The following is a 72,089-nucleotide window of genomic DNA, read 5'->3' on the forward strand; positions in this document are numbered from 1 at the left end:
GTTCGCTGCAAATGCTAGAGAATAGGGATGATGTTAATGTCCTAGATGATCAACCTGAGCCGCTTTTCGGTCCTGAAGTTAATGGCAAATAAGCAAATGGCGCTGTTTTACCCTTTTATGTCAGTCTACACATACATGATAAAGTGTTGCACAATGCTATGTTTGATTCAGGTGCTTCACGCAACCTAATGCCCAAATCTGTAATGGAGAAGCTAAACCTAGACATCACTGGACCATACAAAGACTTGTTCTCATTTGATTCCAGTCAAGTCAAGTTTTTAGGCCTAATCAAAGATTTATGTGTCTCTTTAGTCCAATACCCAACCAAAACAATCCTGATGGACGTGGTGGTAGCTGATATTCCACCCAAATATGGTACGCTGTTATCAAGATCTTGGGGAGCCAAACTCCAAGGATCTTTGCAATTAGACCTCTCCTATGCCACTATTTCAGTCATTGGGAAACCAAAGAGACTGTATAGGCAAACACTAATGAAATATGTGGTAAGTAGTGAGGAAAAGCTCCAAAACTTTCCTATCTATTCAATCCATTCTCATATGGATTCTTTTATCTTGTTTAATGATGATAAATGTCCTCTGACTGATAATAAGCCTTTGGCTTTAGAGCAAGAGATAAGAATAAATGAGGAATCGGTTACCCAAAGCATTGAAACTGTTGAAACAATTGATACAACTAGCACACAAGGCAAACCATATGAAATAGAAAATTCAGATCTGCCCACTCCAAAAATGATTACAACTCCCAATAACAGTTAGGACCAAGAAATCCTATGGTATTTGGAGTTTGATGGTTCAGTAAATAAGCTAGGAGCAGAGGTAGGAGTGTGGATCCATAATAAGCAAACCAACCATGCAGAGGGTCATGCCTATAGATTGAATTTCAAATGTACCAACAACATGGCAGAGTATGAAGCCCTCCTTTTAGGTCTTAAGCTAATCAAATCTCTAGGAGCAACAAAGGTTTCAATTTTAGGAGATTCAGATTTGATTATTCAACAAGTGAAAGGCAATTTTGTCACTAATGACAATATGCTGAGAGCTTATAGAAGTGCTGCCACTGAAATACTCAGTACCTTCACAGATTCCCAACTTACTAAAATTTCAAGAAGCCATAACTTGCATGCGCATAGCCTAGCAAATTTTGCTAGCACTTGCAAGCTGCCATTCGAGCCCAATCACCACTTCACTGCCGAGATAAAGCACAGGCCTGCAGTCCCTAACAATGTCAAAGACTGGCAAGTCTTTGAAAACGATGCACAGATCAACAATTTCTTGACTTTACAGCAAGAATTTTCAAGTTTAAACATTGATACCGATGCCATGGATGACCCACAACAACAAATGAGCCAAAATGAGCAGACTATAATAGCTGAAACAACAAATCAAATGCTGCACCCAACCATTTTTGATAGCAAAAACATGCAAGAGTTGAAACAAATGAACTTGGATGAAATAGCTGAAGCAGAGGCTGAAATTATTGAATTGAAAGACAACTTTCTGCCCACAGGCCTGACTCCCTTAGAAGATATCTTTGATGCAAATGATATCCCCAAAAAGCCAAAAATGCAACCCTTAAACACTGCAATTGAAGACTGCAATATTGGGACAACAGAAAGCCCCAAAATGATAAAACTGTCCAAGTCTTTGCCTCCCGATCAAAAGCCAAAGTATGTTGACTTGTTTAAAGAGTTCCAAGATGTTTTTGCATGGAGTTATGAGGACCTCAAGTCCTATGACACTTCAGTCATTCAACATACCATTCCTTTAAAACCAAATCAAAAGCCTTTCAAACAGAAATTAAGGAGAATCAATCCTGTGCTTCTCCCCTTGATTGAGAAAGAAGTAAAGAGAATGTTTGAGGCTGGTATTATTGCACCCATTAGATTTTCAGAATGGGTATCTAACTTAGTGCCCACAAGGAAGAAAACAGGTGAGATTAGATTATGTGTTGATTTGAGAAATTTGAACCAAGTCTCTCTTAAAGACCACTACCCATTGCCAAAAATGGATCATATTCTACAAAGGGTAGTGGGGTCTTCAAGAATTTCATTGCTTGATGGCTTTTTAGGTTTTAATCAGATATTAGTTCACCCGGATGATCAAGACAAAACAACATTTACAACACTGTGGGGAACCTTTAAATATGTAAAAATGCCTTTCGGACTTAAGAACGCAGGTGCTACTTTTCAAAGGGCCATGGACATTGCTTTTGCCAAGGAAATCCATGATTTCTTAGTGGTATATCTTGATGACCTTACCCCATTCTCAAAATCTGATAAAGAGCATTTAAAACATCTAAGGCAAGTGTTCCTAACATGTAGGAAGTATGGCATATCTTTAAATCCAAAGAAGTCCCTGTTTGGCCTAGAAGAAGGCAAATTGCCAAGCCATATCATTTCAAAAGATGGCATTAGAATAGATCTGGAGAGGATTCAGGCCATACTTCAAATCCCTTATCCAAGAAATATCAAAGAGCTGCAAGCTTTTTTAGGAAAGATTAATTTCCTAAGGAGATTTATCCCCAACTTGGCCGAGCTGATAAGATTGTTAAATAACATGCTCAAGAAAGATTCCAAAGTCAAATGGACATTAGAAACCAAGCAAGACTTTGAGGGCATAAAAATTGCCTTAACGCAAACACCAATCCTCACAATCCCAAGGTTTGATAAAGATTTTATCATTTTTTCCTTTGCTTCTCAACATACCATTGCTGCAGTCCTATTACAAAAGGATGACCAAAGAAATGAAAAGCCCATTTCTTTTTTCAACCGAGCCCTTAGAGATGCCCCCTTAAAGTACCAAATCATGGAAAAACAGGCCTATGCCCTTGTTAAGGCCATCAAAGATTTCAGAATTTATATCTTATACTCCCATGTCATTGCATATGTTCCAAATGTTGTTGTAAAAGACATCCTAACTCAAGAAGGAATTGAAGGCAAAAGGGGCAAATGGATTGCCAATATCCTTGAATATGACATTGAGATAAAGCCCACTAAACTAATAAAAGGACAAGGTTTAGCCAAACTGATGACCGAAACCAATTTTCAAGCCCTTGACATAAATGAACTGGACAATGAACAGGAGCTGGCGACTCCACAGATCAATGAAGCCTTCTTACAATCACCTTGGTATGTTGATATTTGTTTTATATTGTTAAACTTGCATGCTCCTCCAGGGTTGTCCAGAACTAAAAAGAGATTTTTAAAGATGAAAGCTTCAAAGTTTTGTGTCTTAGATAGTGCCCTGTTTTGGAAAAATCATGAAGGAATATTGCTTAATTGTCTAACATTGAATGAAACTGATAATGTTATGAAGGAGTTTCATGCAGGGGATTGTGGAGGACATTTGTATTAGAAGTCTACTGCTGATAAGATATTAAGGGCTGGTTTCTACTGTCCTTCCCTCTTTGCAGATGTCAAGAAGTTTGTTGTTTCATGCCATAAATGCCAGATCTTTGAAGGCAAAAGGAAGCTGCTGCCCTTGCCCCTTAAGCCCATTTCAACTGAGAAACCTTTTCAACAATGGGGTTTAGACTTCATTGGGGAAATCCATCCATCATCCTCAGGCTAGCACAAATGGATTTTAACTGCCACAGATTACTTTACCAAGTGGATTGAGGCCATCCCTTGTAGGCAAGCCAATGACTCAACCACCATACAATTCCTTGAAACCAATATTCTGTCCAGATTTGGCTGTCCCGAAAAAATCATTAGAGACAACGCTGCTGCTTTAAATCCAAGAGAATGATCAGTTTTTGCCACAAATTCCACATTACCTTAGGTCATTCCACAACATATTACCCTCAAGGTAATGGCCAGGCTGAATCATCCAATAAGAGCCTGATCAATATCATCAAGAAAATCTTGGAGGAAAACAAAAAGAATTGGCACAGAAAGCTTGTGAGTGCCCTATGGGCAGACAGATTGAAAACCAAGAGATCCATTGGAATGAGCCCATATGAATTAGTCTATGGCATGGAGGCAAAGTTCCCTTCATCTTTGGGAATCCCTGTTATCAAGTTGCTGCAAGAGATTCAAGCTAAGCCTAATGATATCCAAAGAAGAATCAATCAAGCCATTCATCTACAACAAACAAGAGAGCAAGTCTATCACAGAGCGCAATTTTTGCAAGAAAAGCTGAAAAGGATGTTTGATAGAAGAACAAAGGCCGAAGACTTCTTTATAGGCAACAAGGTGTTAAGATGGGACTCAAGAAGGGAAGATAAAGGAAAGCATGGCAAATTCGACTTCCTATGGAAAGGCCCATATGTCATTCAAGCTGTGCAAGGCAACAATACATATTTTCTCAAGAGTTTGAATGGTGTAGCAGCTGAAGATGGCCCTGTTAATGGCCGAATGCTTAAGCACTATCATGATCCCTTTTGATGGATTTAACGCAGCTGTATATTGTATTGTATATTAATACTTGTATTTTCAGCACTGTTATTTTAATTTTTACAGCAGTCCGATAAAGGAATCAGCGCAGCAAAGTTTTGAAGGAAGGATCAAAGGAAATGCAGCATTCAGATCTCTGTTTTTTAAGTAATTTCAAAGAAGTGCTCAGGCAGATTGGAATATGTTTATAAGCACTCAGTCAGAAACAAACAGCGTTGTAAATTTACAACAATTCAGGTAAAAAGTACTGCATAAAGGCTTCAAAAGTTTCAGTCATTTAGTAGCCAGCAAAGGAGAGTTTCAGTTTACAGCAATAATTGAGGATCAAGGCATTCTGACCTGCTGTTCTTGGCTTTTCATCTGGAAAAGCCATCCCCAAGTGGAGCCACTGTTAGCCTCCTATTCCAATAGGTTTCATATTTCATGATTGACAGTTGAAATTCCAAATATGTCATCTTTTTTATGCTGCACAAGTTCCATATTTCCAAGAAAACTCAGAAAATTTAAAAAATGTAAAGAGGGTATGCCCTAAAAAAACAATCAAAGGGCAAAAAGAAGAATGAATGGGCCAAAGAGAAAAATAAATGAAATGAACCCCAAACAAAGGCCAGGAAAGTGTGCAAGCTCAAATGCCACTACTATATTCCATTTTTGATCAATTTCACAGTTAAGGGAAGGCCAAACAGCTTAATCTTGGCCTCCCTAGGTTTAAATTGCTTGTTTTAGAAGATAGAGAATGAATATCTGTCCAAACTGTTTAATCTTGGTAGATTATTAGATAGGTAGAGAAGCTAGGGTGCTCAACAGCTTAATCTGAGCCCCTGGAAGATATAAGGGTAGATTTAGATAGGAGGATAGCCAAAAGAAAAGATGAAAAGCTGGGTTTGCTAGTTTAAGTGCACCCAAACAAAAAGAAGAGAAAATGTTAGGCTAAGTAGGCTGGGTAGGCAGTTTTGAGGTTGCAGAATAAGCAATTATGATCAATTTTGTGTTTCCAAGTGTTAAATCTACTCAAATCACAATTGCAAGGCAATTTTCCCTTGGAGCAGCTCAAGCGAGGCATGACTAACTTCCCCTTCTTCCTTTTCCCCAAATCATTCACTAATTTCCCCTAAAGATGTTAAGATCTGCTTAATATCTCTAAAATTCATCATATTCCATAACATTTGCCTAAGTAAAGATCTGCTTTGCTTAAAGGTGCTCATATTTCTTCTATAAGTCCTATTTCCCCTTTGTAGCCTAAGATTTCTATGCTTAGCGCTTTCTGATCAAAATTCATATTAACTTCTAACTTATTATGTAAATCCCTCCTTATTTCCCCTCCCCTTACTAAAAATATGTTAAATAGCCCCTCTATATACATATCCCCTCCTCTGGTTGAAATATAACCATAAATATTGCTTGGGAATTACTAAGTTTGCTTGAAACTTAGTAAGAACCCTTATTTTGCCTCTTTAACCATCTTCCAATGCATTTGGACCCCTTCCAATGCATAAAACCCCCCTCCAATGTATAAAAATCATCTTTTGACCTTGTTTTACCCTTTTTCAAAGCATAAAACTCCTTCCAAATGCATTTGGACTTCTTCCATTGCATAAATCTCTCCCTCCGATTTCAAAAACCCTCTCCGATAAAAGGAATCTCCCTCCAATCGCATTGACCCTCTTTCGATTAAATGATTCCTCCTTCGACGAGTTCTACCCCCCCCCTCCGACGCGATATCGCTGTCGGAGGTCGCAACAATCAATTGTTGGCCTGAATATGTGTCCCCGATTTGATTTTCCCCGATAGCGATTTCGCAATCGGCTATCACAAAGCATATGTGCCCCGTTTATGTTTCCAATCAATTCCCCCAATAGCGATATCGCTATCGCACCCGAAAGCGATATCGCTATTGCAACCCTTTCTATCGCATTCTCCGCTTTATCCATAATACTCCGCTTTATCGTTATATCTCGTTTACCGCATTTCTCCAGTTTTGCCGCAAAACTTATGTTTTGTCGCATCGCAAGCCTTTATCGCTATTTCGCTTTATCGCTATCGCAATTATATGAAGGTCCACACCCCTGTTCCCCGCCGACGCGATATTGCGATCGCGCGGCAGCCGTCTGATCACCCCGCCCATCCAACAGTCCGCATTGCATCGCATCGCTCCTTTGTATTATCACATCGCCCATATTATATCGCATCGCTTTCACTATTGTATAAAGGCCTTCGCCCATTCCTCCCCCGATATGCGATCGCCGATGCGATATCGGCGATCGTTATATCGCAAGCCATATACATATATAAGTCTCCACCCCCATGACCCCGCCGATTGCGATTTTGCGAGTTAATCGCAGCCGTTGGATCTACCCGCACTAGATCCAACGGCCCAGATCTATTCAAAGCTACAGTGATCGCTCCCGCCCCATTTTTCATGAATTTCACGTATAAAGTGGTTTTTTGCCTTTTAAAAAGTAAAAGGGCTTTTTCCTCATATTCTTTAGTTTGTGCCTCCGTGCGCTTCCAGTTCAAAGGAAGCATAGCCATTCTTCATCTATTTTTCATCGCTTCAGCCCAAATAAGCTCCGGAAAACGAGCTCGGCCTCAGCACATGCATATTTTTGCAGATCTTCCACCATTTTGTAGTTTTTCTTCAGATTTGACAATATTTTGATCGGCCAATGCCGAAACTCTTCCAAAAGCCCGCAGAAAGCACCACAACAACTCTTTTTTGCCAAAAAGTGGTGGGCAGGGGCGATTTATCAGTTTTGTTAAACACACATGGACATCAAGAGAGATATGAAAGATAAAACATGCAATACAATTTTATTAACAAGAGATTTACATTTATAGTACATTATGTGACTCTTGGGTTTCAGATCCCAAGGTCTCTTGGACTGCTTAGTCTTTTCGGCTTCCACACTAACCCATTTAGGATTAGGTGTCCAACATTCCCCCCCTTAATCCGAAGGGTTATGTATGAGTCCAAGAAGAGAGCTGTAATACAAAATGTGCAAAAAATGCATGGAAACACTAGGCTGAATGTGCTCTATGAAATGTTGGTAAAAAAGGGCGGTGGTTTAAGGATGACCACCAACACTGGAACGCTTAGTGCAGTTCCCGGAACTCTTCCAAAACTGGCAAGAAACTGAAGTTTTCTGCTAGAGGAAGTGATCCTATTGTTTTAAAGAGGGAAACCTTCAACCATAAAAGGGAGGTCTCACCCCGCATAAAAGGTAAAACTTCAACCTGAAAAGGGAAGTCTCAACCTGTGATGGTTTAAGGATGACCAACAACTCTAGAATGCTTAATGCAATTCCTGGAACTCTTCCAAAGCTGGCAAGAAGCTGGTGTCTTCTGCTAGAGGAAGTGTTCTCAATTTTGTTCCCGGAACTCTTTCAAAACTGGCAAGAAGCTGGAGTCTTCTGCTAGAGAAAGTGTCCCAGATTGCCAACTGAAGGCATGTTCACGGGCATCTTTGTCTCTGGCTACAACTCTGAAACTGGTGTGGCAGGTTGTGGCTCAGGGTCGCTTGATGTGACTTTGAAGCTTGTAGATGACCATCATTTCCCCCCCTGTCAGATACAAGGTGAGAAGATGGAGAAAACCCAACTGCAAGACTATTCAATATTCTGGCACAAGTTCTGATATGTGTTTGGAATATCTTCTTGGCTGTTGATGCCCATTGCCAAGAAGCGATCCATCCAAGATGAATCTTTGTTCTTGCAGGACGTTTGTTTCTGAAGCATCTGTTTGAAGAATGACTGGTTTTATGACAATGCTTACATGGATGGAGATCAAAACAATGATCTTTCAAATGGCCAACTCGGTCACAGTGTTGGCATTTCACGATCTGTTGTTGTTGTTGTGGAAGAGGGGCAGAATCTGAAACAGCTGGAGGTGAACTGTCATGAGGAGCAAGTGAACTGTCATGAATGAATCCAACACTCTGAAACTGAATGGGCTTGGCATAGTCTGGAATATGAAAGGACAAGTCCTTGTCATATCCAAGACCAGTTTTGTGCTTGTTGTGGACAAGCTGTTCCCAAGGTCTGATGATGGGCTTGGGAAGTGCAGACTGAGTTTCCGCATCTGTATATACAACTGCTGCTTTATCTGAATGAACTGTAACATTATTAACATGCTGCTGATGGGTGGTTGTCTCAATATTTTGAACAAAAACAGGTTCAGAATGGTGTCTATTTTGATGTAGCTCTTCTTGCTGTAGCTGTGATTCAAGCTGCAAAAAATCGATCTTTTCCTGTGCATTTTGTAGACATGTCTGAATTTCTGAGAGAGACCCTTTGCTGATTTGTAATGTGTCATCAACAATAGATAATATCAGAGTTTTAAGGAACTGTAATACTTCACTGGTTCTGGCCATTTTTCTTCAATGTCTGATTTACACCTTAAAAAAACTGATCACAACTACTACTCAATGTAGAAAAGTAATATCTACTCATAGTACACAACAATATCCTTTATAAATGTTAGCAAATGATGAGTGTGCAATATAAAAGATTACAATCAGTTCACCAGAATCTTTATGCAGCAGTGGAATCAAGGAATCAATGCACTATAATGAAATCTAAATACAAAGCCACACTGGGGCAGCAGCAACTGCAAACTTGTTTGGATTCTTCAAATACTCCTTCACTCTTCAACGTATATCAACACTTCAGTATCAGCTAATGAGAAGAATATACAGCCACACAAATAGTCTCTAAATGGCATCCAAATTGTGACAAACTCATTTTGCTATGGTAGAAATTGACCCAGAATACCAACAGCTAGCAGCAATATATTAAGTAACTAGATAACTGTGTTTTGAGCTCCTCCAAGTACAAACACTTTATAATTCGGCTCAGATCAGGAAGATGAACTCAGCGAGGCGAGCTGTAGTTTTGAATCGGAAATGGGAGTTCAGAGAAGCCTTTAGAGATGGAGATTCAGTTACCATTGCATTGTCATTTGGTTTCTGGTTGCTTAGCTTAATTTGCAGCCCCTATATCTCTTCAAACTCGGCTTCTTTACACTAGCAATCTGCCCAGAGTTTATCTTTGATGTAACACACAACCCCACTCTATCTTCTGTACAGAACGTTATGCAAATTGTAGATTTGGACCTCTTTTGTAATGCTTGAGAGCAGGCAACACTTAATTTCAATATCAAAGAAAAATTGATGCTAACAATCACTCAAACTTAAAGCACCAAAAATTTACAATCCAAACTCAATTGGTTCAGTCTTATTTAGGCATGGTTACCATTTCCATTCGCTTTGAGCAGTTAGGAGGTGGATTCCTTTTCGTAACACCATTAACAGGACCATTCACAATGCCATTTCCAACACCATTTGATACAAGCCCATTATCAGCACCATTTACACCGCCATTTTCAAACACATTCCCTCCAGGTGATACAGGAGTTCTGCTACAATCATCCACATGAGGACTTCGACTCGAAATTGAAATTGAAACAAACCAAAATAGAATATAACAGGGAACCAGACAAATATTCAAGACTTTCAGATGCCTGAAAACCTAGAGCAAATGCAGAAATTTCTTATAAGATATAACAGAAACTCCGCCGATATCAATCTTTCACACAAATCTAATGTTTATTCAGCCAAGCTATAAAGCGTAACAACCTTATATATCTGGGAATGAGTGCCGCAAAGCTTGTGAAAAACTGCCTGTAGCGGCAGAATTGATGCCCTGAACTGGCTCAAATGATGGCTCAATGCCACAATGGGAGCAAGCCACGAGAGAGGAGCGTTGGTGCTTCAATGGCTTGTTCAGAAATAAAAAAGCCCCAGCTGCAAGCGAAAGTAAACACGTCAGAGAGCGACGAAACAACAATGTGAGCAGGTTGTCGTCGGATTCGTGTTCGTTCCAGCGAAAATGTCTGATCCACTATTCAGAGTTTATTTTTTAAGTTCATCCCAGACTAAAATGTCTGATCCACCATTCAGAGGCCCAAACTATCTAACAGGGATAGAGGCCCAAACTATCTGAGATGTATAGCCAAAATCAAAAGCCTCAGATACGGGAAAGTACAGAGATTATTGATGCACGGAATAGGGATTAATCCATTTTGCCAATACTTACTTTTCACAGCTACAAAGCTGACACAAATCAAGCTTGAAATCCATGTGGGTCAGCACCACTTCATAGTTTTGTCAAGGAAACCAATCGTATGAAGTTGCCCTTTTTAATTCAGACTCTATTGCATTGAGCATTCACCAGGAGGGGCCAACGGATCTCATTGTGAGCTAATTAAAACGTAGCAGATGGATAGGAGAATCCCTCCATTACGTGGCCATAATAGACTTCAAGTGCCAATCTATTCCCATTATCTACATATATATGGCAACAAAGACTCGATAAAAAAACAGAGCCTCTGCCATCAACAATAGCACTGAAATACGCTTTGCAACAAAGCTGCCAGAAAGTGTTACCAGATATTGATCAGGATTCTGTGATTAGAAAAAGGAAAGCTTTCTGGCCATGCTCAGTCTGCTACTGAAGTTAATTGGATAATAAAGGTTGCCAGTATATTCACGGGAAATTCATCTTTTCTTCAACGAAATCAAAAGTCCAAAATACTCCAAGAAAATTTAATAACACGTTTAATGCACCCACTTATCAGCACAAAACAACTAATATGTAAACTATCAAGCTTCCAGAATGTGCACTGATCTACAAGAACGTCCGTCCGATTCTTCTGCTACAGCTTTGAAGTGCGCTCAATGCAAAAATGGGTATTGATTTGACACAGAGAGAATCAGGCAGAGCTGTCAGATACGTTAGGGTGGCAAGGAGAATTTTGGTGTATCTGAGCGATAAAAATCAGAGAGAAGGAACGCTAATGGACCGCTGACAACACTCTAGGAGCAGGTATTCGATGGGAATACCAAGCGTTACCCATTATCACGCAGAGGGCAGACTCTGATTTTCACGCAGAGGGCAGATGAGTGCAGGTGCGTGTCAGCCAGACTGTTTGCAGCATGAAATAGGCATGCACACACTAATGACAATTCTATCTGCAGAAATACAGAACTGACATGCACAGAGAGGCCACAACAAGTGGCTCAAATTTGGGCAGGGCAGAAATTCGCCTGCTGCTCTGATACCATGTTAAACACACATGGACAGCAAGAGAGATATGAAAGATAATCATGCAGTACATTTTTTTTATTAACAGAAGATATACATTTATAGTACATTATGTGACTCTTGGGTTTCAGATCCCAAGGTCTCTTGGACTGCTTAGTCTTTTCGGCTTCCACACTAACCCATTTAGGATTAGGTGTCCAACAAGTTTAAATTGTATCGGTGGAAAGAAAGAGTCCTGATTCAGCCAAAAGGGTATCAGAGCGGCCGAAAAGAGTATCAGATAAAAAATATCAGTGGAAATCTTAAATGCCAAAGTAGATGAACATTAAAGGGCCTCCATCCAAGTCAAAGAGTATCAGTGGAGCAGTAAAAGCCATTAAAGGCTCACCAGATCAGATTAATGAGCAGTAAGGCCACCTAAGAGCAGTGGATCAAAGCCAAAAGCGCAGTTATGGCAAAATGAACATCGCAAAGCTCAAAGGACGCCATATTAACTAATTTTTGATGCAGCTGCCTCCAGCGCAGCTCAAATAGATATTTTTTTCATTAATTTCAATAGAAGTTAGGTTTTCTTAGATATTTTCCTCAGATATTCTCCAAGATCTTGTTTTGTACATATTTTCCTATATATACAACCCTGAACAATGTAATAAGGGTTGGTTGGTTGATAAACCTCATTCTAGACTTGCGCTGTATATTTCTGAGAACTTTTATGAACAAATATTGCTGGAACGTTGGCTTATGAACAGTCTGGTGTGGATTTGATGGTTGAAGAGTAGATTACAGAATTCTAGTGCTACTTCATGGATCAATAAGTCTTTCTCACTTGTCTTTCAGTTTCTATGTTTTCTATATCATCTATGTGTCATGATCTAAGTTGCAGGAAGAAAGAATAGCTCAGATGTTGCTTAGCTGTGCTCTGTGCTCAATTCCTGTTGTTTCTCTATGTTTTCTTCTGAATTAGCTATGAATATGAATACTTCACTGCTCATATTTGCACTAGTTCCTTCATATATGAATGTTATTTAAGAATCCTTGATTGCTCTTATATAATGATTCACTCACCTTCCCTCTGTTAGCATAATGAGAGCTACTTGACTGCCTTTCATTCCCTGACCTCCATTTCATCCTTATTCCAGCTTGATATTGTTCCTTGTTTCGCTATCATGCTCTGTAGTCCCTCTTTGCCAAGGAAAACACATCCAGTAGCCCTTAATCCTTGACTCCATGCCCAATGGTCTAAACTTCTCACACTATGCAGGCCAACTTTGTTTGAAACATCATCCATCCCACCAAACTCAAACAAAACCCAAGTACATCATAACTAGTCTAAAATCACCCAAAACAAAGCTAAATTATAAAGAGAGAGTCCTCTCTGATTGCAGGTAGGCTAGGACCTGCAATCCAAAGATTGGTTTGTGGTTACCTCGGCCGTATCCCTTAAGGAGCCAAGTGACAACCTGAGTGATAACAATGTATACATATTCTTCCCTTTTGAAATCAATGGAAAATGGTTGTTTTTACTTTTGGATGCACTCCCCCCCCCAAAGATGCTATCAACAAAACAATTACTTCCTTTGATTGCTTACTTCTTCTTTGTCAACCAACTAGGTACCCTCTATCAAGGTTGTGTCTATTTGTTCCCGCATGTAACATTTTCTTCTTCTACAACTCTACGCTTGAGACTACTCCCCCTTTATTTGATCTTCCTTTTACTTTTTCCTTTTGAGATTTCTCCTCCTAGCCTTATGCTTTCTTTTGTCTACAATTAACTTCTTTGAATGGAACTTGATTCTTTTCCTATAAAGGGATGCTCCCCCTTGAACTTATGCATTGATCTTAATTGAAAACATTATTTACTTCTCTTTTTTCACACATCATTTTCCATCCACATCTTGCAAAATTTCCATATCATCATTCCTCTCTTGTAGCTTACATTCTAACACTGGAATCTTCTTGATGAGACCTACGATCTCTTGCTTCACTTGAATCTATACCCTCTTTTACTAATGAGCTCATAGGAATATTACTCCCATAGAACAATTTTTATTTCTTTTAATCTCATTGAGGACATATGTTTTGTTTGGAGGCATGATTGCATTTGTTACAAATATTTTCGAACCTACTTTTATTATTTCACATCCTTTAGAATGGAATGTGAGATCATACCCTTGATCAACCATTGAGTTACAGTTAGTGGATTATGCTCTAAACCTTCAACAAGAAGAATATTTGAGTTTTTGTCCTTCCATCATGAAGACTAATTGTGCCTTTTCCAATTACCCTTCTTGAATTATTATTTCTAAGAGTGACATGGCCTCATTTGATTTTCCTTAGAGAGATAAATTTGTTTTGATATAATGTCATATGACTTGAATATCCATTGTTTATATACCATTTGCTTTTGATGAGGTAAAATAATTAGCTCTTTTTGTCACTTTGCTAACCTCGTTTGGACCATTTTATCTTGTAGGAAGCCATTATAACCACCCCTTTTCATAATTTTGCCATCATCCATATATATAAATGCTATCAAAGTGACAAAGGTTACAAAAAAACTATTTTTAAAGGTAATATGCTCATTTTTCTATTGTTTTATATGTTTTCTTTGTAAAACAAGTTTAAGTGTAAAAGTTGCATAACTTGCAATAATATGTAGTTGCTCTTCAGTTTTAGAGCACAATCACATTATGGCACACTTTGATAAACAACCGAGAAAAACTAAAGAAAGGAAAATGTGGCAAAACGTATCAATATGGTTATCCACCTATAAGGTGCACCCAAGAAGCAATCATGTCATCCCTACAACCATTCAACAAGGCAAGCGAAGACAAAGTGTATGATAGAAATGCAAAGCATTATGGCAGAGCATCGTGAATTTGTGAGAGGGCATTGTGGCTGGAATCTTAGTATTGTGGTAGAGGATCAAACACAAAGAATAGAGAATGAGATTCATGCTTATAGTGGTCAACATTTGGATCTCTAAGATCCATACATTTATTACACAAAAAAACTCCGAGTCTCATACCCTATTCTATAGCATAAAAATCTGATTCATCACTATCTTATTATGAATTATAACATCAAAACTCTAAGCTATCATTATATCGTTTTGAATGATAGAAATAGGATTTTGAAGTTTGTTGTTGTTTTAAGACTTTATAAATATTGTAGTTTTGTTGATAAGAGACAAGAAGATAGAATTTAAGATTCACTGTATGAACTCTATACTTTTAATATTGTTTCCAATCTAATAGATTTGTACAATTCTTGTGCATAAATGCGTTCATGATTTGAGTTAATACTTAGGTTCTGACTTGCTTCAGTGCATGTGACCCAAATAGGAGGGCCCCATATGCGAGGACACACACAACTTCTTATTTACATGAGTTTGTTTCTTTTTTTATAGCATAGCGTAGTTCCTTTTCATAACATAGCTTCGCGTTTGTTTTTTTCTCGCTTACAACCTACTCAATTTACAATTCTATTTTCATTAGCTATTGCTCACATAGTTTAAAAGATTTTATAATAGTTTTGATAGAATTTGTAGTAAGAGGATAATGTGTTCAAAGTGATCAATGAGGTTGTTTGTTGTAGAACACTTTAATTCGACTCAACAATGTGATTTTAATTGCTTGTGTGTCAATATAATGAAGCCTATTCACATAGATTTTTTGATTAAATTGAAATTAACTCTTTAAAGCTATAAACAATTATAATTCAAAACTTTAAAAGAAGTTAGTTGTAAAATCATTGAAATTCTCTACATGGTTATGAGAATCTATAGGCGTTTTAGAACCAAGATTATATTGAGTTATATAGTTGTTAATTTATTTTCATAGTTTAACATTTATTTTAATGTCCATTTTTATTAGATAAATTAGAAGCCAAATCCTAGCAAATATTTTGTATTACATTTCACAAGCTTACAAACCCAAATTGATGAGATTAGAGGTAACATAATTATAGTGCAATTGAATTAATCAAAATTTTTGGTATCGTTTCCAGGGAAGTGTACTTATGATTTAGTTTTTAATTTAAGTTGATTTTATATTCTACAACTTTGGTAAATGGGAAATGGTAAGACAAGAGGTAAGCCCTACACATCACCATAGTGAGGTTTCTCTCAAATCTTGGTTATGCAATTTTTTAGCTGCATAAGTAAGCATGATAAATATAATGCATGTATAGAGAAAGAGATTCAAGAGGTATATTCATTAGAGGTAGAACCACTTTACCATGATCATCTACCACCCCCACTAGCTAGAGAAGAATTGACATCTTCAACATAAGAAATTATCTCTCTCTCATTCAATAGGGAAAAAAATGTTGCACAAGAGCTTGAGATACCCAATAAAGAGGAAGAAGAAGAGGAGGGAAGCTTCTTTGGAGAGCCAATAATTGAAGAACCAATTGAGGAAAATTCAATAGAAGAACCATACTCTTTTAGTTCTAAAGAATCAATGGTTGAAGGAGAAGGAAAGTTAATATCTCCCAATGGAATTGGAAATGAAAGAATATTAGGTGGAGGGGAGGTGATAGAAGACCTCCTGAAGAAGGAAGGAGAGGAGGTGGAGATGATGATAATGAAGAAGATCCATATGGTTTTCCTATTCAAGATATAGATACTAATTTCAACATGAAAAATATTTCTCCATCAATACTTCCAAATTTTCATGGTATGCGAATTGAGGATCATAATATTTTATTTTTGAGTTTGAAGTACTTTGTATAAGCTATGACTATTTGCAAGATGTTCAATAATGAAAGTTATTTCCAACTACATTAAAATATGGGGCTTTAAAATGGTTCATAGGATTAGGGATAAATTTTGTAGGATCATGGGATGCAATGAGATAACTCTTTTTAGAAAAATATAAAAATATGCATTCAACATGATCTTAAGATATAAATTTTAAAAAGAGCCAAAGAAAGGATGAACATCTCGAAAATTTTGTGGAAAGATTTGTCTACAATGTTAAAATGGAAAGCAACACAAATTAGGATTTGATACTCTAAAACCCTTTTACTTCGAGCAATTAGAGAAGAATGAATTGATGTCTTGAATTTGATGGATAAAGGAGATATATCCCAACTTACTTTTGAAGAAATTTGTGAATTATACAAGCATATATCACGAGGAAGAGAAAAATATGGTAAAGGTCCCCGAGACCCATCCATGGCTAGAGTAAGTAAATCTGCATCTGGTACGGTAAATATAGTTGAACATGGTCATTTATTGGAAAATTTCAAAACTAATATTATTGGAAATATAAGTGAAAAAATTGATTTGCTAAGAATTCAAATAAAACAAAAGGTAGAAAATGAGGCATTATCTATATTTTGTCCTAGATGTAGAAGAAAACACAATCTGAGAGAATTTCCTTTGGATAACATTGAGAGATGTGTTATTTGTGTAGATTAACACGTGATAAAGGATTACCCATATTTACGAGGATAGAAGAAATTTATCAGGAGGATAATGAAGCAAATGAAACCTTAGAACAACTTTGCTTTGTAGAACCAAGAAGACTTTGGAAACCATGAAAACTAGGTAATATGCAAGATCCTACTCAACAATTTGAAGCTTATCCACAATACCCCCAAAGTAATTAGAATACACTATTACCTTGGAAACCTTAGCCACCTCAAGCTCAAAATCAACCTTCAGAACAAGGTTGGCGAGGAGGATATGGGGGAAATAATCCTCAATTCTATCCATAATATCCTCAATATCAACCCCAAAAATCATACCAACCTCCTCCACCACAACCACAATTGACTTCTAGGAAACCTCTCCAATTACCTTCTACACAAATACCTACCTAATTGCTTGCATAACCACCTCCAAATCCAAATAATAAATTGAACCCACTTACAATGTTGATGTACAATTTTTTTAAACATGCATGATTTCCCCTCTTGATCAAAATGACATTCATCTTCGATCAGGAAGAATATTGCATAAATGATCCCCTATAATCATCCGAAAGAAGAAAAAGAGGAATAAATTCCTAAGAAAATATATGAAAATGTAGAAATTCAATTAATTCTAATGGACTATGATATGCTAGATGCATTAAGAAATTTTTGTATTATAATTCCTTTATTCAAGTAATAGAATACATCCCTATATATTCAAAAACAATAAAGGAATTATGCATTAGAAAACTAGGAAGAAAAAGAAAAGATCCTCATAAAGTACATCTCATTGGGAAGCTTGGAGATACAATGATGCGAAAAACATACATAGAAAAATATGAAAATCCAAGAGGACCCATTATAAAAAATCATATCGATAACATTGCAATTCCAAATACATGGATTTATATAGGAGCTACAATAGGTGTAATGACCAAAAGTATTATGGATGGATTATAATTAAACAATCTTTGATATACACCAACTGTGTCACAATTAGTAGATAGATCCATTATAAAACCAAAAGGTGTACTAGAATATATCCTTGTATTTTTGGATTCTTGGGAATACCCAATTGATTTTATGGATCTTCCACCTAAAATTGATCTGAGAGGTCATCCTTTAATACTAGGTATGCCTTGGTTATCCATGATTGATGCATTTATTAGTTGTAGATCTAGTGATATGACAATCTCTAATGGAAATGCAACAAAGAAGTTTACACTTTATCCTCCAGCTAAAGAAATTACTGAATTAGAAGATAATGAATGGATTGATGATGATAATGATCATGAAGTAATACAACCTATTCTAACAATTTCACAAGCAATGTCTTTCAAACAAGATGATGAATAAAATCAAATAATACATCTTATAAATAATTATTATTTTCCTCATTATCTTGATGAACAAATACAAAATTATCATGTGAATATGTTAGATAAGTATTTTAAAGAAAATTGTAATATAGAAGACTTTTCATCATATAATTCCATGTTATCATTAAATTCTATGGATAAATTTGGTAGTATTCATGTAGAAATTAGTCCAGGTAAAACACTAAATATTAATTCTAACCTAGAAGAATCTCAAAAAGATTAATTAATAAAGATGCTACATAAACCTTCCTCTGCTTTTGCATGGGAATATACATATAACAGAGGAATCAATTCTAATACTTGTATGCATCACACACACACACACACACACACTCACACATATATGACAATGCTAGACCAATTAGACAACCTCAAAGAAGGATGAATCCTAATTTGAGGGAAATTGTAAATGAAGAAACGCAAAAAATGTTAAATGCGAATTCATTTATCCAATTTTTGATAGCCAATGGGTTTCACCATTGGGAGTTGTGCCAAAGAAAAAATGGTACGTGGCGAGTCTACATAGAATACAAAGTGTCAAATAAGGCTACTCTAAAATATCATTTTCCACTTCCTTTCATTGATCAAGTATTAGATACACTAGCATGAAATAAATATTTTTCTTTTCTTGATGGTTTTAGTGGCTATAACCAAATATAAATAGTAGTGGAAGATCAAGACATGACTACATTTACATGTCCATGGGGAACATACACTTACAGAGTATTACCTTTTGGACTATGCAATTCTCTTACTACATTCCAAGGAGTAGTTTTAGGTATATTCTTTGACTTGGTCCATGATTTCCTTAGAGTGTATATGGATGATTACACGCTATATGGAAATACTTTTGAAGAAGACTTATAAAATCTTGAAAAATTTCTTATATTATAAATATACCAAGAAATTAACCTTTCTTTAAGCCATGATAAATGTTTTATGATGTCTAATGAAGGCATTGTTTTGGGACATTATGTTTCACGTGATGGAACTAAGGTTGATCTGGAAAAGATTGAGGTAATTGTCAAGATTTTGGTACCTAAGTCTCAAAGGGATGTAATAAGTTTTCTTGGATATGCATGCTATTATAGGAGATTGACAAAAAGATTACAAAAATAGATTTTCCACTTTTCAAATTGCTCAGTAAAGATAGTGAATTTTATTGGATTTCCTCATGTTAATTAGCTTTTGATACTTTGAAATAAATTTTTTTTGAACCATCTATTTTAAGAGGGCCAAATTGGTCCCTCCCATTTTATATTTCCACAGATGCTTTAGATACAACTTTATGAGTTGTGCTTGAACAAAAAGATAAACAAACTCCTTATGCCAATTATTATGTAAGTGAAAATTTGACTCTGCATAGTTAAATTATACAATTACAAAAAAGGAATTTCTCGCAATAATCCACGCCATTAATAAATTCAGACAACATATCACTCGGTATGAAACTTTTATTCATACTGATGATTATGCAATTAGATATTTAAGGAACAAGCCTATAAAGGAACAAGCCTATAAATAATGGTAAAATTACTGGATATTTGTGTAATATGAATTGCAAAGAGATATTGCTAATTGTAGTAATAAAAATTGAGCCAATTTTCGACTACCCTTTGTCATTATTGCCACAAATTTTCAACGCTATTACGAGAAAAGGAGGTTCCATTAAACGTGGAACATGGTATAGTCATATTATCGATGTTTTTCAAATTCGTCAGAAATGCAACGTTTGTTAGATGTCTGTAAACTAATGAAAGGACAATTTTTTGGTCTTGCATGATCGACAACAATGTTGGTTGGTCTACCATCGAAAGCGAGCATCCTTCGAAAAAAATTTCCATTGTAACATTGACGAAAGTAGGAGTTGGTCTACTGATAAGCTCAGACTTATTTATCAGAAGTGCCGATGATCAAAGTGCGTCGGTCCACTGATAACACTGGGCATAGGAGTCCAAATAATAACAGAACAATTAGTGTTGGTAGATTGATGACCACTGCATCTTCCAATGAACATTCTAAATTGACCACACTTCTTTTGAAATGGTTATATGTTCCCTATCATCGTATGACGAACGCTTTTATGAGTCAGTCATCATCGTAAGACCGACGAGGAATGTTATTTAAAAAACATATCCAAAAATATCTTTGGACACCTTTTCACTTCTATAAGTGTCTACATTTCTTTGCTCATCGTTAACTTTGGCTCATAATGTAACAACCCAGTTTGTAACAATACAATTTATTCTATAGAAGGGATAAAACAATGACCATATAAAACAACTGAAATGTTTAATACACATTTTCAAACCGGGTGACTCACTAGATGGATGGATTGTACTTGGTTTGACAATTCATAGATTCGATTGATATTTGAGTTTATCCCTAGACTTCTACAACATTTCAAGTTCCAGGATTCTCTTCATTCACAAGCATGTGAGATGCACAATTGATCTCAATATTACATTCATAATAAAAAAAATATTTCACCAGAGCTAATTTGGGAATTTGTTGTGCCTTAATAAGAAAGGAAGAACATTTTTTTTAAGAATCTAATAGCTTGTTTGATTTCGATGTTAGCAAAAAAAATATAGTATTACCAGATTATGATTCACCTCTTTTGAGAATAAACACATACAAGATAAGTCAATAGCCAAAGTTCTTTGTGGGATTGGTGTCGATTCTCTTTAAAATAATGGCCCCTTTTATAAGCCCCATATGCCCAATACCTCTTATTACATAAGTGAAAAATAATATATAATGTAGAGACATAATGAGGTCCTTAATATTATAATAATGGCTATGATAGCCATTATTACACTTGAAACTTGTTTGCTAGATTCATCTTCAACCAAAATTTCAAGGACAACATCATACGTTTAGATCTAGAATAATAGGACGAGGACAATTCAAGTTGAAATTCATAGATGGAGGGTTTAAAAGACTCCCAAGTGTTTTGCACATTTTAGGATTAGCTAGAAATTTGAATTTTGTAAGCAAGATGAGTGATGCAGGTGTAAGAACAATGTTTGAAAAGGATATCTACAAGATGTTTCAAGGAGAAATAGTATTTTTGAGGGGATTTCAGATTAGAACTCTATATAAGTTGTTGGGAAGCACTGCTAGTGATGGGTGCAACAAGTCCACTATTCTTGAGAGTGGAGAAGAAGAATGAAAAACTCTTATAACTTCATGAGAAAATACTATGTTGTGGAATAGAATATTGGGACATATCAGAGAGAAGGGCCTTCAAGTACTGCATGGTAATGGTATGGTAGAAGGTATGTCTAATTTCTCTCTGGATTTTTATTATGTGAACAATTTTTATATTGGAAGCAAAATCAAGTGAGGTTCTCCTTTGGTGCTAAGAGGGAATAGGGAATACTACAATAAGTACATAATGATGTGTTTGTACAGTGTACCAGTTCCATTAGTGGGTAAATATGTGTACTACATCTCATTTATAGATTAATTCTCGAAGAATGCATCGATATATTTACTCAGGAAGAAATCTAAAGTATTTGAGAGATTTAAATAATTTAAGGCTTTGGTGGTGAACCAAACAGATAAAAAAAATAAAGGTGTTGAGGATGAATAATGGTGGAGAGTTTTATAGGAAGGAACTTGAATAATTTTGTAGAAAGTGTGGTATAACATTGTAGGAGACTATTCCATGCACACCTCAATAGAATGGATTTTCAGAAAGAATGAGCTGGATGTTCATGGAAAAAGAAAGGATCATTCTTAGTGGTGTTGAGTTAGGATAGGAATTTTAGGCATAGGAAGTGGATACATCATGTTACTTAGTAAATACATCACCATCATCAATGTTGGATGATAAGACTCCACGTGAGGTATGGACTGGTAATAAACCATCTCTCACACATATTAGGATTTTTTGCTATGATGCATATGTACTTGTTCCACAGGAAAACATAACTAAGTTGGATAGAAAATATGAAAGGTGCATATTTATTAGTTATAAACATGGTTTAAAAAGTTACAAACTTTGAAACCCAGAAACAAAGAAGGTTGTGTACAATTGAAATGTGGTATTTTAAGAACAAAAAGATGTTATCAAAAAAGAAGTCCTGTCAAGGGAGAAAGAACCAAACAAGATAAAGGTGAACTAAGGATGATGATTCAGACTCTATTGAAGAAAATGAATTAGAAGAAGAAGAACCACATACTCTGGATTTTAGGAGATCAATTCGAGAAAGAAGGAAACTAGATAGGTATATTACACCTGATTTCCATTCAAATTTTGCTTATTTATTACTTATGAGGATCCTAGAATTATAAGGGAGGTTTTGGATTTAGAAGATGGAAAATTTTGGACAAATGACATGGCTAAAGAAATGGCGACCTTGGACAAGAATGAGACTCTGGATCAAGTGGTGTTTCCATATGGAAGAAAACCAATTGGCAACAAATGGGTGTTTAAGAAGAAGTTGAGTGTAAAAGGAAATGTGGAGAAATACAAATCTTGGTTAGGAGAAAAATATTATTCCAAGGTGCAAGGTATTGATTTTAGTTATAATTTTTCTCTTGTTGGAAAGTTAGTTTCTATTACATTTCTTATATCTATTGCTCCCGATTTTGGTTTTGAGGTAGAACAGATGGATGTGAAGATAACATTACTACATGAGGATCTAGAATAAGATATCTATACGAAGCAACCAAAAGGATTTGCTATGAAGAGTAAGAAAGAGTTGGTATGAAAAATGAAAAATTCCTTGTATAGTTGAAGTAATCACCAAGGATGTGGAGTCAAAAATTTGATACATATATATATAGGGATTATGTCAAAACTAGGGAAGGAGTATTACACAACAATAAATATAGTTTTTAGGTATCTCCATGGAACTACTAATTATGGACTGTGCTATTAAGGGTGACCAAGAATGGATAGAGTGTTGGACTTACATGGCTTTGTTGATGCAAAATGAGTTGGAGATCTGGATCCCAAAAGATCTGTAAGGGGGTATGTGTTTAACCACTTTGGAGTAGCTATCAGTTAGATGAAAAAAATACAGCCTGTAGTGGAATTTTCAACTAAACTTAAGTTGAATACATGGAAACCACCCATGTAAGCAAGGGGACAATTTGGTTACAAAGATTGTGTTATTTTGATGGTGCTGGAAGTTTGCCAACACAGGGAGCCTCCTTGGTATGAAGTCCCAACTATACCTCACAAAATTTGGAGTAGGATCCGCAACCAGAAAATAAGATTAGTTGCCATTATCCTTAGGAATTTCCCTTGGCTACAATTATCAACAAGATATTATAAAAACAATATTTGAAACAAGAAAATAAATTGAAATTGTGAGGCATACAATTGAAATGCATATAAGGTACTTTCACGATAGGGAAAGAGAGAGCGAGCCTCTTGAATAAAAGTAATAGCACTATCCTAAAAGAGACACACAAGAGCATGGAAAGGATCATTAGTTACCCTGCAAATTAGTTCAAAAGATAATAATGATAATGAAATTAAATAACAATTCACATTCAACAAGATGCATACCAAAGCCAACATAATAGTTCTTTTTCATTAGTATGTGTTAACATAAGCATACACCACAACAAATGAAAAAATATTCTCACAATCATTCCCAACATATGCATGAAAGTGCGTCATCTCCAAGATCTTCATATATTAAGTGAATGTCCCAAATTACAATGTTGCCACACTAGCCCCAATAATGGAACATTAAGTCACCACTTTCTCCTCCAAAGAAAGATCTTCTCTCCTATGCCAAGCTAGAGAAGCCAAGGTGAAAAGTCCAAACATCCCCTCTCTCGAGCTATGAGGGTGTATAACAAATGAGATGACTCTCCACCTCCCATGTGACTCTTGACCTCCCTGATGACTCTTGATCTCATATGAATTTTAGAATTCCTATGTAACCTTTGAGATTCTACATGATTTATAACTTACTAGTGACTTTTCAAATTCCATGTGGGACTCTTGGGGTTTTGCACATTTCACATTTTCTCATCTTTGGAATTTACATAATTACATTCCACAAGTGATGTGGTGAAATATATTGACACATATGAATTTGTAATGACACTTTGAGAATCCATGACTTGGCGATGGTGGCATAAGACTACATTTCATCAATACCAAGATCTTCTCCTTACTGTTATGAATTTGAGTTCTTCATGATAAATATTTGCTTGTTATTCATATTCACCCTCCAAAGGGTCTAGGTGAGTGTTAGAACCTTCCAAGTCAACATGAGTTGCCACCTCTTTTTCTTGGTCCAATATTCCTTCATGTCCTTCATGATGGTTCTTCGTTTTGTTCCTTCTTCGCAAGTGCTCCTTGTAACCTCTTCTTGATAACCTCTCTTGATCATCACCCTGCCCTGTTGATATGATTACACCTGAAAATCAAGTAAACTCATGGAAAGATAACATCAATCTATAAATCGTCTATTCTACCTCTTCATTCTCATGGAAAGTGCTAACTGTGATAAAGTAATGTGCAAGGGATTTGAGAGAAAGAAGCTAAGAATTTTGCATTTTGGACCTGTAGGGACCCAATGATGACCACACTATCCTATAGAACTATGCAATGCGCAATTAGGGAAATCTTATCAAGGTTTTGCGTAGTGGGGAAGTCTAGGAGACAAGGTGATGAGCTTGGTGACTGAGGATGCTCAATGCACAATGCTTTAGGAAGAGGAGGTAGAGATTTCACAGTTGAGATTCATAGGGATTGAGGGATGACCTCACTATTGAATGGAACTACATAATGCATAGTAGGATGCAAGGAAGGAAACGATATTTCACAGTGAAGGGTTTCAGTAAGCATGAGAGATATGACTAGCCACTGTAACTGGGCAATGCACAATGTTTTATGGGAAGACTCCAAGGATTATGCAGTTGAGGTTGTAGTGGTCTAGAAAGGGACCTGCTATCCAGTAGAATTGTGTAATGTGTGGTAAGAGGCTCGCCTGATGAAGGGATTGCACAGTTGATTGGTGCAAGTAGTAGAAAACTAGGTCATTGTATGTTAAGGGTGCCCATTGCATCATGAAGGGGAAGGAGCTTTTGTATTACGATGTTACCTTTAGCGGTGACAAGGAGGAGGCTCCACTATCCAATAGAAGTGTGCAATGTGCAATGGAGGAAAGAAGGAGTCAGTCTTTGTTTCAGTGAGTAAGGGGAAGCAGTAGAGACTTGAGAGACTATGCTTCACGATTATGTAATGTGATTGTGAAGGAGATTGTCCTCAGGATGGCATAGTGTGTAGTTGTAAGAGGTAAGGGATGAATCCATGCTGTCTAAGAATGTGAAATGCGCTCATCCAATGGCTAGGATTTCAAGTGTGCAATGTGTGAGGACAAGGGATGTCCAAAAATGGCTAAGTGTTGTATCAATGGAACAAAAGAGAACACATGATCTAAATTAGTTCTAAAATAGGTTTACACACATGTATACCTTCAAACACAAGGTAAGAGAATGCACAATACTTAAGATCCATATGCATACCTTGAAACAACAACAAAGTGATACTTATTTCTAAGTGTAACATTTGAAATGTGGCTTTGCAACACTTGGAATACAAGTTACGACACAAGTGTGGACTGCAACCAGAAAGTGAACTAAGTTGTGGGAGACTGTCTACCACATATTCTTATGATATATAATATCAAATAATGTAGAAGAGAGCACTAGAGCTGACTCTATTGGTGCACTAAAGTGCAACATAGGCAGGAGTGAGAACAATCAAAAGAGACACTTGCAATAACAAGAATTAGTGATAATGACACTTTCCAAAGCTAAAGAAAGTGAAAATGACACATGTGAAAGATAAAGAAAGAAAAAGTGACAATTACGAAAGTGAAAGAAAGTAAAAATGATAATAGCACAAGTGAAAGCGACACTTATGAAACCAAAAGTGCACAAAAGAGATAGTTGAGAAAACTCACCCAAATGATGGTAAATTTTCAACTAGAAGTGAGGGGACTATCAAATGAAATTGCACACTGAATGTCCACATGGATTGCACAATCACTGTCCCTGTCAACTGCGCAAGCACTACAGAAAATCCATATGATTAACTTCCTCTTTATCTCCTTTTTTTTGCTTCCACTGATTGTTTTAGTGTATTTTTCTCCAGGGTTTTGAAAAAATCAGTGCTATTTATTGGGATGGAACTATCTCATTTATCATATACAATCAACACTAAAGTCAGGGCTATTTAGCACCCAATTTAGTGCCATCTAATATGCCTAGTTTAACCACTTCTTTAGCTCCTGATGTAGCTTCATGTGTAACGCCCTATTTTTCTCTTGGTTATGGAAATGTTTTTAGTGTCCATTTTAGCTTGTTTTATAGCTTCATTTTCAGCTTCCTCTGTGACATCCTATTTTTCTCCTTTTTATGGCATTGGATATGAATTTTTTTTTTGTTACACATGCCAGGGATGAATTTTGTAATTAAGTTGGGGGGGGGGGGGTGAGGAGTGTGTGGTATGTATCGTAGGATACACTATGACTGTAGTCAAATTAGATAATTACCATTTGGTGGACATACAATACACTTATCCTAAATTATTAATTACCCACTGTCGTCGATACTCGTGAATTCATTTCTCAATCATTCATGGCGCCATACCTTTTTTGATGCAGGACCAACCTGCAATACCCAGAATCTTTTTCTATCCTGCACATCAACATGCATCTCAACATAAAATTTTTAATACCATGCAAATTCACCCCCTGCCATTATCATTGCGGAAACTATCTTCAACATATGTTTCAGCTCCACAACCCAGTAATCAACCTTTTCTTTCATTTAAACACATACTTTAGTTGACACAATGCGCCCATCATCTCAGAATACAGCAAAACAAAATGCGCCTTAAACTGGCAAATTAATACCCTCTCTATTTCAGAACGCTGCATCGATTTTCATCACTTCTGCAAAGGAAATTCTTAGTCGGAGGATTCCGCCTCTACAATTGATCATTCTTTTCAATATTACAATAGATCTACCTACATTAAATACATATATGCTTACCATGAATATCTATGCAAACTCGAGTGCGCCCTCTCCACTGCTCTCACACCTCCATCTCAACTTTCGGTCTGCCCATTTCATATGTACACAGAGTTTGATTAAAGTCAATATCAATTCATTCGACACATCTATCGACTTAACAATAGTGGATTTTTCCAACAAGGCCAGAGTGTTTCCCATTCTCCATCTGGCCTACATAACTCAGGCTTAAAAAAAACAGGTGCCGGGGCTCACAGTTAACGTTTCAACCATATTTTATTTTGATTAAAAGAAAATCAAAGTTCCACAATCTGCTCAGACAATTTACATACCTTCCGTTTCACTGAAAGAGCGCAGACCTCCATGTTAACCCAATTTCATAGTTCTATTTACAGTGTTGCTTCTCAACTCAATTGCATTTCACTTACCATTTCGTCAAATTCAAGGATTTCTTCTATCGACCCTTCTGCTCTACATTTGTTTTAATAACACGATGACAATCGACCTTTGGGACCACGCCTTTCTTGATGTTGTGGATTGGCTCCACGATTTTAATTATAAACAACTGATTTAACAATGCACCAACGCACCATAATTACTCAGATTTTAATTGCTTGTATCCACTCCTGCAAAACAAAACTCAACGCAACCTTATATCATCCAGCTTACCACTCACTCACTTGCTCATCGACCTCTGTCAGCTATTGATTCCAGATAGCGCTTTTTACATACATTAAAAACCATTCAAGTGGGAATTTAACACGATTTCTATATCATTTGATTTCAACGTTATTCCGTGCCCAAATTGTCACACCAATGCTACAACTATTGCAGAAATTAATACTCTACTGCTCGTAGAACTATTTCTGAATCGAACCTTGTCCAATTTGAGGTATATTTAGTTCCACACATCAAACAGTTTTCAGCCTTACTAGTTTACCCAACGATCCATCAAAATCATAGATTCAATTACATATAAATCAAACACTTATTCACACCAAGATTCAGTGCTCAATTCAAAGTATTCTGTCTTCAACAATTTTGCATTTAACTCATAAACAATGATTTCACAACACCAAATATTATAAAACATGCACTCTCAATTTAAAACTCAGTTATAGAAAACCACTCCATAAATGGCACCACACAATTCTGAAAACACACTGTTATTATTATTATTATTAACAAATGAAAATACTTACAGCGCTGGTCTTTGCCGAATATTCAACATTTAGGCCATCTACAAACTGCCCGAAGGCATCCAATCAGAAAACCTCTCAAATCTGAGCTTTCGCTCCTCTCTATTCTATCCGATCTACCCTCATTTGCCTTTGAGGCTCATAAATTTATACAATTTGAATTGAACCAATTCTGGTTCATATCCCTTTAATCACTCAACAAAATCCCAAATATCTCAACAAATCCTAAAATCACTTTTGAATCCCTAAGGATCCTCTCTCACCCAAAATTAATGAAACTAATTTCTAAATTAAAATCTCTCACCCCTTTACATCCTCAACTGACCAAATTCTCTCATATTTGAGAATTATTTACAAAATCCTCACTTTTAGAATTTATCTCCTAATTTATTTAAAAATACCAAATTAATTAACAAAACAATTAAAATGTCACACCCCCCTTTATTACATAAATAAAAAATGAAAGTTGGCCTTGATGCTCCTGCATCAGACTCCCTAGGTAAGAAAATTCATGACCACCTGGTCATAAGTCTGGATATTTCCTCCTGGATCCCAAATTTTATTTTGTAATCTTTCTTTGCTTGTCAATTGCTTTACTGCTGTTGTTAATTGTTGTTGTCCTCTAGGCTTCCATATTTTATGCTGTAGTGCTCCACTTGCTCTGCTCTTGCAATCTTTCACTGTCTTTCTCTTGTTGTCTTTCCTTTTCTTTTTTGCTGCTGCTGGTCTCTTCCAGGATTCTTTTGTCATCAGTCTTCTGATACTTTCAATCTCTCGGTCCAAATAATCTCCCGACTGTTGATTTCTTGCTGCCTGCTGAGCTAAGACGGCTTGCTCAGTTTTTACTTTCTCTATCTGTACTGTCACTTGCTGACTTCTTGCTTTTATGCTTGTTTCTATTCTGACTGCCACCCGATCATCCATGGCCTCTTGTCTTCTGGAACAGAAAACTTCTTCTTCCTTCATTTGACTGCTCAACTGAGTCAAATGTTCTGCAACAATACCTGCATTCACAAAACACTTGTTAGAATAAAAATCAGAAGGCATCAGTGCCTTGTCCTCCTTTGCCAGCACTTCAGTATGCTGTTCTGAATTCTCCTCCACTATCAGCACATCAGTATGCTGATTCTCTTTGCCCAAAGAATCCTCTAAAGAATTCTCAAGACTGTCAACCAGTATTTCTCTCACATCATCTGCTTCCATGATATCTTTCTGCACTCGTTCACTGTACTGAACTCTTTCTTCTGCCATCTCCCTGTCATACTCTGAATTTTTCAACAAATATTCTAGCAATGCAATTTCTCTGTGACATTGCTGAAGCATAACATCACCATCACTCACAGTCCCTGCATTCATACACAACTTTTCAGTTTGAAAACTACAAGTCTCAACAACTTTAATCGTTGGTTCATATACTAGCTCTTCTAGCTGATCATCTTCTTCATTCACATGAACTTCCTCTTGTACTGTAACAGCAAAAGAACCACTGCTTTCTTCTTTAAAGTACTTATCTCCCGAGAGATTCTTTTCCATGCTTATGACAGTTTCACAAGATTGCACATCCTCTTTAACAAAACCTGTAATCACATCACAACTGTCAGCTATAAAAACACAAGAGTTCACATTATCCAGCTGATCTGGATCTGCCCAGTAATTCAAGAAATCATCAATGATCTCCTCCTCTATTTGATCAATGGAAACCTCCTCTTCCAACTCAGCTGCTCTGAGTTGCGTACACTTCAGCTGTACATCCATCATCTGCTCGAGCTTCTTCAGCTCTTCCATTAACTGCATGTTTATCTGTCGATCTCTTTTCTGTTGTAGCTTCTACCACTTCACTTTCTTTCCCTTCAGTGGAAAGATCCATCCTCTATTCTGGTTTTCCTGCTCTTGCAACCATTCTTCTAGTACCTGCAATTGTACCTTTATTACTGCAATCTCTCTTTCTCGAACTTCTGCAGTCATCTCATCTCTGTGGCATTCCTCTGAACCTCTTCTCTGATCCTCCATGATCATCTTCTCCATGAGTTTCTTACTCATCATGAGTTGCACTAGCCTTTATGACAACAATCTCTTCTGCTGTCACTTACCTCACCAAGCTCTCCTCACTCAGTCTTTTGGTAAGTACTTGGTTCACTGCCTCTGGAACCTTTTGAGCACTTTCCTCTGCTCTCTCTCTGGGCTATCTCTTCAACTCACCTTCTACTGCAATTATCGTCTCTATTCAGCCTTTAGCTGAATGTCAGGTTCATTGCCATCATCTTCTCTGCAACCATAAACTTCAATTCATAAATTTCAAATCAGAAAAATCATCTCACCTTTAAGATCTTGCAGGATCTTGTCTCCATTTACTTCTGCCATCCTGTTCACTTGCAATTGTGTATGTTGCATATCAGATTTAAAATATGATCTTCATCATTCATCAGACATTCAAAAATACATTTCAGTTCAACAAACCTTCTTGTCCTTATTCATATAATAAACATTTTTCAATTCAACAGAGCCAAGCTCTGATACAAAAAATGATGCAGGACCAACCTGCAATACCCAGAATCTTTTTCTATCCTGCACATCAACATGCATCTCAGCATAAAATTTTTAATACCATGCAAATTAACCCCCTGCCATTATCATTGCAGAAACTATCTTCAACATATGTTTCAACTCCACAACCCAGTAATCAACCTTTTCATTCATTTAAACACATACTTTAGTTGGCACAATGCGCCCATCATCTCAGAATACAATAAAACAAAATGCGCCTTAAACTGGCAAATTAATACCCTCTCTATTTCAGAACGCTGCATCAATTTTCATCACTTCTGCAAAGGCAATTCTTAGTCGGAGGACTCCGCCTCTACAATTGATCATTCTTTTCAATATTACAATAGATCTACCTACAATAAATACATATATGCTTACCATGAATATCTATGCAAACTCAAGTGCACCCTCTCCACCGCTCTCACACCTCCATCTCAACTTTCGGTCTGCCCATTTCATATGTACACAGAGTTTGATTAAATTCAATGTCAATTCATTCGACACATCTATCGACTTAACAATAGTGGATTTTTCCAACAAGGCCAGAGTGTTTCCCATTCTCCAACCGACCTACATAACTCAGGCTTAAAAAAAACAGGTGCCGGGGCTCACAGTTAACGTTTCAACCATATTTTATTTTGATTAAAAGAAAATAAAAGTTCCACAATCTGCTCAGACAATTTACATACCTTCCGTTTCACTGAAAGAGCGCAGACCTCCGTGTTAACCCAATTTCATAGTTCTATTTACAGTGTTGCTTCTCAACTCAATTGCATTTCACTTACCATTCCGTCAAATTCAAGGATTTCTTCTATCGACCCTTCTGCTCTACGTTTGTTTTAATAACACGATGACAATCGACCTTTGGAACCACGCCTTTCCTGATGTTGTGGATTGGCTCCACGATTTTAATTATAAACAACTGATTTAACAACGCACCAACGCACCATAATTACTCAGATTTTAATTGCTTGTATCCACTTCTACAAAACAAAACTCAACGCAACCTTATATCATCCAGCTTACCACTCACTCACTTGCTCATCGACCTCTGTCAGCTATTGATTCCAGACAACGCTTTTTACATACATTAAAAACCATTCAAGTGGGAATTTAACACGATTTCTATATCATTTGATTTCAACGTTATTCCGTGCCCAAATTGTCACACCAATGCTACAACTATTGCAGAAATTAATACTCTACTGCTCGCAGAACTATTTCTGAATCGAACCTTGTCCAATTTGAGGTATATTCAGTTCCACACATCAAACAGTTTTCAGCCTTACTGTTTACCCAACGATCCATCAAAATCATAGATTCAATTACATATAAATCAAACACTCATTCACACCAAGATTCAACGCTCGATTCAAAGTATTCTGTCTTCAACAGTTTTGCATTTAACTCATAAACAATGATTTCACAACACCAAATATTATAAAACGTGCACTCTCAATTTAAAACTCAGTTACAGAAAACCACTCCATAAATGGAACCACACAATTCTGAAAACACACTGTTTTTTTTATTATTAACAAATGCAAATACTTACAGCGCTGGTCTTTGCCGAATATTCAACATTTAGGCCATCTACAAACTGCCTGAAGGCATCCAATCAGAAAACCTCTCAAATATGAGCTTTCGCTCCTCTCTATTCTATCCTATCTACCCTCATTTGCCTTTGAGGCTCATAAATTTATACAATTTGAATTGAACCAATTCTGGTTCATATCCCTTTAATCACTCAACAAAATCCCCAAATATCTCAACAAATCCTAAAATCACTTTTGAATCCCTAAGGATCCTCTCTCACCCAAAATTAATGAAACTAATTTCTAAATTAAAATCTCTCATCCCTTTACATCCTCAACTGACCAAATTCTCTCATATTTGAGAATTATTTACAAAATCCTCACTTTTAGAATTTATCTCCTATTTTATTTAAAAATACCAAATTAATTAATAAAACAATTAAAATGTCACACCCCCCTTTATTACATAAATAAAAAATGAAAGTTGGCCTTGATGCTCCTGCATCATTTTTGTTGACTAGCTTATGTGCTATGTAGTGTACCAACCCCTACTAGGAAGGAAGGGTCCTCCTTAGCAGGTATCACTGGTTAGGAAGGTAGTGTAGTTATTTGGTTTATTTCCTCTCAATTAAATTCATGTGTGGCTATTGTTACTATTATTATTAATCTTGTTCATGCTTTACCGATTGCATAATTATAACCTTTGTATTGTGTAACAACATAGTCTTGGACCGGTCCCTTTGTTAGTGTGAAATTTATGTAATTCCTTTTATAGTTTGATGGTGTGTTCATTTCAATTGAATGTGTGTTTCAACATTTGTTGATAGAATGGTTTCCAAGAGTACTCTTCTTTTTTGAATAAGAGTGTCAGTGTGACAGAGCGGTTATATTATGCATTGTGTGTTTATTTCTTGAGAGTGTAACAAATGAGTGTTGAGTTGCTGAGAGTGTGATTACAACGATTGAGTTTTACATTCATTAACACTAGCCATCATTTTCCCTTGCATATATTTTTTGTAATAGCCTTGCAATTACAAAACCTACCCGTATTGACAATTAATGTGAAGGGTTGGAATTACTGCTATGAATTAAAAGGATAATTATTTTTCCTAACAAAAACCTGAAGTAAAACCTATACACAACATTGACATAATGCAATTTGAAGCGAAATTTGGATTGTTTAATGAAATCTGATGTAGAATTATTGAAGAGTCAAAGTAAACATATAATGTAAAAAATTTAAATAGACAATATGCAATTTGGATCAATCAGATTTCCAATAAATGAAGCCTTGGCATGAATTTTAGTGAAGTAAGGAAATTTTAGGCTACTTAAGAAAAATGCATGCCCAACCTTCATTACAAGGCCAAAATAAATGATTAATATTGGATATTATTTTTTACTCAGAATTAACAATTTTTTTGCACATAGAAATTTTTGTTGTGCAAGAATATGCCAAATTGGATCGATTTGGTGGGTTAAAGTGAAGGTTTGTGCGCCTCAAATAAATGCACATTGGGACCTATAGTTAATTTGTTGTGTGATAATGATCATTCCAACCTAAATATAAAACCACTTTATTCAATATATCATAGTCATTTTCATAAAGGAAATTCTATACACTAAAACCCAAGTTTGTCGGAATAGAAATCTATCATATCTACCAATGATCACTGTCGAAACAAATATGCACTCCCAAGCCAAACCAATTACACTCTTGGTCATAAAATTTGAAATGGGACATGATTGGACAATTCCTAACCTTAGGATATAACCTTGCATTATGTCTTACAAATATCCTACATAACTATGTTTCTCACTCATACACAACTTTCACATAAGGAAAGCCAAAGCAAAACTTAGAATGTTGTATATAGTCTGAAAGTATAAATATTTAAGCTTAAATTAAATATATAAAAATGAAAAATTGTGTAAAATCATTAAATAAACAATATACAATTTGAATCAATAAAATTGGCCAATAAATGATGTTGTGGCATGCATTTAGTGAAGCAAGGCAATTTTGGCCTGCTTCATAAAAATGCATGCTCAACCTTCATTTCAAGGCCAAATTGAACGCTTCAACTTGGAGAGTATTTTTTTACTCATAGGTAACAATAATATATATATATATATATATATATATATATATATATATATATATATATATATATATATATATATATATATATATATTTTCCACCATTCTATTGATATGGTAGGAAACATTCCACTGTTTACCCTAGGAGGATGCCATTTATCCTATCATGTTCCAACCATCTTCCAACCAATTTTACAATTAAAATGTACAACATTTTTCATTGGCTAAATATGGAAAACAAGGGTATGTTGCCTCTACTCTATGTTGTAAGAAATGAAAATTGACATATAAACAAAACAATATCCAACTAAGTTATTGAAAGTAAATTATTGATACCTTGTTCTCCATCCAGATAAGAAAGTCGGTCCACTTTTTGTTTTGTAACCTATCCTTTTTGAAGTTTAAATGTTAATAAGGGAAATTAAATCATTCATTCAAACCAAGTGTATAGTGAGGTGGAAAATATTAGAATATACCATTTGCAAATGAAATCATTCAAAAAGAAGGAAGAGTGAGGGTTATATGTTGGGAATTTTTCTGAGTTGTTTAGAATTGGTTTAAAAACTAAGAAATTTTCAATTTCTTCAAATCAATTTCAAGAATTTGAGACATAATTTGAGGAATGTCAAAGATATTTTTATAAAAAATGCATCTGTCTTTAGCCCCATGGGCATATTTCCAATTAATGACACGTACAATCTTTGGTGGGCATTTTTATAAGCCTAGTTTTGTACATTTGCATTCTATTCTTGATGGAACAATTGAAGAACTTAAGTCACTAGTTTTGAATTTTGACCAAGAGAATTGCAAATTGTGCACATGTAAATAAATCATTCATTCAAATATGCTCGTACAATATTTACGTACATTTTTATGTTCATGGCTTTCATTCTAAACCAAATGTCCATCATAGTAAAAATGGTTAAAAGTACACTTTTCATACATACTTTGTGAACAAATAAGGGGAGGTTATAAAAATACAACATATGATTGTTCTTTCCTAGTATGTGTACCTATCCCATTCCTAAATCCATAATATTAATTCATAATAGGGGTTGAATTTCATTTTTATTAAACTAAGGAGGCATCTCATGAATACATGATAACCCTTAGGTGTTTTTGCTCAATAGGCTAATTTTTAGCACGGATTGAAAAACTAGATGTATACTGAGGTGGAAAATAGTAGAAAACACCATTTCAAAATAAAATCACTCATAGATAAGGAAGAATGAGGGTATGGCGGCCATTTTTCTAAGCTGGGTAAGGCTGGGTTAAAAACTGAAAAATTGCCATTTTGTCAAATCAATTGCAAGAAACAGACTCAAAATTTGAGGAATGTGAAATAGGTTTTTGTCACAAATACATCTACCTTCAGCCTTGTAGGATTATTTCAAATTAATGACATATGTATAGTATTTGGCGAACATTTTTCTAAGCCAAGTTTTATACATTTGCACTTTGTTCTTGACTAAACAATTCAAGAACTTAAGTCATTTGTTTACTATTTTAACTAAGATACTTACACATTGTGCACAAGTGTAAATAAATCATTCATTCAAATATGGTTGCACAATATTTGCGTGCATTTTAATGTTTATGGATTTTATTTTACACTAAACATCCATCATAGTAAAAATTGTTAAAAGTGCACTCTTCATAGATCGAACGCTGAATATAAAGCGTATTATATAAAATATTATAACACAAAGTTTATTATTCATATAAATGTGTAAAAAATTATTTTGTTAGCATCCTTGGTGTGCATCTTGAACTTCCATTCTTAACATGCATCCTCCGCGTGCATCCTCAATGTGCATCCTAAACTTCCATTTAGTCAATAATATGAGACAAGTATGGGGAATTAAATGGCCACAGGGTTGGCATGTGCCAACCTTGCATTATGTCTCTCCCCTCATTCATGGCCATAAAATGGGGATATGATGTAGCATTGTATGCCCACATTGCCACCTTCACCCTCATCTAGGTATTTACTATAAACATATCATAACAAGGCCTGACTTTCATTTTTATTAAACTAAGGGGACATCTCATAAATGTAGGGCAACCCTGAGGTGTTTTTGCTCTACATGCACCTTTTTAGGCCAAACTAGATAAACAAGTTTATAATTAGGTGGAAAATAGTAGAACACACCATTTCCAATTGAAATCACTCAAATATGGTGGGCATTTTCTGAGTTGGGTAAAACTAGGTTAAAAACTAAAAAAATGTCATTTTGTCAAATCAATTGGAAGAATCTGACATAGAATTTGAGGAATGTGAAAGAGGTTTTTGTCACAGTACATCTGTCTTAAGCCCCATATTCGTATTTCTTATTAAGGACATATGTTTAGTATTCCACAAACATTTTTCTAAGCCTAATTTTGTACATTTACACTTTGTTCTTGATAGATCAATTCAAAAACTTAAGTCATTAGTTTTGAATTTTGATTGAGAGACTTACAAATTGTGTACAAGTGTTATGAAACCAACTCACAAAAAGATAGAAAAGAGAGATTGACGCCTTAGAATTCAGCCTCTTCGAGGGGGCAACCTCCTTTACATTACACAAAAGAACAATTCTTGGATGACACAAATGAAAAGACCTCCTTTCTATATATAGGAGTCTAAGGGGCCATAACATAATTAGAGCCGACATAAGAATAATAATGTAAAGGCACAATGATAACAATAGTGGGCTTTTATAGGGCACAATAGTAACAATATGGGCACTACATGGGTACATCAATATAATAAGTGGGTTGTACTAATAAAAATAAGGGGTTACACTAGTAGTAAAGTGGCCTAACATGCCCCTCTCCTTCAAAAAGCATTGTCCTCAACGCTTGAGTAGTTCTTGATGCTTCTATATAAAATTCTTGTCCTCCCATGTGGAATCTTCAGTGGGTAAGTTCTTCCACTTGATGAGATACTATGAAATTGATCGATTTCATAGCTGTCAAGTTCTTGTTTCTGTGACTGCTCTAGGTTCCAATATGATTTTTCCTTCATCTTCAATTTCTGGCAATATTGTTTGAATTGGGATCTTTTGCAACTTTTGAATAAGTGGCCATACTTCTTTGTCCTTCTTCCATTCATACCTTGCTTCATTTATCCAATCTGGTTGGATAATAGAAATAGCACAAAACAATGCTTCCACATCCTCATCCTTGAAGAGTATTCCCATTCGGTAAGGTTGCCATTTTTTAAGTGCATGTAGTATTGCCAACATTTCCTTCTCATAAATAACTTGCTTGAGATGTAGCAATAAAAATACCCAATCACCTACATCAAAACATTTTTCACTACGATGTTGATCTACCTGTTGTTTCGTTTGATTTTGCACCGAAGTGGCGTTATCCTTTAAAATTTGGAGAACTTGTTGTTGATGCTCGATGTGATCTTTCACTGCTTGAACCTTTTTCTTCTTTATATGTCCTTATATCTCTAGAGTTTGAGGAGTGGTAATTTCTTCCAATCCTTTACAAGATATGGTCGGATTCATTTCTTGATGCTCGATGTGATCTTTCACTTCTTGAACATTTTTCTTCTTGATATGTCCTTCTATCTTGATAGTTTGAGGAGTGGTAATTTCGACCAATGAATTACAAGATATGGTTGGATTCATTTATTCTTTCTCGATGTGATCTTTCACTTCTTTCACCTTTTTATTTTTGATATGTCCTTCTATCTCAAGAGTTTTAGGAGTGGTAATTCTTGCCAATGCTTTACAAGATATGGTCTGATTCATTTCTTCTTTCTCTAGGGTGGGGTCCTAGCATATATCTTCTGCTTTTGATGTTTCTTGATCCTTTTCTTCCTCCTCTTCATATTTTATGTAAAATAATTTCTTCTTAGCACACTTATGACCTTTAGTGCATTTGCTATCACAATTGTAACAAAGCCCTTTTTCTCTTTTTTCTTCCAATTGTTGTGGTGTAACCCTTGTAGGTTGTGGAAGGCCAGGAGAAACAACACTTCCATCTTTATAGTTGTGAGGGGTATGCTTCCTGGTTTCCATTATTTTGCTTTCCACTATGTCACAAAGCCCTTTTACTCTTTCCAATTGTTGTGGTGTTGCTCTAAAGAAGGTGTTGCTCTTTGTATCCTCATAATGTGCTATCATTTCCTCTGTGAAAATTGACCACGCAACAAGTTGTTTACGAGAACAAATCCCTTCATACCATAAAAATTGATCCGGTTCTAAATATGAAGATGCAATACATACCTTTTGTAACAGTGGTACACCATGTAGATCAAAATATTGCTCCATCTGAAGTATCCAATTTACCGGATCCCTGCCATCAAACTTCCTCATCTTGCTTTTTCTTGATTTTAGGAGCTTGATCTTGAAACGGCTGTAACTCTTTACTTTCGGATATTTAAGTTCTAAAATTGCAATCTATAGTAGCCCTCTATGTCCTCTTTCCAATGCCACCAGTCTGATCTGTTATAGACATTTTTGTGCCTTACAGCTTTGAGCATGAAATGTCCATAATCCAAGGGATCCAAAGTCCCTAAAGATGTTGTTACAGCTCCTAAAGGAACAAGGTCAACCAATGACAGCTTCTCCCAGAAGTTCTCCACCAAAAACCACTCAGAACTAGTCAAATCAGGATCAATTCAGAAGCTCCACTAGCTGCCTGTGTTGCAAAGCACCCAAATACACTGGCTAGGTGCGTTGCAACGCACTTGAATGCACTACCCAGGTGCGTTGAGCGGGAAATGACAAGTGGCAGAGTCATTCAACGAGGTGGAAAGACCATGGAAGCTTCCAGAATCTTCTCCAATGACACTTGCCTCACTGAATTCGACCAAGTGATGAGTAAGAGACTCTCAGTCTTCAAGTGGAAGCAAGAACTGACAGAGAGAAGCCACAAGTCAAAACATAAGCTGACTCATCCTCTCTGCTTACATCTATATATTGATCCCTCATCCCAGAGATCCAGGAGGTTGGAATTTTGTACTTTGCAGAGAATTGCTGTTGGTTTGAGATTGAGATTAGTACATTGGGTGATTTATGCTTTGTTGGAGGAGAGGAAGGGATTCCTTTGCTGGGAGGTAGATGCTGGATCAGGACTCACTTGGTTGTATCTCCTCTTGGACTTTCTTATTCTATCAATAAACTATTTGAGTTTCTCCTACATGCTGTGTATCAATGATGTTTTGCTATATTTGCATGTTTAGCTTGATCTGATCCTGAGCTTTTTATGAATGTATATCTATATCTTTGTGTAGTTTCTCTCTCTTGTGATCTTGCAGGAATTCGGTGAAGCTGGGCCGGTAAGGGAGCAGGGAGCTGGGAGCCATTGAAGAGAGGAGTGACTGGATCAACAAACTAGCGGAAGACACAGGTTAGTTGCATCCTTCCTCTTCATTTACATTTCATAAAGAAGAATACTCAAGTAGTTTTCCTTGTTTGTTGCTAAGGCATTATCACACCTTAGAGTGGGATAGGGGCATTCTAAATAGATACTTTTCCCAACAACAAATTGGCGACTCCGCTAGGGAACATATCTAGTTAGTTTATTTGTGTTTCTATTGTTGTTCTTCTCATAAACTCAGGAGTACTGAATTGAACTGCGTTTGCTATTTACAAATGCAAAGTAGAGATCTGCTATTCTAGTCCACTCACTGGACCTGTTTATGATCTGAGCAACTGATCCACAAATGCTCTAACAACCCTTTGTGATAGCTCTTTAGTCCTCCTTTAAGTCATCCTTCTAATTGTACCTCATTGATAGCTTTTATCCGGCCAAAAACCTTAGATCAAACTACAAACCGTGACCCAGAACCCAGAGACAATTCTCGTTTCTGCTTCAGCGCAGGCTCTGTGAAGAGACTCTGCATTTCAACACAGGTCCCGAGAGGGCTACCTGCACTGTAATTCAGTTTCTCTGTGCAACAGGTGCGCTGAACAGCCTTTGCCCTGTGCAGCTGTGGTTCTTTGCATCCTTGTGTTCAGTTTTGTCTTTGTTTTTTGCAGCCTGTTATCAGTGTGTGTACCTATATGAAAACCCCTTTTCTCTGCCTTAATTCAGCCTCAGTTGTATAAAAGAAACTGTATTTGTTTTTGTGTATTTGTTACATCATTTGCAGTTTCCCATTACAAAAGTAAACTAGTCATACTATCGCCTTTAGATCTAGACTTGTCGTAAGTGTTGTTTTGATCGTAGGAGTAAATTTGTTTGCTGTTGACAGTTGATTGCGCTTTTACTTTTGTCTTTTGGATTGAATTTGTGAATTTCTAGTGTCGAAACAAGTGTTTACTTCAAAATCATAAGTGTCGTAATCGTCTTTTTGATTTCAAAATGAAACTTGTTTGTGTTTTCACTTGAAATCGAATTCAATTTTGTACAACAGCTTTCTTTTTAGGCATCAATATTAAGAAAGTGAAAACAAATACATGCATTTGTGCATTTGCATAATGATCGTTTGTATGGTTTGATTTAGGAAAAAGTGCATCTACAGTGTGCTCTATGCTCTTTGAGAAAAGATTGTGTCTTTCTTTTCCCCTTGTAGCTAGGATTTTCATTGTTGAAAAGAGATAAATGCTTGCTTATCATCTTTAGACTGCATTTAGGAATTGTATCTACATCTCGTGGTGATCCAAAAAGGCAAACTTCTAAGAAAGATCAACCTAAAATAAATTGAATGAACTTAACAACGCTTTGTAACTTAACGCACAACATAGAGGTCTAGGCTAGAGACGTGTTCCAGCGTCGTAAAACCTGGTGACTGTCGATCTCGCTGATGGTTGGGTGATTCCTCCTGAGAGACGATAAGCACCAGTACGGATTGTGCTCCCACGTACCGTCGAGTATATATTGGTAGACCCCTATAGGCATAAAACCTTTATCCATAGGAAACCGTGTCGGCCGCCCTACTGATCGCAATGCACTGAACACAGCATTCGGGAAGATTGACCGCCCGTACCTTAAAAAGTATTCTGCGGTTTTGCGAAAAGTTTGGCACACCCTCTACCTAGATCTCCAGAGCAGTTCCTTTTGGCCTTTTTCAGACTCTATAACGGAAAAAGTCCATCCGAGCATTTGTCACTTCGGGCTCGTTAAAATATCGAAGGAGACTAGAGTCATATTTTTCTTTTTCTCGACTCTTTAAAATTGAAAAAGCAAGTTGTGTCCAAGCGTCGTTAAAATTTATTTTAAACGGAATATTCATACCCTTTTTCCTGCATTGATCTTTACGTTGAGAAAATGGAGCCTACCAGCCAAGGAATTCCCCTTGGTGGAAATCCTAGTCCCTTCTCCTCTTGGGGAGATGTTGGTGCGCCCAATATGGCCACATTGTCACTTCCAGGACTGACAATTGGCCTGCCGGTCTGGCTCTTCTCAACCAATGTCGTTCAGAACACCACTATTCCTGAACAGTCGAATCAACAGTTAGACCAATCCAGAGTTACCCACCAACCTTCTACCTCCTCTAATTCTTCCTCTCCTCCTTCCTCTTTGCTTGATGGGACTGGCAAAGCCAAAAGCCAAGTTCCTAAGGAGAAGAAGGAAAAGAAGAAGAAAGAGAGGAAGAAGAAGGAGCCAAAAGCGATTGGGGGAAAATGAGTGTCGTCTAATGAAAATCCACACACTACACTGACCAGGCCTAAATCGCCATGTGTCATTTGCAAGGGAGACCACTTTCACAGAGATTGTCCCTGCATCCCTCGGATACTAAGGGACTGGTCTCCCCGTTTGCACAATCCGGTGGCGTCAACCTCTGATAGCCATGTTGAATGCACACCGTCAACTAGCGAAAGTGAAGTCCCAGGACAAAAAGGGAGAGCTAGATCTCCCTGTAAACTGTGCGAAGGCAATCACGCCATCCACCATTGTCCCTTCTTAGACGAGGCTAAAAGAGTCTTGGATGATCGTCCGGTTTCACCGTTACGACTCCCTCCTGGATATAAAAAACTCTTGCCAAGTCCTTCGTTAGTTGAAAATCCAGCTGGCCCGCTCAAGTGGTCAGCTGAAGTGCCGGTCATTGAAGATGAACCAGCTGAATCCATACCCGACGAAAGTCAAAAGGTCGAGGCGGCAGTTGACCCGGTCTTGCCTTCGGAGGATTTATCTTCGAATGACACTGTCACTGAGGAGAATAAGGATGACACCGTCCAAATTCTCTTCATCAACACAGACTCTGACGAACACGGGGGCAACCCACCCATTCCTTTATCGTAGGAAGGAAGTTCGTCAGAGCCGTACCCAGCCGTCTACTCGGTCCCACCACCAAGCAACCTAGTTGTCTCGTTCGACTGGAACCAACTAGGCAGACCCCGTTTACCAGCAAGCATACCATTCAGAATTATCGTCCAAATATACAGAATGGTCATGGCTGGCACCATCATTGATGAGGGGGAATCTGTGAGTATCCTTTCCTCTACTGCTTGGAAAGCGCTTGGTTTTCCATCGCTTTTGCCTGAAATGAGAAATCTGACAGGCTTTGATAAAGAAACCAGTCGACCTTTAGGGATCCTCCCCAATGTGCCCATAACATTGAAAGGGAAGACCATTCAAATGAACGTGATGGTCGTTCAAGGACCCTTGGATTATAACCTACTCCTTGGACGAGACTATATATATTGCATGGGAGCCATCGTCTCCTCACTCTTTAGAGTAATGTGTTTTCTGCACGAAGGAAGAGTGGTCAAGCTCGTGGACCAGCTTTTATTTCCCGGATCACGCATCGCAAATAGTCATATACCATCCCTAAATGGTCTCTTCACGCAAGAAATGTCTCAACCCACGGTCCGTCCTCCCGATGAGCGCGAGTGATTCGGAGGGATATGACTAGAACCCAGGGGGCATGCATCTTGGTCTGCTTCGGCAGGAAAACTTTGGGTATAGGGTAGGTTTCCGCGGGAGAATATGACTAGTCTGTACCCCGTCCGTGATTGAGACAGGGGTTATTCTAGAATAAGATTCTTTTGTCAAAGTTATGTGAGTTGGCGGGCTTCGTCGCTCACCTTTGTTTATCTCGGTAGACATCGCCAGAGAAGTGTTTTGTTTACACTGTAAATAGAACAATCTTTGGATAGCTTGTAAGAGGTAGTACCCTTCCTGATAAAACAAATGTTTTGTCAGCTCGAATAAAGGGTGAGCCTTCCTGATAAAACGAATGTTTTGTCAGCTCGAATAGAGGGAGACCTCGAAACTCTGCTTTATACCTGGGGGCATGCAAACCTTTTGGAGTGCAAGCAAGGGGCGGCTATTTATTTTTTAAATTTTTAGGTCCTCCCTTTAAACCCGTAGGTCTAACCCTTTAAACTCGTAGGATTAGTCGTTTCCAAACTTGCATATCGAAAGGATGCAGGGCATAGCTTTGTAAGGCGCAAGCTCCATAAAAAATGGAATCTTACATGAGACATTCTTATCTTATGACTGGATTATCGAGCAGTTTTAGCACATAGTTCATTCTCGTTAAAAAAAATAAACATAAGATCGAGCAAGTGTTCCAACCTGCGTTTAAGCTCGTTAAAAAATGAACTATCCTCCGGTAAATAACCACCATGAATGTAACATTATTAGCCATTAAAGCCTTGGTCGTGTTTGCACCGTCACCTCCACTTTTTCATTGGCCGATCATTCACCTCCATTTGATTGTTTGCCCATTTTGAGCAACAGCTGCGAAGAGTGATTTCACTAGCCATCCTTGTGACACTGCCGTGCTTGGAAAATTCCAACCCTTACCTGGAATCAGCTGCTACCCATTTTATCACTCGTTCCTCAAAAGACGAGTCTTCTTTAAGCTCTTTTCAATTGACTCGTAAAATATGAAAAGATTTTCGAGTTTTGGCCTTCCAGCTCGTTAAAGCGACCGGAAGTGCTATCCCTCCTCTAGATTTTAATCTTTTTGGACCTGAGGGATTATTGCACAAAAATATTGAGCGCTTGTTTTGTTCGGCTCGTTAAAACTATCGAAAATTCATTCCTTCTGTATTGTTTTATACTTTTTCGGACTTAAGGGATTAGATGATGAAAAAGGAGTTCCGGAGTTAACTTTACGTACCTTTTCAGACTCTCTAAAAATGAAAAGGACCGAGTTATCCTTGTCGTTAGACTCGTTAAAAGCATTAATAGCGACAAATTTGTCTTTAGACGAGAACGAGTTTCACTATCGCTAGGCTCGTTAAAACATAGCGATGGGTTTGCCCGAAGGGCAAATTATAGAATAAGCATATTTTATCCTCCTCAAGCTTGACAAAAATAAAGAGGTACTGGTTAGCAATGACTGGGGAAAAATTGGGAAGAAACTCAAGGAACCTTTATTGGTAGCAAGTCGCTCTTGAACATGACACTTCCACTCCGTGCCTGAGTCGGGTTGGGTTGTTTCATTCACCGGTCACATCACCATGGTCTCGCCATACCATCCACCTTTGGGGTAAATGCTACCAATCCATCACATAAGTGTTGCCGATATGTTCAAGAGAAGTCATCCAGAGAAGTCAACCGTGTCCCATCCACTACCATACATTATACTTCATTCTTTCGTGACCGCCACCCTAAACCATATATCATCAGATCGTTTTCACCTCCATCAAAATCATTTGCTCCGTTCCGTGTCATTGATGTGGGATACATCAAGGCCCTCCTTTGACGGATCGCTTCTTGTCGACATCAGCTCACTATCCAAGAAGTTGATCTAGGAACACCCCCTTCAGTACTTTGAAGCTTTCATGCCTCAATGGCAAGTTTCTCACTTCCGGCGACAGGTATACATCAATGACCTTCGACCGAAAGATTTTGCGTGGTGTTCGACGCCAAGTCCTTTATTCACACCACGTGAATTGTACTGCAGTACCTTGAGGGTCATTATCATTATCGGTGATTCCTCTCGCGCTTGTTAACAATTTACATCATTGACTGGTAATCAAGCGATGTCTTTCCATGTTCGACTTCAAAACATTTCTCACATGGATCGACTTGTACTTAGAGTGAAGATCGGACGAGATTGAAGACCCCGAATCTAGTTTCATCCATCCAGGCTGCGATATATATTCAGGAAAAATAAAGACATTGACGTGTACAACATTGCAGAACAGATAATCATCCTACCAAAAGGATGATGATTTCATCAGGATCATCAGTCTACCATCAGACGATTGTCTGTCCTATGTACATAAAAATGAATTTATAAAGCTGAGCATGGGAATGCCCGCCTCAGCTAGATCATGAAAACAGTATGGAAAATAATGTATTGTATTGTATCTTATTACAGGTCTCCTCCCAGCATTGAATGAACTTCGGATCCTCCTAATAAAGCATTTCACCCGATAAACGGCCTCATACTTTAGGGGGCAATTGTTATAGACATTTTTGTGCCTTACAGCTTTGAGCATGAAATGTCCATAATCCAAGGGATCCAAAGTCCCTAAAGATGTTGTTACAACTCCTAAAGGAACAAGGTTAACCAATGACAGCTTCTCCCAAAAGTTCTCCACCAAAAACCACTCAGAACTAGTCAAATCAGGATCAATTCAGAAGCTCCACTAGCTGCCTGCGTTGCAAAGCACCGAAATACACTGGATAGGTGCATTGCAACGCACTTGAATGCACTACCCAGGTGCGTTGAGCGGGAAATGACAAGTGGCAGAGTCATTCAACGAGGTGGAAAGACCATGGAAGCTTCCAGAATCTTCTCCAATGACACTTGCCTCACTGAATTCGACCAAGTGATGAGTAAGAGACTCTCAGTCTCCAAGTGGAAGCAAGAACTGACAGAGAGAAGCCACAAGTCGAAACATAAGCTGACTCATCCTCTCTGCTTACATCTATATATGGATCCCTCATCCCAGAGATCCAAGAGGTTGGAATTTTGTACTTTGCAGAGAATTGCTGTTGGTTTGAGATTGAGATTAGTACACTGGGTGATTTATGCTTTGTTGGAGGAGAGGAAGGGATTCCTTTGCTGGGAGGTAGATGCTGGATTGGGACTCACTTGGTTGTATCTCCTCTTGGACTTTCTTATTCTATCAATAAACTATTTGAGTTTCTCCTACATGATGTGTATCAATGATGTTTTGCTATATTTGCATGTTTAGCTTAATCTGATCCTGAGATTTTTATGAATGTATATCTATATCTTCATGTAGTTTCTCTCTCTTGTGATCTTGCAGGAATTCGGTGAAGCTGGGTCGGTAAGGGAGCAGGGAGCTGGGAGCCATTGAAGAGAGGAGTGATTGGATCAACAAACTAGCGGAAGACACAGGTTAGTTGCATCCTTCCTCTTCATTTACATTTCATAATGAAAAATACTCAAGTAGTTTTCCTTGTTTGTTGCTAAGGCACTATCACACCTTAGAGTGGGATAGTGGCATTCTGAATAGATACTTTTCCCAACAACATGATCCGAATTGGATTCTCCAAGAAAGAGTTATGCACAATCTCCCAAGATGACCTGATTATAGAACTTTCTAGAAGAGCGAACATGTATGAAGTGCCATGTGTCACTATTTCGACCTTTGGCTCTGAAAAATATCTACAAGAAACTACAGTCCGTCCTCTTTCTGTATCTTCTTACGAAATTTCAGTCCGATACTTAGAGATAAAGTTATGATGATTTTCCCTAGGTCACCTGTTTGGAATGTAATTCAAGAGTCTGCAAAAAGACCAACTCCTCAGATCATATCTCCGCAAATATAGCGCGAAAAGCTCTGAAATTCGGACCCGAGATTCAACGTGATTTCTTCTCAAATGGGTTTTTTTTTTAGCTTCTAAAACGTCACAGAAAAAAAATTATAGCGAAAATTCCATGATGACCTGTTTGGAGCAGCGAAACCTTAGAATCCAAAGCTCTGATACCAAATGTTATGAAACTAGCTCACAAAAAGATAGAAAAGAGAGATCAACGCCTTAGAATTCAGCCTCTTCGAGGGGGCAACCTCCTTTACATTACACAAATGAACAATTCTTGGATGATACAAATGAAAAGACCTCTTTTCTATATATAGGAGTGTTGTGGGGAAAAGTATCCGACTCGGATGACCCTATCCCTACTCTAAAGGTGACAGTCTTTAGCAACAACTGAAAGTAAAGCTTTGATATTTTCCTTTATGAAAGTACAGAGAGAAGGAAGAAAAGATTAACCAACCTGGTGTCTTTCGCTTAGTCGATCCTTATCCTCTCTCTTTGTTTCTTGTTCCCAGCTCCTTGCTCTCTTTGCCGGTCCAGCTACACACAGATCCTGCACAAACAAGAGAGGAAACTACAAGATACAAGTACTCATAACTGATGCATGGATTAGAGTGAATCAAATATACATGTAAATACAATACATCAATGCAATACAAGTATATAGGAGAACATGCAAAACTTTATTGATAGAAGTAACAGGGTTCTGAGAAGGTTACAACCAATGATGGCTCCAATCTAGCAGCACCTCCCCAGCAGCAAGAACTCTCCTCTTCACCTATAGTAAAACAATCACCCAATAGCTCTAACTGTAAACCAACAGCACCTCCTTGCTTTACACAAAATTCCAGCCTCCTTAGACCTCATAGAAGAGCTCTATATATAGGAGAGAAGAAGAGAGGATGAGTCAGCTTGAGACTGACATGAAGCTGCCTTGTGTCCTCTCCCTCTTCAGTTAATCTTCAGTTCTTGAGTCCACTTGGAGATCCTTGCTTACACATGGTGATCAAGTACCTCTTACTCATCACAGGGCGAATCTCATGAACCAAGTGTCAGTTTGGAAGCTTCCTGGGCAGTTGACACCTTGCAGAATGACTGTGCCACTTGGCCAATCTCGCCCAGCGCAGGTAGCCTTCATTAGATTTGACTTCCAGCGCAGGTACAAGGAGGAGAAGTTGCATTCCAGCGCAGATGCTCAGTGGAGCAGCTGACATGATCCAAAATTAGCCTGTTTTGAAGTGTTTTCAGGTGGAGAACTGATTGGAAGTGCTGTTGTTTGATGACCTTGCTCTTTTAGGGGTAAGAACAACATGTTTAGGGACTGAGGATCCCTGTAATTATTGACATTCCATGCTCCGTGATGCGAGGCACAAAAATGTCTATAACAGTTGCCCCCTAAAGTATGAGGCCGTTTATCGGGTGAAATGCTTTATCTAGAGGGTCCGAAGTTCGTTCCAGTGCTGAGGAGGCGCCCTGTAATACAATACAATACAATACATTATTTTTCATTCTATTTTCATGATCTAGCTGAGGCGGGCATTCCCATGCTCAGCTTTATAAATACATTTTGGTACATATGACAGACGATCGTCTGATGGTAGACTGATAATTTTCTGCTGAAATTATCATCCTTTGAATAGGATGATCATCTGCTGCAATGATGTACATGGCAAATGCTTTTATATTTCCTGAATATATATCGCAGCCCGGATGGATGAAACTAGATCCGGGGTCTTCAAACTCGTTCGATCTTCACTCTAAGTACAAGTCGATCCATGTGAGAATTTCGCTGAAGTCGAACATGGAAAGACATCGCTTGATTACCGGTCAATAATGAAAACCGTTAACAAGCGCAAGAGGAATCACCAATAATGACGATGACCCTCAAGGTACTGCAGTACAATTCACGTGGCGTGAATAGAGGACTTGGCGTCGAACGCCACGCAAAATCTTCTGGTCGAAGGTCATTGATGTATACCTGTCGCCGGAAGTGAGAAACTTGCCATTGAGGCATGCAAGCTTCAAAGTACTGATGGGGGTGTTCCTAGATCAACTTCTTGGATAATGAGCTGAAGTCGACAAGAAGCGATCCATCAAAGGAGGGCCTTAATGAATCCCACATCAATGACACGGAACGGAGCTAATGATTTTAGTGGAGGTGAAAACAAACTGTGATATATGATTCAGGGTGGCGATCATGAATGGATGAAGGATAATGTATGGCAGTGGATGGGACACGGTTGACACTTTCAGAATGACCCCTCTTGAACATATAACGACACTGATGCGATGGATCGGTAGCATTACCCCAAATGTGGATGGTTTGGCGAGGACCATGGTGATGAGACCGGTGAATGAAACAACCCAACCCGATGTGGTACGAAGGAAAAGTGTCATGTTCAAGAGTGACTTGCTACCATTAAACTTTGATGTTCTCCCAATTTTTCCCCAGTCATTTCTGACCAGTACCTCTTTATTTTTGTCAAGCTTGAGGAGGATAACATATGCTTGTTCTATAACCTGCCCTTCGGGCAAGCCCATCGCTATGATTTAACGAGCTTAGCGATAGGGAAACTCGTTCTCGTCTAAAGACAAGTTTGTCGCTATTTAATCATTTTAACGAGTCTAACGACAAGGAAAACTCGGTCCTTTTCATTTTTAGAGAGTCTGAAAAGGTACAGAAAGTTAACTCCATAATTCCTTTTTCGTCAGCTAATCCCTTAAGTCCGAAAAAGTATAAAACAATACAGAAGGGATGGCTGTTCGGTACTTTTAACGAGCCGAACAAGACAAGCGCTCGATCCTTTTGTGCAATAATCCCTCAGGTCCAAAAAGATTAAAATTTAGAGGAGGGATAGCGTTCCGGTCATTTAACGAGCTGGAAGGCCAAAACTCGGCAAACTTTTCATATTTTACGAGTCAGTGAAAAGAGCTCAAAGAAGACTCGTCTTTTGAGAAACGAGTGATAAACAGGGATAGCAGCAGATTCCAGGTACAGGTTGGAATTTTCCAATCACGGCAGTGTCACGAGGATGGCTAGGTGAAATCACTCTTCGCAGCTGTTTCTCAAAAGAGGTAAACACACAAATGGAAGTGAATGATCGGCCAAATGAACAGTGGAGGTGATGGATGAAAACACGATCAAGGTTCTTATGGCTGATGAATTTACAATCTCAAAGGGTTATTTACCAGGATAGGTTCATTTTTTCCATGAGCTTGAACTCTGGGGGAAACTTTTGCTCACACTTTTCTATTTTTTAACGAGCATAAATTCAGTCATAAAACTGCTCGAATTTTGCGTTTATTTTTTAACGAGCATGAACTATATGCTAAAACTGCTCGATATACCAGTCATAAAAAGAACGCCTCCTATGAGATAACTATTTTTTAAGGAGCTTTATCTCACAAAGCTATGCTCCAATTTTGGCAAATTTTACTTTTGCCCCACAGGCTTTCTTCATGCAAGGTCGGAAACAGCTAATCCTACGAGTTTAAAGGGTTAGACCTACAGGTTTAAAGGGAGGACCTAAAAATTTAAAAAATAAATAGTCGTCCCTTGCTTGCATTCCAAAAGTTTGCATGCCCCCAGGTATAGGATAGAATCTCGAGGCTGCCCCTCCTCTCCCCTACCTCTGCTTTTCTTTGGGTGTTCACAGTTATTTGTCATCTTGCTAATCTAATGTTAACGATACTAGTCTTCTCGTTATTTTAAGGGGTCTTACGCAGTACTCAGGCTTCCCGTCGGCCCACTTTTATCAAACAGCTATTTGTGACAATAGAAGAACACTACTCAAAGATAAAACATTGGTATTATTGAGGGAGGCTTTCCTCTTTCTTATTATCCGAAGAGGGTTCTATTCGCTGCCGCAAATCAATCTCTTTCTTCGGCGGTGTCTATCATTGGGTTGTCCAAAATGGTTACCCTCTGTCACAACAATATAGTCCCCTTCTTTGTAGGCTGCCCCTGCTTATCCTTCAAAACATATGTTTTAATGGGCGAGGCTTGAATTCAAAGATGTTTACTACTTGTCGCAATAAGGGAATTCCTACTTGGGCATTGCCCACTTTTTTAGACAAAGGTGAATGACTCTTTTGTCAAACACATAACTTTAACAAAAGATTATTATTCCAGAACAACCCCGCTTCCTTCCACGGACGGGGTACGGACTAGTCATATTCTTCTGCGGAAATTCTTCCTTACACCCGGGGTTTCTTCTGCCCGAAGCAGACCAGGGTGCATGCCCCCTGGGTCCTAGTCTTTCTTTCCGAATCACTCGCACTCATCGGGAAGGAGGACTGGGGGTGGAGGCGAATCTTGAGTGAACAGACCATTTAGGAATGGTATTTGACTATTTGCGATGCGAGATCCCGGAAACGAAAGTTGGTCTACGAGCTTGACCACCCTTCCTTCGTGTGGAAAACACATTACTCTAAAGAGTGAGGAGACTATCGCTCCCATGCAATAAATATAGTCGCGTCCAAGGAGTAGGTTATAATCCAAGGGTCCTTGGACGACCATCACGTTTATATTAACGGTCTTCCCTTTCAATGTAACAGGTACATTGGGGAGGATTCCTAATGGTCGACTGGTTCCTTTATCAAAACCTGAGAGATTTCTCAACTCAGGTAAAAGCGCTGGGGAACCCAGTGCTTTCCAAGCAACAGAGGAAAGGATACTCACAGACGCCCCTTCATCAATGATAGTACCAGCCATAATCATTCTATAGATCTGGACAATGATTCTGAATGGTATACTGGCTGGTAACCGGGGTCTGCCTAGTTGATTCCAATCAAAGGATACAACCAGGTTGCTTGGTGGTGGGGTCGAATATACGGCCGGATATGACCCTGATGTTGTTCCTTCCTGCGATAAAGGAATGGGCGCATTGCCCTGACGCTCATCAGAGTCGGCGCTGATATAAAGAACCTGGATGGTGTCATCCTTATTCTCTTAAGCTAGGGTGTCGCATGAAGATGACTCTTCAGCGACGGTGTCATTTGAAGACGGATCTTCAATGACGGAGTCATTGGACGATAGAACCTCTGAAGGAAGAACCGGGTCAACTGCCGTTTCGACCTTTAGACTTTCGTCTGGTCTGGATTCGGTAGGTTCATTGTCAATGACCGACACATCAGCTGACCACTTGAGCGGGTCAACTGGATTTTCAACTATCGAGGGATTAGGCGCGAGTTTTTGATATCCAGGAGGAAGTCGCAATGGTGAAACTGGGCGATCTTCCAAAACTCTCTTTGCCTCATCTAAGAATGGACATTTGTGGAGGGCATGATTGCCTTCACACAATAGACAGGGTAATCTTGGTCCCCTTCTTCGTCCTTCACTCTCGCTAGTTGACGGATTGCAATCAACATGACAACCAGAGGTTGATGCTACCGGATTGTGCAACCTTGGGGACCAGTCCCTTAGTATCCGGGGAATACAAGGACAATCACGATGGAAGTGGATCCCTTTGCAAATGACACATGGTGATTTAGGCCCGGTCGGTGCAGTGTGTGGGTTTTTTTCAGCTTTCTTCTGCTTGCCCCCAGTCGCCTTCGCCATAGGCTCCTTCTGCTTCTTTTCTCTCTTCTTCTTTTCCTTCTTCTCCTTGGGAGGCTGACTTTTGCCAGCTCTACCTTGGGAAGATGAAGGATCAGAGGAAGTATCATAAGAAGTGGAAGGTTGGTGGGTAGTTCTAGATTGTTCTGACTGTTGATTCGACTGCTTAGGATTAGTGGCGATCTGGACTACATTAGTTGAAAAGAGCCATACAGGGAGGCCGATTGTCAACCCTGGAAGTGACAATGTAGCCATATGAGGCGCACCAACATCTCCCCAAGAGGAGAAGGGATTTGGACTTCCGCCAAGGTTACTTCCTTGGTTGGTGGGCTCCATACTTTTCAACTGAAAGATCAACGTGGGAATAACAGGTGATTATGTTCCGCTTAAAATAAATTTTATTAACGACGCTTTTAGACACAAACTTGCTTTTTCATGTTTTAAGAGTCGAGAAAAAGCTAAAGATGACTCTAGTCGCCTTCGATGTTTTAACGAGCCCGAAGTGACAAATGCTCGGTTGGACTTTTTCAGTTATAGAGTTTGAAAAAGGCCAAAAGAAACTGCTCTGGAGATCTAGGCAGAGGGTGTGCCAAACCTTTCGCGAAACCACAGAATACGTTTTACGGTACGGGTGGTCAATCTTCGTGAATGCTGTGTTCACTGCATCGCGATCAGTAGGGCAGCCGACACGGTTTCCTAAGGATAAAGGATAAAAGCCTATAGGGGTCTCCCAATATACGCGATGGTACGCGGGAGCACAAGTCCGTGTTAGTGCCACCGACTCTCAGGAGGAATCACCCACCTTCGTAGAGATCGACAGTCACTATGTTTAATGACGCCGGAACACGTCTCTACCTAGACCTCTAGATGTTTGCGTTATGTTACAAAGCGTTGTTATGTAAATTGAGTTTATTTTAATGTTGATCTTGCTTAACAGTTTGCCTTTCAGGGTCGCCACGAGATGTATATATACAACTTCCTATATGCAATCTAAGATGAGAAGCAAATCTTTTCAATCTTTCAACTTTGAAAACCTTAATCTACTGAGGGAAAAGAAAGACACAACTTTTTCCACAGATCATAGAACACACACTAAAATGCACATTTTCCTAAATCGTCAAGCACACAGTCAAATGCAAAATGCACAATGCATGCATTTCTTTTCGTTATCCTTAATGTTGATGTAAGACAGAAAGGAAACTGTTGTATAATTTTGAATCTAATTTCAAGTAGAAATAAACAAGCTTGTCCAAAATAAAAAAGACACCTTATGATCGACTTGTTTAAACACTGGAAATGTATAGATTCAAACCATAAAGTGAAAAACAAACAAACTCAAACAACCATGAACAGTAATAAAACTAGCTCTTAAGATCACAAAGACACTTTTACAGTTCAGGATCTAAGAGGTCACAACTATACTGGTTCGCTTTTCACAATGGGAAACTGTAACTGAAGCAAGAAATACAAAAAGAACATTCACAGTTTCATCACACAACTGAGGCGGAATAATGTCAAGGAGAAGTGGTTTACAGCAAGTACAATGACCAGCAAGCAATCAGCAAAAATCAGTGAAAACAAGGCCAAGACACAATGGGAAAGCTGAGCAAGACAATGGCTAACTGGACCAGCGTAGGTTCTAGTCTGCCAGTTTGACTCTCAGCGCAGTTCCCGAAGGGAGCACCTGCGCTGTAATGCAGACTGCCTGTGGACAGCCTGCACTGACACACGAGAGTTGCGTCTACAAAGAATTCCGGGTCATAAAAAGCTCAAAAATGCACTGTTTTTGCTGAAATAAAAAGCTATAGGTCAAGTACAGGCTAAGGGATGATCAAGAGGATGAAGATCTATCACAAAGAGTAAAGAGTCTTTTGTAGATAAGCTGTTCAAATCTTGAATTTGCTCAGCAAATGAGCAAGAGTAGTAGTCCCTCTACTTCGCTTTTGATATAGTCAAAAGCTTTTCGATTTGGTACTCTTTTCTTCAAGAAATGAATGGCAAAATCCTACAAACACCAACAAGATACTAGGCTCCCCAGCGGAGTCGCCAGTTTGTTGTGGGGAAAAGTATCCGACTCGGATGACCCTATCCCTACTCTAAAGGTGACAGTCTTTAGCAACAACTGAAAGTAAAGCTTTGATATTTTCCTTTATGAAAGTACAGAGAGAAGGAAGAAAAGATTAACCAACCTGGTGTCTTTCGCTTAGTCGATCCTTATCCTCTCTCTTTGTTTCTTGTTCCCAGCTCCTTGCTCTCTTTGCCGGTCCAGCTACACACAGATCCTGCACAAACAAGAGAGGAAACTACAAGATACAAGTACTCATAACTGATGCATGGATTAGAGTGAATCAAATATACATGTAAATACAATACATCAATGCAATACAAGTATATAGGAGAACATGCAAAACTTTATTGATAGAAGTAACAGGGTCCTGAGAAGGTTACAACCAATGATGGCTCCAATCCAGCAGCACCTCCCCAGCAGCAAGAACTCTCCTCTTCACCTCTAGTAAAACAATCACCCAATAGCTCTAACTGTAAACCAACAGCACCTCCTTGCTTTACACAAAATTCCAGCCTCCTTAGACCTCATAGAAGAGCTTTATATATAGGAGAGAAGAAGAGAGGATGAGTCAGCTTGAGACTGAAATGAAGCTGCCTTGTGTCCTCTCCCTCTTCAGTTAATCTTCAGTTCTTGAGTCCACTTGGAGATCCTTGCTTACACATGGTGATCAAGTACCTCTTACTCATCACAGGGCGAATCTCATGAACCAAGTGTCAGTTTGGAAGCTTCCTGGGCAGTTGACACCTTGCAGAATGACTGTGCCACTTGGCCAATCTCGCCCAGCGTAGGTAGCCTTCATTAGATTTGACTTCCAGCGCAGGTACAAGGAGGAGCAGTTGCATTCCAGCGCAGATGCTCAGTGGAGCAGCTGACATGATCCAAAATTAGCCTGTTTTGAAGTGTTTTCAGGTGGAGAACTGATTGGAAGTGCTGTTGTTTGATGACCTTGCTCTTTTAGGGGTAAGAAAAACATGTTTAGGGACTGAGGATCCCTGTAATTATTGACATTCCATGCTCCGTGATGCGAGGCATAAAAATGTCTATAACAAGGAGTCTAAGGGGTCATAACATAATTAGAGCCGACATAACAATAATAATGTAAGGGCACAATAATAACAATAGTGGGCTTCTACGGGGCACAATAGTAACAATATGGGCACTACATGGGTACATCAATATAATAAGTGGGCTGTACTAATAACAATAAGGGGTTACACTAGTAGTATAGGGGCCTAAAAACAAGTGTTGATAAATCATTCATTCAAATATGATCATGCAATATTTGCGTGCATTTGTATGTTTATGACTTGAATTTTACATCAAATGTCCCACATAGTAAAAATTGTTAAAAGTGCACTCTTCATAGATTGAATGCTAATTATAAAGCTTATTATATAAAATTTTAAAGGAAAATTTTTATTATATATAAATTTTATACGATAAATATTATTATTCATATAAATTTCTAAAACCTAGTTTTCTAGCATCCTCGACGTGCATCCTAAACTTCCATTCTCTGCATGCATCCTCAGGATGCATCCTCCATGTGAATCCTCAATGCACATACTCAGTGTGCATCCACAACCTGCACCCTCAATTTCCATCCTTAACGTGTATGCTCAATGTGCAATCTCAACTTCCATTCTGAGCCTGCATTCAACTATGATATAAAGACATTTTTAGCCATGAAAACATGGCCCTGCTCTGCCACACCATCAACTGAAAAAAATGGTTTCCAAGTTGAGAGTTTCTTAGTGAAAAATTTCCAAGAGAGAACTGATGAATGAAATGATAGAAGAAAGTGTCCATAAGGTATGATCTATATACTCTTAAGAGCAGGAGTGCATCAATTTATTTTTGGAAAATTTAATTTTAGAACTGGAGATATAGAGGCAACTATTTTTAATTATGATTGTGAGTCAAAGGAATTGGTAATTTTTGGGCATAAGGTTTATCTAGACCCTAATTTGGTTTCCAAAGCAACTAAAATACCACACAAGGGAGGAGTAATGTTGGATCACTTCAAAACCACCAAGGTAGAAAAGGCTAAGATGACCAACAAAATTTGTGAAAAAACAATAGTTGTTCCCAAAAATGGTTTTAAAATGGAAGATTTTCCCCAGAATTATACATAACCTTGATTCATGTTGTCCTTAGGACCATTTTGAATCACCACAAGAAAGACATTTCTGGTGAATGCATGAATCTCATCATACATTGGGTTGAAGACTTGGCCATAAATGTACCTTTTCTATTGGATAATAAATTACACCACACATTGCAGGAAATTAAAATTAAGAAAATTAAGTTCAACTACTCGGGAACACTGCAAAAAATTATTGACCTGCATCAACCCAATGCATTGCAATAAAGTAGTCCTAAAAAAACATACAATATGAGGTGTAAAGTGCAAGAAGACAATGAAAAAATACCTCAACATTTTCCAGGGAAGAATGTGGAAGGGGTTGCTTCCACTATCACTTCACAATTACATGAATACTTTTTGGAGGAAAATATGGAAAATGTGGTAAGTGACATTGTTGGGCAACGGATCCCCCCATGGGAGGGTTTTGGGGCTTAAAGCCCAAGTTTTGGTCAATGTAATGTAAAGACTCCATGAAATGCGGGCACGGAGCCCAAAAGTCTAGGATGAGTCATAGGGTTATCCACCCTAAAATAATGTAATTTAATGTAAGTTGTGTCAGCCTACCCATGGTCCGCGGACCATGGGATTGTATAAATAGAGCGAGGCTCTAAGTGTAAAAATATTTTTTTGGCAAGTAAGTAATAGATAGATGCGAAGGCATGGTTAGAAGATAGAAGCGGATTTGAAGTGTATTGGGCCATAGTGGTAGGGAGAGGCTCTGCAGCTGAGTGCGCAGATGCTTAGTAGAGTCCGTAGCTAAGTGCGTGGATCCCTGCAGCTGAGTGCGCAGAGGCCTAGTAGAGTCCGTAGCTGAGTGCGCAGACCCCTGCAGCTGAGTGCGCAGGGCGGAGTCGGGTCTGTATTGTACTGAACTTGAAAAAGATCATTAATAAAGCTAAGTTGATTCAACATATTGTGCATCTGTTTTGTAGATCTGTATTTCCATGTTCTGGTTATCTTATGCATTTATATTGTTTTTGATTACGCACACTTATCTAAAAGTTGAATAAGTAATCAGAATATTGGTCCTGCACAAACTGGGTTATCTCACTAATATAATAGCATAGTAAGAAGTGAGATCAGGATAATACAAATGTGTGCACGGGTTGTGAAGGATAGAAAGCTACGTGGGGCAGCGCAACCCACAGGTTAGGATCGTGAACCTCCAGAACCCTCATCAAGACATCCCTATGGTGCGGAAACCTAGTTCCAGCACCCTCCCATACTACTTCGGGTGAGACCTCAGTCCGCGCTCTATGGAATGTTGCCGAAAGAGCCAGTAGTACTAGGATTTGCTTGGCTAAAATCACTGCTGAACCTGGGTCAGGCCCCATGTAGCCAACAAATGGTTCTGTTGCTAGGACTAGGATTTGCCTAAGGGATGTTTGATGTCGTGCCACTGGAACCCAACAAAGAAGGAAATTGAAGAGTGGTTGGACAAGAAGATTCACAAGTTTGCGACACAGGAAAACAGAACTCCGTAGGTATGTGAGAAAAGGTGGTTGGATTGCTATGTGTATACGGAGATCCACGAGATTTTCTTTGCATCCTTTCCTTCTAAATTGTATGAGTGGACTGCGAGATTAGTTGACAACTAGGGAAGGTGTAGGCTCAACCAACCGATAATGTTGACTCCAGAATTAGTGCACAGACTAGAAGCATCAGAAGATAAGATCACGTGAGCTGTGGACCATTGGCTCGACCGGATAATAGGGGGATTTATCACTGAGTTTTCGGTAGACACTACAATGAGCTACAACGAAGCAGAATGACATTTTCTCAAGGGACCGCGAGGTAAGTACATTAAATCTCTGAATACTTAGATTAAGATGTTGTTATGTGAAAAACGGGTTATGCGAATACATTAATGTTTGGGATGACGCGGAGTCGAAAGATCTATAAAGGTAGCGGGGAATAAGGAAACAGTCCCTTAGTTTCACCTTTGCGAGAAAGCGAGAAAGAGCTCATTCGGGTCTCTCTGAGAAGTGCAGTCAGTTTGATAAGGCAACGCATTTCGTAGTTACCACCCCCACCCACGCCACCACCCGCTTCACCTCCCTCACCTCCATCTCCACCCACTCCACCTCCACCACCCCCATAGTTCAGCATGGTGAGCACGATCAAGCTACCCGTGTTTAGAGGAGTAGGGAATGAAGATCCGGACTAGTTCTGGTTCGTGGTAAGAGCAGTGTGGGAAGCGCAAGGGGTCACAGATGACAACATTAATAAGGCTACCTTGGTAAGCATGCTACAGGATTGCGCATTGACATGGTATATCAAGCACTCTAATGACCACCCAAACATAGGGATAGCAGAGATCCAAAATGCATTGAACAAAGAATTTAGCTTGCCGAAATCAGAGACATAGTAAATCATCGGGTTTAAAGAGATTGCGATGCTTCTAGGAGAGACCCCCTGGGATCTGGATCAGAGGCTAAAGAGTACAATCTGCGAGGCCAATATGACGCTAACAGATGCACAACATCGCGCATGGTTTGTGGCATCCTTGACACTGCACTTGAGGACGGCGCTGTCACAACAGAAACTTTCCACCCAGGTCGAAGCATTGGAAATGGTGATGAGGTTGCATGAGACCCCGATGCAAGACCCTGGGTTGGGAGTTCAACAAATCCATGTGCAACTACAAAATCTATGCCTAGAGATGCAAAGTTTGAAGCAGGATAGGGCACTACGGCTAGAGGCGCGCAAGGAAGTATGGTGCGTAAAATGAAAAGGCCAGGGCCATGACAAGGACCACTGTCCAGTATTTGCGAACTACTTGACAGGAGGGGGACCATTTCCATTGAGACCAGAGGCACAGGTAGGGCTGAGTGTGACACTCGCATTATGGTGCACGATCTATTAGATAGGAGGAAAAGACATGACAGACAATTGTCATTTGTTACAGAAATATACTAAGACTCCCTAGCAACTATTTTGTCATTTCGGTAGGTTGGTAAGCCACGACAAGCACACTTGTAGCAGATATGAGCTATGATGGATCAGACCCCAACCTAGTGGGTGTAGACAGAAACGTGAGCCCTTGACCCAACTGCGAGGATGGCGCACACAGGATTTCAGGGGCGAGGTCGAGGACGAGGAGGAATGGGACCAGGAAGGGGCTACAGACAGTTGATTTGTTACAATTGCGGAGGACCAGGGCACTATGCCCGCGATTGTACCAACCCAACAAGGATATCCTGTTCATACTGTGTTTAGTTTGATCATGAAATGATAGATTTTCCTACGTTGATCACAAAGATGCGCGAAAAAGGGGTACTCCAATCTCCTCCGACTCAGAATATCCAAATGATGAGGTCTGAACCGCGCGAAGAAGACCCAAATGTGAAAATGATTCTCAGAAGCGATACAACCACAGGGGAGGATAAGTGGAAGCAGTTCAATGAAGATACATGGGTTTGCAAGGCTCCTTCAAAGGAACCTGAGTTTGACATAGAACGCGCAAAGGAGACGTTTTTGGAAGCTAAGAAGAGCTTCACGGAGGCCTCCACTTCAGGTAGTAAGGATCAACCAGAGCCAAGAATGGATCCTTCCATGCTTACTACCTTTTTGGAGACTTTCATGAAACTGTTGCGCGACAACAAGGCAGTTAAGGGACTACAAGAGTTGATACAAGGTGCGTGGGGTCAGGAGAATTGCACATAGTCTAGAAACTGGGGAAGCATACATTGCGCACCGGGAGGGAAATGAGATTGACGGCGTAGATTGGTGAGTATGAAATGGATTAGGTCATCCTAGATCTAGGATTGGACGCGAATGTGTTACCGAAGAAAACATGGGAATGCATGGGTAGGCTCGCATTGCAGTGGTCCCCCATTCAATTACAAATGGAGAACCAACATAAGATTTTGCCCATGGGGAGGTTACAAGGAGTAACAGTTTATATTGGAGGCACGAGCACGTAGACGGGCTTTGAAGTGATAGAGATTGTCAATGACAACAATCCCTATCCCGCGTTGCTAGGAATAGACTGGGCCACTGATATGAATTTAGTCATCAACCTGAAGAAGCGGAAGATGATATTTGAGAAAAATTCACTATGCATAGTAGTCCCGCTAGACCCAGCTGAAGGAGCGTGCTACACTGAACCAATGCGCGACGATGAGTTGGATTGTATTTACAAGGTAACTGCATGAGTGAGGATTGGGTGAATCCGATTGCAGATGGGAGAATCTCGTGGGAGCGAGGAAGCTCCTGCACTTTAGATTCCGCTGAAGAAGTGGAGCTCTGGAAGAATCAGTTGAACAAAGTAACAACACTGAATTGCAACATGATGATTAGATCATTGCGTTGTGTAACAACACAGGCTCAAGAACTGCCAAAATATGATGGATTGACAGTGGTGGACGAATTCTTGAGCAAGTTTGAAAGCATAGTACCGAAACAACAATGGTTCGATGCATTGAAGTGGGCACTGCGCGCAACACCTGCGTGCTGGTGGGGAACACATCAAGGAAATTTTAAGGACTGGTGTGGATGTAGAAGGATGATGTCCTGCGGTTTGGGAAACCACAACTATGGGTAGAAGAAAAATACGATGGGCGAGATGACCTGCGCACGCACCTCACGAAATGGACCAAGGCCTATGGGGAAGAACCACAGCCTGAATGGGTACATTTATTCTACCATTCCCTGGATGTCATACCCATGAACTGGTATATTGAGATGGAACTCCGACATGGTACGGGCGAATGGGATGTCTTGCGCCAGGGGTTTTTGTTAACATTCACATTTGAAGACTGATGGTCGGATACTGTCAAGAATGCGTTGCAAGCAATCAAAGCCGTCATCTTCAAAAGACCACAAGAGCCATTGGAAGTTCTTCAACTAGCATGGGAGACCCAGTTAAGCAGTGCCCTAGAATGTTATAACACGCAGGTAGAGGAGGATGATGACGACCCCTGAAATATTAATATTCCAGAAACCGAAGGTTGTAGTAAGGTTTGAGGACCATCAATTGAGGATCCTTATATCACTGCGCCGCTAAAAACAAAGTAGGTAAACATTGGCATAGAACCGGAGCCAAAGTATGCGACACTTGGGGACTATTGGGATGATGCTACGGTAGATAAGGTCGCCGAGTTACTCCGCGAATATCAAGACTTGTTCCCGACCAAAATCACGGACTTAAAGGGGATCATTGGTGACTTAGGGATGATGAAGATCACTCTGAAACCGGATGCGAAGCCAATTAAGCAACGACCTTACCGCTTGAACCCAAAGTATAAAGAAAAGGTCTGCGATGAATTAGACAAAATGCTCGCAGCTGGAATTATTGAACCAGTGGAAGAATCCGACTAGGTGAGTCCTATGGTAGTGCAGGAGAAAAAACAGAAGGGCGAAATTAGAATATGCGTGGACCTTAGGAAGCTTAACGACGCCTGTGTTCACGATCCATTCCTGAAACCATTCATAGATGAAGTATTGGAGAATGTTGGCGGTTAGGAAGCTTACTCATTCATAGATGGCTTCTCAGGGTACCATCAGATCAAGATCACGCTGGAAGATAGGAGCAAGACAACCTTTGCAACAGAATGGGGCTGCTTTCAATACACCATTATGCCCTTTGGACTGAAGAATGCGCCAGCAATATTTTCGCGTATAGTGGTGGTTGCGTTCAAGGAATACATCCACAAGTTCTTGGAGGTCTATCTAGATGATTGGACTGTTTTTGGGTTAGTTAAACACCATATAGCGAGCTTACGCTTGATGCTGGATACTTACTGCCGACACCAGATTGTGCTGAACCTTAAAAAGTGCACCTTCCTCATTCCCTTTGGAAACCTGCTAGGCCATGTGGTCTGCAAACAAGGCCTGATGGTGGACCCTGCGAAGATTGTTGTTATTCTGAATATAGAAGTGCCACGAAGTGTCAAACAACTACGCGCTACTTTGGGTCACACTGGTTACTATAGAAAGTTTATTAAGAGCTATGCCCTAATAACAGCGACAATGGAAAAGCTATCGAAAAAGGATGCTACATATTGTTGGAATGATGATTGTATGAAAATTTTGGATATTCTCAAGGAGAAACTGGCATCCGCTCCCATCCTGGTCTTCCCAAAATGGGACGTGCAATTTCATGTACATTTTGATGTGTCGTGTATTGCGCTGAGAGCTGTATTCACACAGGAAGGCGCAGAGGCGTGGATCACCTAATCACGTTCGCGAGTCGGCAATTTTCCAAATCCAAAAAGAACTACTCTACTACTAAGCATGAAGGGTTAGCAATGGTGTACGCGCTTTAGAAATATCGACACTATTTACTTGGTGACCACTTCAAGATGTATATCGACCATTCTACGTTGAAATACATGGTAAACAAGCCTGTGTTGGGGGGCGCATATGCAGATGGCTGTTACTGTTTCAAGAATATGACTTTTAGGTCATCGTCAAGGCGGGACGCGTAAATGTAGGACCAGATCACTTATCACAGATTGAGACAGGTGAGGAGCCAACAAATTTGGAAGAAGGACTACCTGATGCACAACTCTTTGCAGTGCGCGTCGTGGATGGCCATTTTAAAGATATAATCCATTTTTTAACCACATGGACTACACTGAAAGAATATTCAATCCAACAGAAGAAGGAATTGGTGGTGCACGCAACAGACTTTTCTGTCATTGCGGGGCACCTCTACAAAATGGGAAACGATGAGATATTGCGAAGATATGTACCTGAATTTGAACGAGGACAAATCCTCGTGGAAGCACATGGGGGTGCTGCAGGAGGAAACTATGTAGGTCGCGTGACTGCACAGAAGATTATTCGCACTAGATTATGGTGGCCAACCCTGCACCAAGATTCGAAAGCATACTGTCGGGCCTAAGACATATGTCAATGGATTGGAAAAACATCATGAAGAGATGAGATGCCACTCAATCCACAAATGACACTGCAACCATTCAAAAAATGGGCAATCAACTTTGTGGGGCCGATCAAACCTCAGGGAAAGATGGGTGCGCGCTACATCATCACCACGAAAGAATACCTAACTCGATGGGTGGAAGCACAACTGGTTAAGGACTGCACAACCGCTACGGCTGTGAAGTTTTTGTTTGAAAACATGTTGACACAATTTGGTTGCTCGAAAATCTTAATGAGTGACTGCGGAACGCACTTCCTGAATGAAACCATCAGTGCGCTCATCGAGGAGTTCCAGGTGTATCATCAGCAAAGTACATTGTACCATCTGCAAACTAATGGGACAATAGAAGCGTTCAACAATATACTGGAGACTGCGCTGACCAAAGTATGTAACACATAGCGAAACGACTAGGACCTGTGCATACTTGCCGTAGTATGGGCATACAAAACCACGTGCAAAAAATTGATGGGTCGGACACCTTTTAGGTTAGTTTGTGGCATGGAAGCTGTCATGCCAATGGAATTAATCGTACCCAGTTTGCGAATAGCGGCACTTACAGGCATGTCAGACCGTGAAGCCTTGGAAGAGAGGCTCGTGCAATTAGAAGAACTCGAGGAAGAACAATTTTTGGCGGGATTGCATCAGCAGGTATAGAAACAACGTGAGAAAACCTGGCACGACCGCCATATCAAGTTGCGCACCTTCAAGGTAAACGATTTAGTGCTGCTGTATGACAACATGTTCGAAAAATTTCCTGAAAAATTCAGAATGCATTAGTTGGGACCATATGTGGTAAAAGAGGTCACAGACATAGGTGTGATCCAACTATTCAAACTTAATGGAGAACCCTTCCCAGGAAAAGTAAATGGTAGTCGCCTGAAGCCCTACACAGGTGGGCCAACTATCTGACTAGTCGACCAAAGCACAGTCTTAGCGACCAGAAGAGCCAGACAAGGGTGCAGGACTATAAACACAAGTACTAGAAGTCGGCACCAAAGAGGCGAATCAAGTCAGACGCAGATGATTCAGAAGTAGAAATGGAGCAGATCCAGCCGATGACAGAATGGTGCGTTGCGGACCTTCCCACTGCACAGGCACAGTTGGATGGAATTTGTAAAAATATCTCCACACCAGCAGAGTGACTCGGGATGAGTCATGATGATCCCCCCATAGCAGGGTTTTGGGGCTTAAAACCCGAGTTTTGGTCAATGTAATGTATTGACTCCGCGAAATGTGGGCGTAGAGCACGAAAGTCTAGGATGAGTCATAGGGTTTTCCACCCTAAAATAATGTAATTTAATGTAAGTTGTGTCGGCCTTCCCATGGTCCGCGGACCATGGGATTGTATAAATAGAGCGAGGCAAGTAAGTAATAGATAGATGCGAAGGCATGGTTAGAAGATAGAAGCGGATCTGAAGTGTATTGGGTCGTAGTAGTAGGTAGAGGCTTTGCAGCTGAGTGTGTAGAGGCCTAGTAGAGTCCGCAGCTAAGTGCACAGACCCCTACAGCTGAGTGCGCAAGGCAGAGTCGGGTCTGTATTGTACTGAACTTGAAAAAGATAATTAATAAAGCTCAGTTGATTCGGCATATTGTGCATCTGTTTCACAGATCTGTATTTCTATGTTCTGGTTATCTTATGCAATTATATTGTTTTTGGTTACGCGCACTTATCTGAAAGCTGAATAAGTAATCAGAATATTGGGCCCGCAAAAATTGGGTTAACTCACTAATATAATAGCATAGTAAGAATCAAGATTAGGATAATACAAAGGTGTGCACGGGTTGCGAAGGATAGAAAGCTACGCGGGACAGTGCAACACGCAGGTTAGTATCGCGAACCTCCAGAACCCTCATCAAGACATCCCTAGGGTGCGGAAACTTGGTTCCAGTACCCTCCCATTCTACTTCGGGTGAGACCCCAGTTCACGCTCCGCAGACTGTTGCCGAAAGGGCCAGTAGTACCGGGATTTGCTTGGATAAACTCACTGCTGAACGTGGGTCAGACCCCACGTAGCCAACAGACATCAATAGAGAGAACCTTGATGAAATTGCTATTGTTGCAGCTTTGGTGGGCTTAAATACATGCAAAGATGCAGATATGGTGCAGTCATTTGTCAACACTGATGAATAAACTATTGATGATGGTATTTCTGCTTCTTCAAAGGGTTAAAATGATTCTTATATAAAGAGATGTGAACCGTACATGACTAAGGATAAGAAGATTATTGAACTCACACAATAAGTTTCATATTTAGAGAAATAAAACGAGTCATTATCTTCTCCATAGGTTCACCATGATTCCTCAAAAAAGAGATGTGAGATATGCATGAATAAGTATCAATATGTTCTTCATCTGAAGCAAGAGGTCACAAGCTTGCAAAAATTTCTAGTGGGAAGTGGACAGTGAATATAGGGCAAAGGTATCTGGAGATAGGTACTAAAGATATAGTGAAAGGTTGAAAGCTAAAGAATTCAAAGTTATAGATGATGGAATTAAGGAACTTAATGATTTAAAAGAAAAGTATAGGGTCGAAACGAATAAATATGCATCCAAGATACTAGAGCTTAAAAATGAGATTAAAAATAGGCCCGAGGTTATCAACACACTGCCTCTACAAACCTACATTCCACCTACAGTAAAAATTATGCAAGAAGTGAAGAAGAAAGGACAATATATTCATACTTTAAAGGTTGAGTTTCAAAAGAAAATCAGTTAATTGGTTACTAAACACAGGGAGGAGATCGAAAATTATGAAGAAAGGATTAGAATGATTAAGAGTGAGATTGAAAAGAAAGATGAAGCGTTGAAATATATTGATAAGAAATTGAAGGCCTTGTTAGAGTTTGAGCAGCCATTAAGAGCACGAGAGAATAACTTGAATTAAGCTATTCAAGTAGTAGATACTAAAAAAAATAAACACAAAGATACCTTGCTTAAGTATGATTAAGCCTTGTGAGAGTGAGAGATATCATTGTTTAAAGATATTGCAACAATATATGTTGGAGGTGATGTGTTTTACACATTAAAAATAAAGGAATCACTCAAGAAAAATCTAACTGAGAAGGAAGAGCAGATTAAGGAGCTTAAAAGAAAATTGTTGGACAAGAAAGTAGTAAAAAATCCGGGATGCAAAAGTGAGATACATGATTTGAAATCCCAAATTCTTATTTTGCAAAACAAGCCCATATCTCTTGCACTTCCAATTTTTCAGATTTCAGATCAACAAGATTTGAAGTCTGAATTGCGTCAATTTAAAGCTGAGCCGAGATAATCGAAGGGTACTATTCAAGAAAAAGAAAAAGAATACTTAGAAAAGTACAAGAAGCGTTTGGAGTTTTTGAAGAAGTAAACTACTAAAAAATATATATATTAAAAAACAACTTGATACAATTTAAAGATAGAGTGGAGGAGTTGGAAGATAAATTACAAGTAGGTGCTGCAACGTCCAAAGAACCAGAGGCTTCTACACAAGGCAAGAGAGATTGTACTGCATTAGATTCTTGTGAAGAGGAGGGTTTGCAGAAACCTCTGAAGAAACCTAGAGTTCCATAAAAACAATCTCTCTATATTTTTGTTGCTACAAATACATTTTAATGTTTAATATAAACATGCTTTTTTCCAATAATGTTTTTGTTTATGCAAACAATGTATTTTTTTTGTAATTAATTTCTTGTATTTCAATAAGAAACATATGGTTCTTTGTTAGTCATAGAACCAAAAGGACTTACACAGTCAAATTAGAGAGAAATCATTTTTCCATACTAGTTATAACTTATAAGCAAAGAAAAATAATGTTTCCATAGTTTTTTCCAGAGGAAAAAAACAACATAATTTTATAATTAGTAGATACAAAGTTACAATTGGTTTACATATAATTTGAATATATCAATCTGTCCAGAACAATAGCCTTCTTGGAGAGAATATCTTCCTTGGAATTTAACTCTTTGTAGACAAGTTCATATCTTTCACCATTCTGCATACACTGTTGCATTCTGATCATCTAGGACCTTTTCCTTTTTTGTTGGTCTCTTACTTATTTTATTGGTACCAAGTTGTACAATATTTTCAGCTTCCTTCCTTTGAAATTCAACTACTTTCCTTATAATTTCTTGATTTCCCCCACTTTTCCCTACATTATTTATCAAGGATGGAACATCCATTTGATTATGAGTGATTGACTCCATCATCAACATATCAATAATAGTTGCTGTGACACACTTCTTGTGTTTCACCCTGTTTTGCAACTGTCACAACAACTTCTCCATTCATTGGATGTGTATCATCGGTCTGACCACACTGATTTGACACCATTCTTGAAATAAACAAAATTTACTGTTTAAAAGTGCATTTAAAATATGTACTTTACTAAAAGTACAATGACGTGTAACATAAAAAACATCAAAATTGCAAATTCAAAAAAATTATAGATTTGCACTCTCTTTTTATAGATTTATACTCTGTTTTTACCATGAAGGAAGCATATGGCTTTACTTGCTTCACTTTAACTCCATATGCGAAAACATCGGTTCTTTCCCAACCCATATCAATATCCTCAACTTCTTTGCTCCACTTTTTCATTTCATATGAAACTGAAGTACGGTTAGCTCCCTTGAACCCACCATGACAGTCAATCAATTGCAATAAACTGACACATAATTTGAGGAATGTGAAAGAGTTTTTTGTCAACCCCACATACTTATTTCCAATTAATGGAATTTGTACAGTATTGGTTGGGCATTTTTCTAATCTTGTTTTGTACATTTGAACTATGTTCTTGACAGAGCAATTCAAGAACTTAAGTCATTAGTTTTTAATTTTTACCAAGAGACTTACAATTTTTTCACAAGTTTAAATAAATCATTCATTCAAAATAGGTGTATTGTGAGGTGGAAAATAGTAGAGGACACTGTTGGCAACTGAAATCACTCAGAAAGAAGGAAGAATGAGAGTATGGTGGGATTTTTTTGAGATGGGTAAATCTGGTTTAAAATAAAAAAAATGTAATTTTGTCAAATTAATTGCAAGAAATTGACACATAATTTGAGGAATGTGAAAGAGGTTTTTCTCAGAAATAAATATGTCTTCAACCCCATAGGATTATTTCCAATTAATGGCAATTGTATAGTCTTGGGAGAGAATTTTTTTAAGCCCATTTTTGTACATTTCACTCTGTTCTTGACAGAACAATTCAAGAAATTAAGTCATTAGTTTTGAATTTTGACCAAGAGACATACAAATTGTGCAAACATGTAGATAAATAATTTGTTCAAAACATGTGTATAGTGAGGTGGAAAATAGTAGAACACACCATTTGCAACTAAAATCGCTCAGAATCAGGGAAGAATGAGGGTATGGCAGACAATTTTCTAAGGTGGGCAAAATTCAACTTAAAAACTGAGAAATTGTCAAATTGTCAATTCAATTGCAAGAAATTGATACAAAATTTAAGGAATGTGAAAGAGGTTTTTGTTAAAAATAAATGTGTCTTCAACCCTACAGACTTATCTCCAATTAATGACATATTTAAAGTCTTGGGTTGATATTTTTCTAAGCCAATTTTTTTACATTTTCACTATGTTCATGACAAAACAATTCAAGAACTCACGTCATTAGTTCTGAATTTTGACCAAGAGACATACAAATTGTGCAAAAGTATAAATAAATCATTCATTCAAACCAGGTGTATAGTGAGGTGGAAAATAGTAGAACACACCATTTTCAACTAAAATCACTCAGAAATATGGAAGAATGAGGGTATGGCGGGTATTTTTTCCGAGCTAAGCAAAATTGGTTTAAAAGTTGAGAAATTGTGATTTTTTCAATTCAATTGCAAGGAACTAACGTAGAATTTGAGGAATGCCAAAGAGGTTTTTGTCAGAAATGCATCTGTCTTCAACCTCATAGGAATATTTCCAATTAATTACATATGTACAATTATCAATGAGTATTTTCTAAACCCAATTTTATACATTTAGACTTTGTTCCTGACATAACAATTCAACTTAAGTCATTAGTTTTGAATTTTGACCAAGAGACTTACAAATTGGGCACAAGTGTAAATAAATAATTAATTCAAAATAGGTGTATAGTGAGGTGGAATATAGTATAATAAAGCATTTGCAACTGAAATATTTTATCCTTTATCCAAGTTTGTCAATGTAGCAATTCATCATATCTACCAATGTTAAAGTTGGAAGAAATATGCACTCTGGGGCAAAACCAATGACACTCTTGGTAATGAAATTTGAAATGGGACATGATTAGACAATGCCTAACCTTAAGATATAACCTTGCATCATGTGTGACAAATATCTTGCACAACTTTGTTTTCCACTTATACATAACTTCCACATAATGCAAGTCGAAGAAAATCTTAAAATGTTGTATGAAATTTAAAGTATAAATATTTAAGCTCAAAGTAAAGATATAGAAATGTAAAAGTATGTAGCATAGTAAAATAAACAATCTTCAATTTGAATCAATCAGATTGGCCAAGAAATGAATCATGGGTATGCATTGTAGTGAAGCAAGGCAATTTTGGCTTGCTTCACAAAAATGCACGCCCAACCTTCATTTCAAGGCCAAATTGAATGATTCAACATGGAGAGTGTTTTTTTACTGGTAAGAAACATCAATATAATTAAATATTTTTATTTTTTCACATATATATTTATGTTTTTCAAGAATACTCCAAATTGAATGGATTTCATAGGGTAAAAGGCAGGGTTTGTGTGACTCAAAGGATGTGTAATTAATTATAAGTGATATAATTATCATTTCATCCTATGGTTCTACGAAATTTTACCTCATATTTGTGTGTAGCAATGCCCTAATGAGCCTCAGTATTATGGTGTAACAATGCCCTAATGGGCCTCAGTCTTATGGTGTAACAACGCCCTAATGGGCTTCAATCTTGTGGTGTAACAACACTCTAATGGGCCTTAGTTCTTGGGTATGACAATGACCTATTTGGGCCTTCTTATCAGTGATATGAGAAAATATTATGGCAGAGATATGAAGGAAATATGCTGAACCCTATGACAGAGATATAATGACAAACCTATGATTATTTTAATGCATTGTTATTTCTAATGTTCTCTCTACATAATTGCTTATGATGATATGGGGTGAATGCAATGTGAAAATGTTTTAAAATGCAATTATCTACAATAAATACTTCTATCCCTAAGAAAATTAACATTATCACTAGTCTAATTGTTGGAAATAATACTGAGAGGGGGGGGTGAATCAGTATTATCAGATCAATAAAACTTTTTCAATGCTCAAAAACATATACGCTACTTTAGTTAAGTGAACCCGCGTGTACACGCTGCTGTGTCTAAAGCAACTAGCGTATATCCATAAATCTTATGATTCAGTCAGCTTATCTTCAGTACATGCATCAGAACATTATTAACCATATTAACAGTAAACAGGTGCAGTATAACAGAACAGATCATCACACAAAAGCCACACACATGAACACAAAGATATAAGGTGGAAACCCAATGTGGGTGAAAACCACCTGCTGCAAGTCATCTCAATCTTCTTCTTAATAAGAAAATACTTTTACAATATTTGTACTGGTGCAGTCTTATACCAGTACGGGAGCTACAACCCCCTTTGCTTTTGTACTAGCCGATCCATTTACTAGTACACAGGCTGCTACCTGCTACAATGCTCCAAAGATCTCCCTTAGCTTTTGTACTAGCTTAGATACTAGTACGTAGGTGCTTGCCTACAATCTTCTCTCCTCCAGGTACCACGTTTCATCAATTTTCAGACTGGATACACTGAAGCACAACACATAATCTGAAAGGCCACTTTTCATCCAATTTTCATACTGGACCCATAACTATCATTGAAGCTCAAAACAATCATCAAACCCTGAATCACTGAAACCCTGTTAACAACAGTCACCAGAACACAGAGCAGACACAGAACTCTGTAATAACCATCAGATCCATCTACAACTTCAAATATCAAGCTTTACAATGTATACGCTACTTCGATGAATCAAACCCGCGTGTATACGCGCTTTTTCCAAAGACAACCCGCGTACAGATCTAAAAATAATTTCT

This window comes from Pinus tabuliformis, chromosome 6 (genome assembly GCF_031772625.1).
Source record: "Pinus tabuliformis cultivar Carrire ecotype Pingquan chromosome 6, CPIR1, whole genome shotgun sequence".
Lineage (NCBI taxonomy): Eukaryota > Viridiplantae > Streptophyta > Pinopsida > Pinales > Pinaceae > Pinus > Pinus tabuliformis.